This window comes from Juglans microcarpa x Juglans regia, chromosome 4D (genome assembly GCF_004785595.1).
Source record: "Juglans microcarpa x Juglans regia isolate MS1-56 chromosome 4D, Jm3101_v1.0, whole genome shotgun sequence".
Classification (NCBI taxonomy): Eukaryota; Viridiplantae; Streptophyta; class Magnoliopsida; order Fagales; family Juglandaceae; genus Juglans; species Juglans microcarpa x Juglans regia.
The window spans coordinates 20,326,008-20,398,096 of NC_054600.1; the positions used below are offsets into that span (position 1 = coordinate 20,326,008).

The 72,089-nt window shown below is 34.8% G+C and overlaps 4 protein-coding genes across 4 annotated transcripts; 1 reads left to right on the top strand and 3 right to left on the bottom strand.

The window, feature by feature from the left end:
- Positions 1–8,443: 8,443 nt before the first annotated feature.
- LOC121259853 lies at positions 8,444–9,933 on the top strand. The gene has a single exon (XM_041161645.1). It carries the CDS (start codon positions 8,950–8,952, stop codon positions 9,853–9,855), a length of 906 nt encoding a protein of 301 aa, XP_041017579.1. The 5' UTR covers positions 8,444–8,949; the 3' UTR covers positions 9,856–9,933.
- A 1,349-nt stretch (positions 9,934–11,282) lies between these two features.
- On the bottom strand, positions 11,283–16,018 carry LOC121259854. The gene is made up of 3 exons (XM_041161646.1): positions 15,658–16,018; positions 12,814–12,955; positions 11,283–11,603 (listed from the first exon to the last, which is right to left on the bottom strand). The coding sequence occupies exons 1-3, from the start codon at positions 15,939–15,941 to the stop codon at positions 11,517–11,519; spliced, it is 513 nt and encodes a 170-aa protein (XP_041017580.1). The 5' UTR covers positions 15,942–16,018; the 3' UTR covers positions 11,283–11,516.
- Positions 16,019–28,849: 12,831 nt separating this feature from the next.
- LOC121259855 (COMPASS-like H3K4 histone methylase component WDR5B) lies at positions 28,850–35,406 on the bottom strand. Its single transcript, XM_041161647.1, has 2 exons — positions 34,637–35,406; positions 28,850–29,188 (listed from the first exon to the last, which is right to left on the bottom strand). The coding sequence occupies exons 1-2, from the start codon at positions 35,285–35,287 to the stop codon at positions 28,898–28,900; spliced, it is 942 nt and encodes a 313-aa protein (XP_041017581.1). The 5' UTR covers positions 35,288–35,406; the 3' UTR covers positions 28,850–28,897.
- A 4,959-nt stretch (positions 35,407–40,365) lies between these two features.
- LOC121260592 (F-box protein SKIP17-like) lies at positions 40,366–46,483 on the bottom strand. The gene is made up of 13 exons (XM_041162533.1): positions 45,951–46,483; positions 45,252–45,427; positions 44,419–44,613; positions 44,225–44,335; positions 43,356–43,441; positions 43,152–43,273; positions 42,415–42,479; positions 42,227–42,299; positions 42,088–42,150; positions 41,918–41,982; positions 41,761–41,835; positions 41,367–41,640; positions 40,366–40,835 (listed from the first exon to the last, which is right to left on the bottom strand). Exons 1-12 carry the CDS (start codon positions 46,311–46,313, stop codon positions 41,424–41,426), a joined length of 1,611 nt encoding a protein of 536 aa, XP_041018467.1. The 5' UTR covers positions 46,314–46,483; the 3' UTR covers positions 40,366–40,835; positions 41,367–41,423.
- Positions 46,484–72,089: the final 25,606 nt, after the last annotated feature.

The window sequence follows — 72,089 nt, forward strand, 5'->3', positions numbered from 1 at the left end:
TTACATTATATATGTTTGATCCATTCAAAAAAAAAAAAAAAAACTTGCAGGTTGGAAGAATAGGTTATTATCTTTTGGGGGAAAAATAGTTCTTATCAAGCATGTTTTAAATAGCATGCCGATTCATTTGTTGTCAGTGATGAATTTGCCGAAAGGGGCTATCAAAGGTATCAACTCGATTTTTTCTAGTTTCCTTTGCGGATCCAACATGGATAGAAAGCGAAGGAAACGAGTTTCTTGGCCAAATATTTGCTTACCGGTAGAGAAGGGTGGATTAGGTATACGTGATCTTTCAGAGGTACAAAGCTCTTTATTAATGAAGTTTGCATGGAAGTTGTTATCTGGTAGTTCTCTTTGGTCTGATTTTTTCACTGAAAAATATGTTGGCAACTCTCATCTTATGGTTGTAATGATGTCAAACAAAGGGTTGCGTTTTTGGAAAAGCATTATGCAAGTTATGCCTTAAGTTTACGGAATTCATGTTGGCTGGTTCGTGGGGGTAATTTGAGTTTTTGGTATGATAATTGGTTAGGAAATGGTGTATTAGTGGAAGGGCAAGTAGAGGTTGATGACCCTAGGTTTAAAGTGTCTTTGCTGATTAATTCCTTTGGTTAGTAGTGCACAAGTGGAACGGGTTGTTAATTTCTAAGTTCAGCTGCATGAGGGGCGAGATCGCTGTATTTGGAAGCATTCGGTTGATGGCTCTTTTAGTACAAAGTCGGCTTGGCATTTAATTAGGTATCGTGGCAATGTGTGTCCACAAAGGAAGTGGCTTTGGCAAAAATAGGTACCAAAGAAAATGTCGTTCTTGTGTTGGCGAGCTCGACATCTTGCAATTTCTGTTGATGAGGTGGTTCGACGGGTTGGTGTTTAGATGGCATCAAAGTGCAACTATTGTGATGCTTCTCAAATAGAGACTTTAGATCATGTTTTTGTGTGATGGGGTAGGGGCGAGGAAAGTATGAGATTATTTTGCAGGAGTGATGGGGGTGCATTTTGCCCATGCTTGATGTTGGAAAGGGATTATGAATTTTTGGTGGCTTCATGCGTCTTCCTCCTCTCAAGTTGATTGGTTTTGTTGTGTTCTTCCCATTATTATTTCTTGGGCGTTTTGGCAAGCTCAATGTTCAACTTGGATGGAAGATGTGCCGTATGATTGGAGGGGCATAGTCTGCATAGCAAAAAATTTTATTGTGCAAATTTCTAATACAATGAGGCAGTTCAAGAGGTTGGGTTCCACAGAGAGAGAGAGAGAGAGAGAGAGAGAGATTCTAAGGAAATTAAACTATCCCATTGTGCCTGTTGTTTCTAAGCCTTCGAGGTTGGTTGTGCGGTCACAACCTGCTGCTGGTCTTTGTAAACTGAACGTTGATGGTGGCTCCTGTGGGAATCCTGGTGCGTCGGGTGGAGGGGCTGTCATTTGGGATGAAAATGGACGTATTGTGGAGGGTTTTGCACATTCTTATGAACATGCAATAAACACTATCGAGGAGTGTCGTGTTTTTCTAAATGGTTTGTGGCTGTGTTATCAGCTTGGCTTGATGAATTTTTTAGTTGAATTTGATTCGAGTGTAGTTGTGGGGTGGTTTATTTCGGGACTTGTAATTACTGGTATTTGTGAGATTTTTAGGAAGAAGCTATAGGTCTCATTATTTCTGTCAATGTTCGAGTGCGTCATATTTTTAGAGAGGTTGATATGGTCACTGATTTTCTAGCTAAAGAAGGGGTTGAAGGTCGGGTTATGAATTTTATAGGAGATGGTTTTGATCCAGAGAGATTTCGTGGACTTGTCCATATTGGATAGATGGAGTATCCCTTATATTCGTCTGTAGTCTTTTTTGTCTTGTGGTTGATGTTTTTATTTGGGATGAAGTTGTATTCATGGTTTTTCTCCATCTTAGTGAGGGTTATTTACCCTAGTGAAAGAAGTCCACTTGCTTGCAGCTTATAGACGAGGCTGGATGTTGAGCAAATGCACTTGGACCTTGGATCCTAAGTTTTTCTCTTGAGTTCTTGTTTTGAATTCTTAAAAAAATTGAGCCCATCTCGCCTAATAAGTGCTTTCGAGCTTATAAAATAATTCTTGGCATAATACAAATTTAAATGGATCCATTTGGTCTAGAAGTTTCAAATAAGCTTTAACCTAATTATCAAGCCTCAATAAAAATTCTATAACCCACCATATAATTTTTGGACCATCACCTATTTCAAACTGTCCAATAAATTGCAGTTGGACTTTTTAATATGGTTCATAAATAGGTTAGAATATGGACAGGATCGTTACACACACATATATATATATATATATAAAGAATTGGGTGGCATAATCTTATTGGCGAAGAGAAATCAGAGGGTTTGCAGGAAGACTTGAATTGCTTTGGTTGTATAGCTGGCCTACCGATAAGACAACTGGTTAAGAGAACTTAGGCTTGCAATGCAATTGTCAAGAATCACTTGAAATTGGGAGGTTCGGATTGTAACTTAAAATAAGATAGGATGATTTGCTTCTGTTTGGATAGTGAGGATGTTTTATTTTATCTTATTATTATAATTTTTTTAAATTTTTATATAAAATATAAAATATAATAAATAATTTAATTTTTTTAAATTTAAAAATAATAATAATATTAAAAAATAATATTTGAATAATATTTTATTCATATTTTAACTTTCATTTAAAACTATCTCATCTTATTTCACTATCCAAACTGCACTGAAATAAAAGTTGAATAAAGTATTGTTAGAATATTTTTTTAATATTATTATTATTATTTTAGAATTTGAAAAAATTAAATTATTTATTATATTTTGTATGAGAGTTTAAAAAAATTGTAATAATTATATAAGATGAAATAGAGTGAGTTGAGAGGTATGTTGAATCCAAACAACCGAAATTTGTCAAAATTGAGTTGAGAGTGACAGATTGCAGTAGACAACATTTGTACAGTGAGTCAAGATATGATAATTGTGCAGTAGACCGCATTGAGTAGAGGAATTATGAGAGAAATCATAAGAGCTGAGAGTATATATATCTTCATCCTTTGATTTTTGTTTTTACTCTTTACGATCTTGATAGTGTGCGATCAAAGTTATCGACCTCACTCTTGTCTAATGATGTTTACTTAGGATGGTGAGTTCATGATTTGAAGTTTTTGTGGAAAGAGAAAACATAGAATACGCATGGACATCATGCTTATTTTGTTTCATATATAGTTTCTGTCGGCCGGGCCGGGTAGCAACCAAACCATCCAAACGAGGCCATATTTTCCATTATGGACACGCTATAACCAAAAAAAGAAATTAAGTAAGAACAAAGACAAAATAATATGAGATCAGAACAGGCACAAAAAACTAAAGGGTAAATAGTAAGGTTATTTAGGTCATTATCTAAGGCTCCCACACTCTACATAAGGCCTCTAAAAATAAAAATGATTTTTTTTAATTTGTTTTTTTAAATAAATACAATTTCATTAAATAAAATTTTAAATAATTTTTATAGTTTTCAATGTGTGCAAGGCTCTATAATACTAAATTTAATATTTAATACAATAATTTTTTTTATATAAGTAATACAATGGATTAATTATATTTTAAATAATTTTTTTAAGATGTTATTAAATTGAAGTACAAAATCTGCATTGAGACCTCATTTTAAATTATTGAAAATCTTAAAATATTACATATAATAATGTATATTTTGTTATATTATAATTATGAATAACTCATTTAAACCTTGATTTGTGTTGACAGATAGAAAGGATAAGGCTGATAGGCTGCTATGAAGAGATCAGGGGACTACGGCTTGCACTTCAATTGATCAGCATCTTCTTATCTTTCCTTCTTTTATCTCTATCTTAATCGTAACAGAGAGCTTATCTATTCAAAGCCCGTGAATGTAGGTCTAGGTCGATTTCACATCATTTTTCGTGTCTATTTTGTTTGCATTTATTCGTTGTGCAGGCTATGAATGTCCATGCATGGATATCAGGTGGGTCATGCGATCAATTGGATAATATGAATGCACCATATTATAATAAGCAGTATAGTATATTTACAAAGTACACGCTAGCTCGATCATACGCAGTAGTGAACAAACTCTGCAATATAGGTCTTGAGAGGGCAATGACGTCAATGCTTGATGGGTAATTTTCTTTAAAGTTGGTTGCCCAGAAATGAAACCCCACCATTGCCTTGGCATGCATGTTGATCGATGTTGGCAGTATGCGTAGAGGTGCGTGGGCCATTGTGGGTACCCTAGCTAGATGACTTGGAGCTTTCAGCACATGGAGTTAAGCTAGCCGGCCGGGTGGGCTGGCAAAACGACGTGTCGAATGAAGAGAGCTGGAAAATGAAAGCTTGAATTCCCCACCTTTCACCCCCTACCAATTCGGTTTTTGGAATCATATATTGCAGTTTGTAAAAGCAAAAACTCATGAGAAGGCATAATATATAGTTACTTGATGAGGGGACAAACCCAACAACACAAAAGGGTGAATACAGTTACTTCCCTTCCCTTTTCTAAATCAATTTATAAACCCCTCATCATGACACGTGATCTATGGCAGTGATATGAGAGAGAGAGAGAGAGAGAGGGGTACCTTTTATATATATATATATATTGTTGATATCTGATTTCAATTAAAAAAAAATATAGAAACGTGAACGATAATTTGGTTGATGATAAAAATAAAAAATTTTCATTTAGAAAAAATGTTCATTTCAAAGTAAAAATATTCACAGGCTGGTTTGTATTATTGATGTATTTACAACAAAGAAGTACTACTGGATTCTATAAAGTGATTTATTATGCATAAGTTATTATTCACTCTCACACTCTATACCTATAACTTTTTCATAAGGTGTGAAGGTATTTTTCATAGAATATGATAACGTTTTTCATAGAATATAGGGTGTGAGGTAGTGAATAGTGACTGATGAGAATAATTTTTCTTAATTAAATCCGACCACCCTATACATTTCTTTCGCAAGCATATATAGCGTGTAAACCCCGAGTACTTAAGCACCTTTCTTATTAATCTTTCTTCGTTTTTAACTTTGATGATCATAGTAGCGCAGAAATTATATATATGGTGGATTGGAGGAGATTAAATTCAATCTAATCTTCTTAATTAGCTGCAACTTTTTTCAAGTGGATATTATCAATTCGTTGTCTTTGGTGGCCCGCAATTAATTGGTTTGGTCCAATATGGATCGAGGTTACGTTACTAAGGGCGATATGTCTACCTAATTAATTAGAATTGTTATTATAACTTCCACTTCCCAAACGATCGAGAGAGATCGAGGGTCCACCGAATTATAGTTTGAAACTTTCTTAGTTACACCAATTCCTGGTGCCCCACAATTAATGATGTTTGGCATTTGTAATGAAGTACCTTTACATTACTTTCATGGCGGAATTATATATATATATATATATATATAGAATAAATAATTCTTAATTTTCCAACTTCCGGTCCAAACATATTTACAAATCTAGCTAGCAATCTTTAATCATGATGTTGAGTGAGTTTTATCTTGGAGATTTCTTGAAATATTCATTACAAAAAAATTATTTATTTGTGACCAATTATTTTCATCGAAAATGATCATTTCCTGTCACAAATACTTATTTATTGCAAATAGTCGTTATCGTCGTAAATAATTTGTTATAAATACTTATTTTTCTTGTAGTGATTTTGTTTCTAAGATTATTTCAAAAGAAGGAGAAAAAAAAAAAAAAAAAAAAAACTAAATGACAAGTTCCTGCTATCCAAGAAAGACCTTATTTTTTCTACATTTACCTTGAATGTGTTTGGATAAAACACAACCCATCCATCACAAGTCCAAACGGTTGGGCTACTAAAATTCTAGTCATGTAAGTTGAATTAATGATCACGAGTATCACAAGGTGGGGGGGCTGCCGATCTCCCATTTCTCTTGATAAGGCATTAATTGGTAGGATGTCACAAGAGACTTATTATGGTCCATTCACACTGAGGATGTCAATTCAATTTGAATATTCATTGCATTAACTATTTTTAATTTTTTTCATCTTCAGTCACATCGATCTATTTATCATGTTTTAAACCAATTGATCATACGCCTAAAACTGAAATAAAAAGCCATTTAATATGCGACATAAATATTAGCTGATGTTAATTTAAAATGAATAATAACATATCTTATTGATTATATGTTTTTGGTTATTCTCAAAGTTTGGGTAGCTTGGGTATTCTCAAAGTTAGCTCTTCCCATAACATGCTTGAAAGAGTATGAACTTGGGGCACATTTCATTACCTCTAAATAAAAGTGACAAGATTTTCCACTCACAAGCATCAACTTGTATTGTAACTAGGGTTTCTAAAGTCCTTTATCAAGAATGAAGATTAGCAATCAACTAGCTAATAATTTAAGTGTTTTGGCTTAATGGAATTAGACCCAAGTCACATCAATATTTATTAGGAGATACCATATTTAGGAGATGTTTAGGGAGTGAGATGAGATAATAATTTTGTAAATAATAGTAAGATAACTTGTGAATAGTAGTGAGATAGTTTGAGGTTAGGCTACGTTTGGGTAGTTGGGTGATCTTAGATGATAAGTGAGAACTAGTAAAAAATTGGTGAAAAAATAATGATAAAATATTGAATAGTAATAAAAAGTACGTGAAAAGTAATGATAAAATATTGAATACTCCACTACCCAAATGCAACCTATGTTTTATGGGGTTTTGGGAAAGGAGAAAAATAAAAAAAATTATAAAATTAAATATTGTTAGAATATTATTTTTTAATATTATTTTTGTTTTGAAATGTGAAAAAATTAAATTGTTTTTTATTTGAAAGTTTGAAAAAATTGTAATGATTAGTTTTAAAAATTTGTAATGATTAATTTGAAAGTATTTATATTTGAGTAATGTTTAACAATAAGATGAGATAAAAATTATTTAAACATTCCTTGGCAACACATTTGATTATTACATTTGAGAACCATGAACAAAAATAATATTTTTTAAAATCCTTTTAATTTTTATTAAAAGAAAATAGAAATTTACTTTTATTAATAGTTGTCAAATCAGATTCTCTTAACAAAAATAATTAATTAGTAGATGTGGGCGTTATTCCCTTTCTGGCTAGATTGGAATATGCAGAGAGAGGCATTGGGATTGACAGCCAGAAGTTTTGCTGGTCAAGGATCACTGCTGTGCATAATGCTATTTTGTCAAAAAACCAAAAAAAGAAAAAAAAAATGTTATCAAAGTTATCCATTCAATGCTGTGCATAATGCTTTAAGATATAAGAATTCAAGTACTTGAATTCCCTCTTCCCCTTCCTTTCCGGCAACAGACCACATTATTAAACATCGTACCCACATGCAGGTTGCTCCGAATAAGGATGCGTATGAACCCTTCTCAGTTCTCAACATGCGGAATTACACATTATGGTAGACATCTTTCTTTGACTTCAAAAAGTATAAAGATGTGCAATTGTAGACACGGTTCATTAATAACAGAAGTAGACACTCATATTGCATGACAAATTTCAAAAATATCTGAAAAAAAAAGCTCGACTTTTTATTTGAAGTTGAAGGTCTTTGAGTAAGAGAAAAAATGCATCAGCTTTACTGTATTTATTATTATTTATAAATATTTTGAACAACTTTAAATGAGTAATAAATGGTATAATTTGACAAAGTCTTGATGTGCCTGATCTCTTTCTTACTTGATACTCTCAATACCCTCAAGTTGAGTAAGAACGTTAACTAATATCTGTTTTCTGGATTTGCCATTAGTAAGGCAGACAATGAAAGCTCGAAATGGCAGAAAACAGTCAAACCAGTTCATACCCCCATAGAGAATAGAATGAAGACGGATGTTATGCATCAATTACTATTCACTTTCATATTCGATATCTATAATTTTTTTATAAAATGTAAAAGTGTTTTCATAAAGTATGAGAGTTTTTTTCATAAGATATGGATATGAGGTAGTAAATAACTATTGATGAGAAGAATTTTTCTAGAAGAACGTATACCCAACATTATTAGAGAAGTGCCTCTTTTCCATCCGTTAGATCTTTTATCGTATTGTCCTCTCTAACTATATCTGTCTTTCTTGGCAGAGGTGAAATAGGTCGGTCTTACGGTATGGGTGACAGTGTGACACAAATTCTGCAGAAGGAAAACTCCAAACAAGGGAAGTGAAAGACTTGCCATCCTTGTTATCAAAATCTTGAGAAAACTTTAAAAACACTTCATTATAAAAAAAGAAGATTTGGATTTGTCGGCTCCGTTGCATGTGTTATGTCAGTTAAAGATGGCCCATCATGATTCTTCAAATTGTGGAGAAGAAGAAGGAAAAAAAGAAAAAAAAAAAAAAGAATTATATATATGAGAGAGAATATTATTTTTGACAGAGAGACAGCTTTAGCTTTTTCTCGTGTAACGTGGTATTATAATTAAGCGGACAAATCCAGCAAATACCCAGTAGTTGCCGTTTTCTACATTGTTGGCCAACTTGGCGTTTCTACTCTCTTTCTCCCTCCCCAACGCGCACAATCCTCCCCCCCCCCCCAAAAAAAAACATGTGACAGTGATACAAACTCCCTCTCCTATCCCAGTTCTCTTGTTTCTTTATTGCTCAATCTAATTTTGTTTGGGTCAGTTTTGAGTTGTACTTGGCAGAGACTTTGCCAGTGAAGCAAATCTAAGTCCTCTCTCTCTCTCTCTCTCTCTCTCTCTCTCACACACACACACACACACATATTCTTGAAGCATTCGGATGATGGGTGCTTGGGATCACCTTCTGTCGTTGAGGTAGAAGACCCTCTCCTCTTGTGTTACTCTTGCACTCTCTACATTTTGTTATTTAGCAGTGAAATATCAACTTTTTGCTTAGTAACATCGTTGAGAAATCAGAAAGAGAGTTTCTTAGTGCTTGATTTTGTTATCATGAGGGATTTTCCTTCCTGTTTCGGTGAAAATGGCGTCCAAGTCGCTGATTCATCGTCTTCAAGTGCAGCCAAAGCGGCTCAAAATGTGGTTACCTGTGTCTATCGGTGTAAATTGCTGGGTCGTTCTTGCTTGATCACTATTACATGGACCAAGACTTTGATGGGTCAAGGCCTTAGCGTTGGGATTGATGATTTGGCCAATCAATGCCTTCGTAAGGTTGACATAAAGCCCTGGTTGTTCTCTAAGCGAAAAGGGTCTAAGAATTTAGAGGTGGATTCTTGTACTATCCAGATCTACTGGGACTTGGCTAATGCTAAATTTGGTTCTGGGCCTGAACCATTGGAAGGTTTCTATTTAGCTCTTGTGTTTAACCAAGAAATGGTTCTACTTCTTGGGGATTTGAAAAAGGAGGCATATAAGAAGATTGAGGCTGACCCTGTACTTCACTCCAATGCCATTTTTATTGCTAAGAGAGAGCACCTTTTCGGGAAGAGATTTTATGGTTCAAAGGCTCAGTTTTGCGATAAGGGACAGATGCACGATGTCACAATTGAGTGTGACACTGTTGGGCTAAATGACCCATGTCTTGTGATTCGGATTGATAGTAAAATGGTGATGCAGGTAAAGAGGCTGAAGTGGAAGTTCAGGGGCAATCACACCATTGTGGTGGATGGCCTTCCAGTTGAAGTGTTTTGGGATGTCCACAATTGGCTCTTTGGTAATGCTATGGGCAATGCTGTTTTCATGTTCCAAACTTGCCTCTCTGCTGAGAACTTGTGGGGTGCCAGTCACTGCACTTTTGACCCTTCTGTATTAACTTGGTCATGCCCTCAGCAAATTAGCGATTCCAATTCACAAGGTCTTGTTTTCTCACTGGTTCTGTATGCTTGGAAGCATGAATAGAAAGTGTTATTTTCATCTTTTTTGAGTTTCAACAAATACCTGTAGTTGTGGTTTTGATAATAGAATGTGATTGAAATACAAGTAAATGCAGATTACTAGTTTTTCTTTCCCCTTCCCATTTCACTTCTCAAGCAATACTTATGTACAACCACATAGAAATGTCATTCCTGCTTGTTTTTAATGGTTGAAATAAGAAATCTTGTTTTGATATTCCTCTGAGAATTGTTGAAGGAAGAAGGATTATTGGGAGATGGGTTGAGAATTTCGATACGTTACCTCAAAGAAATGAAAAGGAAAGAGATATCTTTTCAAGGGAGAAGTTTCTTTCGTCAATTCTTATGAATGGCTACATTTTAGCCAAATGATATATGGTTGAATAGGGACACAGAGTAACGGATCATGATGCGAAAGTGAGACCTCCATTATTTGTGTCCTCTGTAATGCAGGAAATGGCTGAAGGTCAAATGGTTTATATGGGATAAATGTCATTTACTTTGTATCCAATACGTGATGCAGAGGTGTAGACTAGAATAATTTTGTATGGTTGTATCAGATTCTGCTGTAGTAACCTACCGCAAGCAGGAGTATAATCGGTTCGGTTTTAGACAAAATTTAAGATCGAATCGGTATACACCAGTTTTATATTTTTCAAAATCAATTACGTACCAATTACCCTCCTAAACCGGTACGCACTGGTTCAGTCCGATTTTCCGATTTTAATAAAATGTAAATTTGTCATAAAAGGTCAAGCTGCGCTGCTCACGGTGCTCAGCAGTAACTCAACCCCAATAAGTGATGCAGAGGTGTAAACTCGAATAATTTTGTATGGTCGTATCAGATTCTGCTGTAGTAACCTACCGCAAGGCAGAGGTGGTGTTGTCTGCTGTTTGGGACCGTAATTTGTACTATTCATTGAAGCTACTCTCACTCCCACATGACTCAGAACTCTCGTCTTTCTGGATAAGCTTGAAATTTTCTACAAGCAATTTGTTTTAGGGGCATGCAACCATGTGTGTGTTAGGATTTATACCGTCTCGTCTCTATCATGTCAAGCTGTCTACCATGACATTTTCTTCAAGCAATTTGCTCTAGATAATGAATAGCGCGTGAGCTTCACATACCTAAAATCACTACAATCAATCTTAAATTAACAGGCACAAGTAAGATTAGCTAAAATGGTGGTTTTAAGTTATGGGAACAGTGATATAATTAAAAGAGTACTTCAATTAATATTATCAGACTATAGAAAAATCCATATAAATATCTAATATATGCCTCAATTTTATTTTTTTATCTTTTGGTTGAGTGGAGCGATAAAATAAGAGAGAAGACATACATTTCACCCTTCAAGTGATAGACATCTAACATTTTAATGCGACTTTCAACTCCAAAAACTAACAAATAATACGATCGTTCATTCCAGTATGTTAAAGTGAACGAAAAACTAGTAAACAATTGAAATGATACGATAGGAGTTAGACTAATACGAATCACATAAACAGAAAGACGATAGAGGAATGATTTGTGAGGCTGTCGCCCTAACATCAAGGTTTCCTTTCTTTGAACTACGCTAACAGCACATTATGGAATTATACAAAAGAATGCGGGAGACTTCAGTTGGTGGAAAAACGGAGAGAGAGAGCTGCCGGCACGGCTGAATTTTAATTGATATCGTTGCCTAAACCAAATGTGTCTTCAACACCATTTGTCACCCTCTTTCTTCGCTCGGCAATCATCTCTGAATACGCCTGACAAAATAGAAGAAAATATAGAACTATTCCTTAACTGTTCTTTTTTCTTTTGCCATTTCGGTTTCTATTTTCGCTAAATCGTAATGTAACATGTAATTCCAAATCCAAGATAACTCTGTAAAATGCTGAAAGGAAACAAGCAGCAATTGAACATGTTCCTCACCAGATTCTATGTCAAGGTCCCACTTGTCATTTCCTTTAATTCTCAGGAAGAGTACGACAATATTACTAGGAACTATTCAGCCTGACAGTACTTACTATGAATCAATAAGAAAATAAGCAAGTACAACATAAAGTTCATGGTTCAGTAACAATTTCCAAATGCCTCATTGCCCGAAGCACCTAATCATACAATATCTTTGCAAGTTCTGTCCTAAGTAAATTTTAGTTCAGTAACGTAAATCTACAATGTCAACTAGCTCTTTCAAGAAACAAATAATCATAAGCATAAATGGTTAATTATTGTTTCCACATATGCATCTTACTTCCATTGAGATTCACATTTACTCTCATTTTTTCGGCACAGTGTGTTTCTCCTACCATAACGGAGGCTGTTATATGAAATCAATGGGAAATCATCATAGGATCTGAGATTTAAAAGATGCATCCTTCGTCCATCATGTTAAATTTCCATCCTTTCAAGCCGTAAATGGTGAGAAATCAGGAAAAGATACACTTTATACCCCAAAACGGATACTCATTACCAAAGCTAAGACATTGCATCCTTAAACAACCAAAACGTTACAATGTGTACCTTCCGCTAAGATGCGATTGTTAAAATTGTGGAATATTACCTACTTTTTGTCATCAATGGTTAAAATTAGATGAAAGTTGATATTTGACAACAAATGGTAGTTGGAAGGTGAAATGACTCAACTTTGTAGTTTGGTCACCATGTTATTCGTTATCAGTTTGGAGGTGCAAAATATTTTTCTTGAGGATTTATTATTGGAAGTGAAAAGGGAGTACATATATTTGCAAGTGTATGGGTTTCAGAGAGAGACGGGGGGAGGGAGACTTCAAGTAATACAAGGGGCATCTCTCTAAACATCTTCAAAATCCAAAAGGCCAGTTTATAAAACAGAAACTACATTAGCTAAGCAAGGGAATATGCAAGAATTAATTAGCATGCCCCAAGAAGCAAAAGGGGTGAGGGGGGTTGGATCCCATAAAAAGAAAATCATTAACTAGGAGAAGATGCTCAAACCTTTGGATAAGAATACAAAAAGATGTACCACCATGTGCATATTAGAAACAATATGCCGATTGTGACAACTACTGAGTGAAAAATTAACCAGCTACTAGCAGTCACTGATACTCCAGTTAAAATTATCGTCCATGGTTGACACCTAACAACAAATGGACATGAAGGAATCGAGTCAAATAGTAGAGCAAGCACAGATACAAAAATAGGTCATTCATATAACAATAGAACTTTTAAACATGCTGAAATATTCAATTCAACAGGAGTTATTGGTTCAAAAACATGCCCAATAAAAAATTTGTGCAGGTTTAGTAGTCACAAGTCATCTCTGCTTTGCAATACATGAGGAAAATTTGTCAAATATGCAGTTAGTAATGCTATTTAGCTGCCAAAAGGTGGATAGAAAGAATAGAAAGAAAAGAAAGTTCGGATTTCTTAGCCTCTGTTATGAAATAAACGAAGCATCATACAACTGTTTTCCATGACTAACCATTTCAAGTGACGGAATGGATCTTTAGGAACACAACCTAAAGTCACGTATCATTTTGTGGTTCACTACAATTACTTATTTGATTATATTAGCTAACTTCCATTTTGCTCTGTCCATCTTCTACAAGATTCCTTTAATGGTAGCTTTCTATACTTATAAGCAGTCAGGTCACAATGGTTGTGCTATAAAAATTGACCATTTAAATCAACATGAGAGTGATTATGCAAATGTATCATCTTAAATAGTACCAAAGAAGAAATATGGAGTCACTGCCCACAGTTTAGCACGAGGTCATTATATTGATCTCATGAATTGCCATCATATCAAGCTAAATTACTATGTACCAGTGGCTGTCACCTCAAAAAGGTCACCATTAAGGGGGGCTGAAAAGTTGAGACTCATAGGTATATAAATAAACCCATTGATATTACATTTTGAAACACCACTTAATTCAAAGTTTGTTCTAGTAAGTTTACCCTTCAATGACATATTAATCATTCACTTTTGTGGTCAATATTTGATAAGAGACTTAGGGCTTGTTTGGACTCTTAGCCATGTTTGGGAAGTGAGATAAGTTGAGAGCATCTCATCTCATCTCAAAACTTCTCATGAATTCCTACCCAAACATCATTCAAACACAAAATATTTTTCAATTTCAAATCTTCAATTTTTTCATTTAACCATTACCTAATCAATACAACTTCCCCAAACTTCTAAACATAACACAAAAAACATTATGACTTTTTTAAATTTCAAAAAAAAAAAAAATATTCAAACAATTTTTTAACTTTATAATATTTTTATTCAATTTTTTCTCTCATTTTCCAAAACCCAATAAAATATCTTAACTCAAACCATTTCACTACTATTCACAAACCATTTCATTACTATTCACAGAATTCTCATCTCATCTCACTTCCTAAGCATGCCTTTAGATATTCTCAAATATTCTCAAAATTTCTCAAAATTTCATTTCCAAACATTACTCAAATACAAAACACTTTTCAATGTCAAATCTTCAACTTTTTCATCTAATCGTTTCCTAATTATCCAAACACAAAACCCAATATAATATTCCCAAACTTCCAAACAAAACACAAAAGAATACAACTTTTTCAAATTTCAAAATAAAAATAATATTAAAAAATTATATTCAAACAATTTTTTAACTTTATAATATTTTTATTCAGCTTTTTCTCTCTCCTTTCCCAAAACTCAATAAAACATCTTAACTCAAACCATTTCACTACTATTCACAAAATTATCATATGTGAGTCTCAACTAACTTTGCTTGGACGGCAGGACTCAAGCACTCTTTCTTTATTTTAGTCTTTTTCTATCCCTTAAGAGTCTATTTTCCTTTCTTCTTTTTTTTTTTTAATTGAAAAAATCATGCTCACAAAGAGCAAAGCATTCATTTTTATAATGGATGTTGATCCATTTGCTCTATCAAACCATTGGCTCTAACACAAATTACCATTGGCTCTATCTGCACCTACACTAAACAAATCACATTGATTACTAATGAATAACTACACAACATTAAAACCCAATAGCTCATAATTAAAATTAGAAATACCTGACTTGGTTTAATTCCATACGCAAATCAATTTTGAAGGGTCTTCCACAGATTCTCTCTTGATCGTTCTAGTTAATTATCTGGCACTAACCTTTATGTATCCAATTAACTAGAACCTTCAACTACTTGCAATTAAAATCAAAACTACGGGAAGTGGAAAAAAACGAAAAAAAAAAAGGCTGAAGTGTGAATCTTATCATCAAGACGGTTACAAAAATAGGGAAGAACCCCAGCTCAAAGTACTAAAGAGATTCTCAGACCAGCAAAGGGAGATATAATTCAAATTAATTGAGCCCAGCGTATTACTCCTAATATCCATATAAACTCGAGAATAATATAATCTGAATACAATAAAGTGATAGATGGAACTGCCATTAAACGACTTATTAGCAGATTAATAGATCACTTCGGAATGGCATATACATCACATATCCTGGATCAAGTAAAGACTCTGGGGTTCCAGCAAGCCACTGCTACATCCATTTCATTAGGAATTGATGATCTTTTAACAATACCTTCTAAGGGATGGTTAGTCCAAGATGCGGAACAACAAAGTTTGGTTTTGGAAAAACACCATCATTATGGAAATGTAGTAACAGTTATTTTGGAATGTGCCAAACACCATCATTATGGGGATATGTAACATACAAACACAGTAAATTAACCATCATCGGAAAATAAGCTTTAGGAATTACAACCAAAAGGGTAATCATAAACAATGAGGATAACGAAGTAACACTGAAAGATAAGAAAGATCCATGAATGAAAAAGCACTCACCAGGAAGGTTTGGTGTCCCAAACAGTGTCATATTCAAGAGAAAGGTAGTTGAGATACCCATCCATATCATCAACGACTCCGTACTCATCCAAAAAACGAGACTCTCCAGGGTCACTTGCGTTGCTTCCAAAAGCTATGGTTTTGCTGGGAATCCGTACGAATTTAAGAGTTGTCGAAGAGAGGTGTGGGCAGAATACGGAGTTGGAGAGTTGGGTTTTGGAAGGGGAAAGATGGGGTCTCAATGAAGCGGCTAGGGAGAGAGGGAGGAGAGAGAGACTTCCCATAGATGCAGAAACAGTATAAAAATATCCGTTTTCCTTTTCCAGACTCTCAGTTCAGTTGAGCCGTGTGTTTTATCATTTTTATGGCTTGGATTGGAGATGGAGTTTATCACTTTTTTTTTTAATATATATTTTTTAATATATAAAAAAATACTTTTTAAAATTTAATACTTAATTTAACACTATTTTTAGGATCCCAGATTTTTCTTGCTCACATTGGTCCATGAATTAATAGTATATTCTATAAAATAATTTATGGCTATTTATAGCAGATGAAATCCCCAGTATTCCCAGGAAGAGATGGTAACCTTTGAATCATCATATATCTTCTGAAGTTTGAAAATTGATGTTTTTAATGAAAAGATCAAATTTATTTTGAAATATACTACTACTGATCTTTATGAGTAGCCTTGGCAGCTGTTTATTCTTAGAGCTCTGCAAAGAAACAACGCTAACCCCTGATAAAACCCCAACAAATAAAGATGCAGAAAGAAAAACCAGCACTGCAGCCAATTCATCTATTCTGCCAATAGGTAAAGTGTGAATGTGAGAACAATAAGAACATGATCTGCCGGTTGTACGTAAGATCAAATTTCTTCCCAATCTTCAATGTGACTTCTCTTACAAAAGAAAATTCCATGTCCAATGTTTATACTTTTACCTTTTTTAACAAAGTATGTCTGATGTAAATACTATGTCTTTTTTTTAGTAAGGTAGAATTTTTTAGAAAAGTAAACATGGCCCAAGTACACATGACTTACATAGGAGCAACTCCTATGATTGATTGTCTAGAGATACAAGGAAGACATGAATATTCATGTCATTAAAATCTATTACAATAAATCAATAGAATAAGTATCAAGAAAAAGCATTCTAAACTTGTCTATTGTCCATTCGCGATTCAAAATTCTTGTATTTCTCTCAATCCATATGCACCACCTTAGATAAATTGGGACCGTCATCCACATTACTGCAAGTTGAGTATTACCTTGGATGCCTGTTCAACTTACTAGTAAATCGATCACCCTTCTCAACATTTCCCAAAATATCTCACTCTAGCAAAGATATCGCTCCATAAGCTCATGACCACATCACAATGCAATAACACGTGATCAACAAACTCCCTACTTTTTTTGCTCATACAACATTAATCTATCACAATTGGAAAATGCTCGTAAGCTCCCAAATTTATACCACTCAATATGCCCCTTGATGTGCCGCATGTCTTATTAAAAAATTAAAAAAATTTAAAACACAAAGATAAAAAGGCAAAAGAAATTTAAGATTTTAGTCTTCATCTTTTTGTATTTTTAGGAGACAATTTGTTTTGAATATATATTTTTTAAAATTTTTATAATAAGTCACGTGGCACCACATTATTACATCAAATGAGTAAGTGATATAAGTTAGGGGAGACAGTACCATTACCCATCACATTTTCTTTAGATTATTTATTGTGAAGATCTTCTCGAAGGAAGTCATTCATGTGAAGACGAAAACTCCTGGTCTTATATTTCCTTTCCTTGGCCTAAGCAAATTCTTTTGGACCCACTTTTGCCCTCGCTCAAAAAACTCTTGAGCCCAAGCCTAAGTCCATCTTCACAGATTGTTTAAGCTTATCAACTTCTCTCAACTCATCTCAACTTATTATTATAACTTTTTTAAATTTCAATACAAAATATAATAAATAATTCAACTTTTTCAAATCTCAAAATAATAATAATATTAAAAAATAATATTCTAATAATATTTTATCATCTCAACTCAACTCACTTCAACATCCAAACACAACCTAAAAGTACTCTCAATGGATTCTCTATTTTGAAATATTTTGTAAAATAGAGAGCAATATGTGAAAATAAGGCTTCCATTGGATTATGTAAAATCAATGTAAAATACATATGAGTTAAAGTACTTCTCTACATTTAACATGCACTATTCATCTATGTAAATATTTTTTTTTTATTATTTCTTTCTTTTTCCTAATTTTTCTTTATATTTGTCACATTTACACTTTGATTTATAACATATGAAAAAGTTATAATATTATTAAAACATTTTATGTTAATAAAAAGAAAAATAGTCATGGTAAAAATTTTTCAAAACATGATAAAATGATAAAAAGTTAAAAAAAAAAGATGAATGAGTTTTTTCATCTTTATTTTCTTTTAAATTTTTTATTGGGATATTGATGTCATTGTGGCAATAGAGAGATATTGTGTTCATATTAATAATATTCAAAGATATGAGAATATTACCAATTTAATGGTAATTAAAAAATATTTAAAATGAATAAACGAAGAACAAAGAACAAAATATTTAGATGATATAGAGAAAAAATAGATAAGTTGATGTATGGTGTATTATAAAAGTTATCAATTAAAATAGTGAAAGTGCCTAACCTTCTTTCGCTTCGTGCGTGACGGTGCGTCGTCCCCTTCCTGAGCAGGAGAGGTCCCTATGTGCCTTTTATGCATCGTTCCCTTCCTGAGTTGTAGAGGCCCTTTCATCCCCTTCATCCCATTCGCGCCGATGGTTTTTACACTACAGAGTTCGTCCCCTTTAGCCTTCTCTCCACCAACAACTTCGCACACCATCTCGGCGCCTTTGAGGTAGGATTCACGATGACCTTACTCCTCCCTTTTGTTTTAATTGTTTAAATTATTATTTTGGAAGATTGATGCTTTATGATTGTGGCGAGGGAAGGAATTGAATGTTTGATACTTTTCAAACAACTTTGGAAAAAAATGCATAAACAATATCAGCAGCTGCATATTATTTTCCACTTACATTATTTTAATTCTTTTCCTAAGAAGTAAAACTCAATACATTGAGGGAAGGGGTGTGATGTTTGATATTTTTCAATCAAGTTTGGAAAAAAATGCATAAACAAATAAAGTGGCTGGAGCCATCGTGGCTGTTTCATTTAACAACCTGAAAGATTTTCATAAAATTCATTCCTCTTCCCCGAACTGCTACAAAAAGTCATTGATTAACAACGATTACAGGCTGGTTTGCAAATTCATTGGAATATAAGTTTCAATCAGGATGGAAGCTAGCACAACATAACCTTAAATAGAATAAAGAGATGACCTCAAGTTTAAAAAAAGTTGAAATACTGAAATACATATTAGATAGTGTTCAAAAAATACAATAAATCGAAGAATTCCAACTGGGCTTGTTTTTAGCATGTTGTTTGGCTACATGTAGGTTTGCTTTGCCCTGTAGATGATTAAAAAAATAATTTATATGAATCTTTTGCTTTAAGGGTATATGTTTTGGTTTAGTTATTTTAAGACAGTCTTGAAAGAAGGGTTTAATGCTTACCATTACTTGTTTCAAGTGTGTTTGTGTTTTCGACTTGCAATGTCTTCATCGCAATCATATTCATCATCTTCTTTGATTGATTTTTATTCGAAAAATGTTCCAATATGTTTATGCAGGTTGATAGCACGTCTCAAAGTCTCGAACACCTCAAGAAATCCAAAAAGACATTTTTTTTACTTGTCCAAAGTGCAATAAGAAGGTCATTACTAACAACTCATGTTGGTATACTTTTAATTTCCTATACTATTGAAGTAATCTCTCAATTTCTTACAATGATTTTTACAAGTTGTTTGCTGCAGGAAAAGCCATACTGCAACTTTTTTGTATGGACAAATTTTGAAGAAGGAAATGAAAGTCCAGTTGCCAAGAAAAAAGAACTCCAGCACAAAGAGGAAGAACTCCGAAAGAGAGAGAGAGAACTCCATCATACAAGGGAAGAGTTTCAGAAAAGAGAGGAGGGCATCCAAAAGAGAGTGTCGGTTCTTTTTAATGATCGGGATTGTACTTTCTTAAACTTAGAATTAGTATACAATTCTTGAAATTGCTTCTCCACGAGTGAATGGGTTATACATGGGATTATGCAGTTGAATGAGTGAAAGTCTGTTGTCATCTCATTCTTTCCGTTCTTCCTCAGTGCATTATCAAACTGATTAATAAACTCTTTTAACGTGGTTTTCGAATGCACAAAACCGTAAAAAAATGAATTAATGCTCTCACTCCTTCGAGTTGTTCTCATTCCAACCCAAAATGTATTTTTCAGATATATAGGAACCCAATGCATTATCTCACTATATAGACTTTGAAGCCATGCACTCTTGAGCAAATTATACGTATCAAGTAACACCTCCAAAGACTTCTCAAACTCTTCAGAAGTCTGACAATCATTAACAGATTTGTACAATGCACTCTTCAAACCACAATTATATTTAGAATGAGAACCCAACTTCTCTGATAGTTTTCGCATAATGTGCCATAAACAATATATGTGTCGGATATTCGGGAAAACTATTGCTATCGCATTTTTCATGGCCTTGTCCTGGTCATTGATGATATTTTTTGGAACTCTCTCATCCATACATTTCAACCAAGTCTCAAATAACCAAACAAATGTATCAGTATCTTCGCTTGAAATTAAACTTGCTCCAAAAAATATTAATTGTACATGGTGGTTAACACCTACAAAATGGGCGAATGGCATGTCATATCTATTTGTTAGGCATATTGTATCAAATGTCACAACATCCCCAAAATACTAATATACTATTATGCCCTGTGTATCGGCCCAAAAAATATTTTTTAATCTTCCATCGTCGTCCAAACCCATCAAGGAATAGAACCCATCATTCTTATATTGCATTCTCTCAAAATACTGATAAAGTGCATCAGCACCTCTTTTACCAAACCTCAGGTGTTGGGTCTTGTCAATATAATTCTACGCATCTTTCTCAACAAAAGGAAGATTATCGAATCCACCTGTCTCGACAACCAACGACCTGAAACTTTTAACCCTACTTATGTCTATCTTATTATTGATATCTAGCTGCCTTTTTACTGAATCATTACTAGCTCGATTACATCTAAAAAACATTGCCTTTTGTGGATTTAGCATATGGTTGTGTGCATTCTTAATGGTAGTTATATGCAACATCTCATTAAGCAAAATTACATTAATCTTCGCCTTACAATCTGTCTTTGTTATTGGACGTGGTTTAGAAACATTTGAAGTAAGGTTCCTTCCCTTACCACCACCATCACAACCAAGTGTTACATATCTAACACTCATCATTTTTCATTTTACTTCTTTGGGTCATTTCGCCAAATTCAGTCTGTTTTCTATATTGCTTGTAGAAGTCCAAGGGCCCATGCTAAGTTTTAAACGACATCCCCGACCTTGGCTATATAACACCATCATCATCATTCCCATGGCTGATCGATGGTACTTGCTCAACTAGTGAATTATACACATCAATATTTCCTGAAACATCAATTGTAGTGCATGTCTTTATATGTTTTTCTCTCAATAATACCTCATCAGCCTCCTGCATTATCATTGAAGGAAAGGAAAGGAATGGAAGGGAAGGTATAAACCCAACTTGGTGTATATATAGAGTCTGATTGTTTATATGTACATGAACGCAACAATTTTTGGTATACTTGTTGTTGTTCAATTAACTCGTCTCCCACATTTGAGCTATCCAGATAACTACTTCTTTAAGAAGAAAACAATGATCGCCTAGTAGACGAGGTGGTTTCTATCATCTTTTTAGGATTACCTTAACATGGTGGATAGGAAATTGACGGAACAAAAGGATATGGAATTGGTGGTCCAAACTAAAACGGTACTCATGTCGGTTGCCGCAATTTACATTACAAAATCATAAATATAACCTTGAAGAGTGGATTTAAACATAAACACTCCCGATATGAAATTTATCATCTCATTTCTCCATGGATAATGGTTGGTATTTGAACGTGGTACAGATGGTGGAAAGAATGTAGGTGACATGGTCCCATGGCAACCAATCTGGATATAATGGTCTTGATATTTCCTGAAATAATATCGAACAATGATTTATCACAAAATTATAAATCACACCAATAGCATGACTTTCGGATAGGACTAGAATATATGAGTGAATGTAGCAGTGTTGGTAGGTCTTGTAGCACTGTTGGTAAGCCTTGCGCTTCCTTCCCCTTTCTCCATCGACTTCCCCTACCTCTATGTAAACTTTCAGCTAATTCAAGATCAAAAACTAATTTGACAAGGCTTACACTTCCTTAATCATGAACCATTAGTAGTAAAGATACTCATAGTCTAATCATAGTCTGTGTTTCATATAACACTTCTTTAAACTTTTTTAATTGAGACATCAAATCTATGAATACACTCATAGTTTGTGTTGCATTAGACTTTTAAAATGTTGAAAGTTATGTTCTACATCCACATTTAGGTGTTCACTAAACATTCAGCAAAGTTTAATACTAATCACATATAACCAATGACTAATTATCAAACATATAATGAGCATTATTAAAGAAGTATACTTGCAACTATCAATGGGTCTCAGTGTAGGTCATGTTTCAGAGTTTTGCTCTGAGGGAGGACCAGATCCACAAAATGAGTATTTTCACCATATAGTTGATGGGTGGTGTGTGAGAGCCAAGACATGGGTGTGCATGAGAGCAAACGCGAAAATAAACAAGGTAAATGGGGGGTGGTGCATGAGAGCATGGTCTAGATCTACAAAATGAGGCATGCGTGAGGGCAGAGCAAATACCTAGTTGGCGGCAATGTTGTGGTGGAGGAGATGAGCACCTCGGCGTCGGTGGGCAGAATAGGTCGTGCAAACTCGACTGGTAGGCAAAGGTCTCTTATCGGGGGTGGGCTAGGTGAAAAATCAGTAATTTGATTTCGATTGATGTTACCGGCCGATGGTGGTGGAGGAGTTGATCACGACGTCGGAACTCAAACAACACAAAGCAACCAAAGACACGCAAGGTTGGGTAGTGACAAAATGAATTTCTCTTTTGAATGCTTGAATACAATTTGTGAAAGCAGTGGATTTTGGTTATTGTGGGAGATAGGCTTTTTGTAATTCAACCTAGGTTGACATGGACAACAAACAAATTGTGGAGTACTTGGGATTGGATTTACAGACTGTATGTAGCAGTTCTCTTTCGAAATTGCCCTTCTCCATGAATCTTCATCTTCCCCTCCATCTCTTCAGGTATGAAGATGAATCTTCATCTTATACCATCTCTATACTCCACTAACGTTATATATCTACCATGAGCATTTGAACATTTCTAGGCAATATATCCTTTACTACCATCCCAAAAGGTTGTAAGGAATTCTTTTTCTCACCATTCGAGCATTCCTTGAACATTTTAGCAAAATCATTTTACCTTTTAAACCCCTAAGATCAATTCTTTCATTACCTTCCAACTTCTCAAATCAAATGATTGTCTTTCCTCGTTATTACGAATATCTTTGACTCAATAAGAAGCTGTTTCAAGAATCATATCTTTAAAACATCTAATTCACTACTAATCAACTCGAATTCTATCATGAGCCTTACACACATGGAGCCATCTCAGCTGTCAGGGGCAACACGTTAGTTATTGGGATATGATTTTATCTCTTATTTATTTATTATTCCATGTACTGTTTATTATTAGTGGTCCAACAAATGTGAGTCTGTTTGTCGGTTATTGTCATGGTCTTTAGGAATAAAGAGCTTAGTGACCCAAAAGGAAATGTTTGTTTATCAGTCTAGTTATAGTGGGTTAGTGTTCCTTAATTAATTGATTATGGTTATCAATTTTAGTCCATTTATTATGGAGTCTTTGTACTTAAATATCCAGTTTACATTAATGAAAGCATTTGAATCCTTTTGCTCATTGCATTGCATGCATTTTGAAGGACTGGTCCCTCGAAGTACCAAATTATTATTTGCTTTTAGCTAGGACACGTAACGATTGGTATACAAAGCCAGGTCGGTTTCCATATAGAGGGGACTCGACTATCTCAGCTCTCTGAAGCTGTCACCCAGTTGAAAATTGAAAATACTGGCTTAAAGGATGCTCAGGCTCGACAACAAACTTTGTTGGAAGAGCACATCCAACAAGTTGGCAACTTAACATTGTCACCAATTACACATCATTTTCCCATACCATAGCCCATCCACCGTACAACTCTTCCCACACTTAAAGCACTGACCCTAGTAGCAGTAGCCTCTCTGAATTACCTCACCACCATGTCAACCCAATTTTTGAAGCACAAGAGAGAATTCATAGCCATACCATGCAGCTTGACTTTCCCAAATTCGATGGATCCGACCTCGCTGGTTAGGTCTTTTGGGCCTAGCAATGTTTTGCATACTATAATACCCCAGACACCCAAAAGATCCAACTAGCCTCATTTTACATGGAAGGCAAAGCTTTAACTTGTTACTAGTGGTTGTTGGACTCCCATCCCATTTCCACTTGACCTGAGTTTGTGCAAGTTTTGCAAATACGCTTTGTACCCACACCCTTTGATGATCCAGTGTCTGAATTCACTAAATTAAGACAAACATCTACGGTGGAGGAATATCAAACACATTTTGAGATTCTCTCCAACTGCATCTTAGGCCTCATAGAGGACTTCCGAATTAGCATCTTTCTTAGCGGGTTGAGGGATGACATTTGAACCGTGGTCACTATATTTCAATCCACTACTCTACCCACAACTTTTGGGCTAGCCTGATTGTATGAAGAAGAGGTGTGACATAGATTCCAGAACCAGAGGCTTTATAATTTACTCAACCAGCCTCAATCTCACAACTTCCTCCTAGAATAAATTTTCTTAGACTTTCAGCACCCAACACACCTACTCCTCCCCATCCAATAGGACCCCACCCCAAAACCAACCTCCACATCCAAACCAAAACCCCAACCCCAAAACCAACCCCAAAACCAACCTCCCTGTTTAGCGTATTACCTCAGCCAATATGAAGGAAATTTGTGATCATGGGCTTTGATACTATTGTGATGACAAATGGGCTCTTAGACATAGGTGTCGAACACTTAAATTATTCTTACTAAAAAGATGAGAACCAAAAAGAAGAAATTTTTGAGGAAGTTTCCAATGGACCAGATATGGGCAAGGTTCAAGGTGCCCCTGAAGAAGGAAAGTTGCTGGAAATTTCTCTCAATGCTATTTCGGGAATACTGGCTCCTTAAACAATGCGATTGTGGTGACATATTAGGGAACCAATTAATGGTTGTCCTAATTGATACAGGGAGCACCACAACTTTGTAGATCCAAATGTGGCAAGAGGGGCCAAGCTACATGATAAGGGAAGCCACAATCTCACAGTAATGGTGGCTAATAGGGATTGATTACCTTGTTTAGGCTGCTATGAGGCAGTTCCTTTTTATTTACAAGGTCATTCTTTCTCTACCACTATGTACCTACTACTATTGTGGGGATGTGATCTTGTTCAGCTGTGAATTGGCTCTATTTACTAGGACCAATTCTCTAGGATTTTACCAAGCTTACCATGAAGTCTAACTGGCATGACAAGGCAACTTAGCTCCAAGGGCTTAGTCCCTCAAATCTCACTATGGAAGATACTGAAAGTTTTTATTTACAATTTTAGGGAACTCACAGAGGGCTTGTTCCACAATTAATGAAGGCCTTTACTGGTAGTTCCTCAACTACCATCCCTAAGGAGTTCCAACCACTGATAGAGTAATTCAACTAAGTTTTTAAGGAGCCTCGAGGACTTCCCCCTCACAGCAGTCAAGACCACAACGTTCCTTTAATGGATGGCGCCAAGCCTGTTACCATTAGACCTTACCGTTACTATCAAAAGGAGGAAATTGATCAAATAGTAAATGAGCTATTGGAAAATGGGGTCGTTCGTCCCTATTCATCTCTGGTACTCTTGGCACGCAAGGTCAATGACAGCTGGCATATGTGTGTTGACTATCAAGTACTTAACCAAGTGACCATCAAAGAAAAGTATCAAATTCCTATTATTGATGAAATTTTAAATGAGCTAGGTAGGACTTCTATAATTTCTAAATTGGATATACGGTTGGGATATGAACAGATTTTGTGTCATAAGGCAAGTATTTCCCACGATTGTATATCTTGGAAAAAAAATTCATGGCAAATGGCCATATTTCTTGTAGTGTCGAGTGTATTCTAAAGATGTACCAAAAGCAGCTTTCCAAACATACCAATGCCATTATGAGTTTTTAGTGATGTCTTTTGGCCTCACTAATGCACCCTCAACCTCCCAAAACCTTATGAATGATATTTTTCATCTCTATTTGCAAAAGTTTGTTTTTGTATTTTTTTATAATCTTATAGTTTGTAGAAAATGTATGAATGAGCATCTCTCACGCTTGGAAATAGTGCATAAACTAGTCCAACATCACCACTTGTATGCCAAAATGACTAAGTGTAAATTTAGGTGTTATGAGATAGAGTATCTGGGGCATGTTATTTCTTCAGAAGGAGTTCAAGCTGATCCTACCAAAATTTCCAACATGCTAGTGGCCAGTCCCTACCTCTATTAAGGATCTGTGGATTTTTTTAGGGTCTTACTGTTACTACTGCAAGTTTATAAAAAAGTATGAAAGTATTATAGCCCCTCCTCACTGTGCTAGCACGCAAGGATGATTTTCACTAGGATCAAATGGCCACTAAAGCATTCAACAAACTTAAGCAAGCTTTGGCTACACCTATTGTTTTGGGACTCACAGATTTCTCCAAAACATTTGTCATTGAATGTGATACCTTAGGAGAAGACATTGATGTTATGCTAATGCAAGAGGGACGACCTCTGGCCTATCTAAGTCTAGGACTTAAGGGGAAGAACCTTCACCTCTCTATCTATGAGAAAGAACTCCTTGCTCTTGTGATGGTTGTAAAAAAGTGTTGTGCTTATCTACTTGGTTAGAAATTCAAAATACATACAAACCAGCAAGCACTCAAGTATTTGGTGGAATAGAGGATTGGTACACTTGCCCAAGAAAAATGGATTTCTAAATTAATTGAAAATAAATTTACAGTGGAGTACAAAGCTGGCCATGAGAACAAGGCTGCAGATGCCCTCTTAAGAATCAACACAAAGGAAGGATCATTCTATGCTACAACAATCTCCCAACCAGAAACACCATGTCTCAACAAAGTTAAGCAAGTTTACCAAAATGACAATCTTGTGAAGGTTGCTGGAGAAGCTCCAGAAAGGAGAATTACATGATGGCCGCCACTCTTTGTGGCAAGGGTGATTTTTTACAAGGGTCAGCTTCACCTTGGTAACTCTCTTCACCTTCACCAGCAAACCATGTAGCAGATGCATGATAGTCCATTAGCTGGGCATTCAGGTTATCACAAGACATTAGCAAGGGTTCGAAAAAAGTTTTACTAGCCTAGGTTAAAGACAGTAGTCCGTAGGCATATCCAAGAATGTGATACCTGCCAAAAAGCCAAAATTGAACACCTTCACCTTGCTAGCCTTCTCCAACCATTGTCCATCCCTGACACTTTATGGCACGACATTAGTATGGATTTTGTAGAGGAGCTCCTCATCTCCCATGGCAAAAGCGTTATCTTGGATATGGTGAATCGCCTAACCAAGTACACACATTTTATTCCCCTCCACCACCCTTACATAGCAAGCACAGTGGCAAACCATTTTTGGAAGGCATTGTGTGACTCTACGGAATGTCTAGATCCATAGTAAGTGATTGTGATGCGGTTTTCACCTCTCAATTTTGGTTTAAGCTATTTCACCTACAAGGAACTCATCACAGTTCACGATTCACAAACGGATGGACAAATGGAGGCCGTCAATCAAAGTTTAGAAGGATACCTAGAGCGTTTCACTGGAGAAAAATCCAAGGAATGGAGCAAGTGGTCGACGTTAGCTGAGTTTGGGTATAACACCAGTGAGCATTCCTCAACTCGAACAACCTCATTTGAAGCAGTGTACGAGTTTCCTCCCCCACGTCTCCTTTAGTACATACTACACACCAGGCACAACACGAATCCAAGCCGTAGAAGATAACCTCCACGTCAGGGATGAAATGCTAAACATTTTGAAGGATAATCTCAAGGAATCACAAGAAAGAATGAAAAAATTTGCAAATTTGAAGCGAACAAAAAGAAATTTCAAAACAAGGGAATGGGTTTACCTTTGTTTGAGACCCTACTGGCAACTCTTGGTAGCTACATGGCAGAATAAAAAACTAGCCTGACAATTTTTTATTTTTTATTTTTTTTACCCTTTTCAAATCGATGCTAAGGTGAGCAAAGTCGCATACTGCCTCAACCTACTGTCGGAGACCAAGATTCATCCGATTTTCCACGTTTCTTGCCTCAAGAAACGTCTCAATACCACCTCTCTCCCTCAACCATAGCTACCCCCGACATACACCAATGGTTCAATCCACACCACATCAAAGCAGTTCTTGCAGAGAAGGCTCAGATGTCGCGAAAGCAGAGCAGTCATTGAGGTCTTAATCAAATGGGCGAGCATGACAACTAAGGACACATCGCGGGAAGACCTAGCTGATTTTAGGGAGAAATTTGAAAACCTTGCGGACAAGGTTCTCAAAGAAGGGAGGTTTGTCATAACCCTTACGCATGTGGAGCCGTCAAAGTTGTTCAAGAAATTCAACAGCTCATGATACACACTTAAGCCACCACTTGTCTGAAATTCTAGAGGTGGGATATGATTTTATCTATTATTTATTTATTATTCCATATACCGTTTATTATTAGTGGTCCAACAAACATGTATTTATTTGTTGATTATTGTCATGGTCTTTAAGAATAAAGGGCTTAGTGACCCAAAAGGAAAGGTTTGTTTGTCAATCCAGTTGTAGTGGGTTAGTGTTCCTTAATTAATGGATTATAGTTATCAGTTTTAGTCCGGTTATTATGGAGTCTTTGTATTTAAATATCCAATTTACGTTAATAAAAGTATCTGAATCCTTTTGCTCATTGCCTTGCGTGCATTTTGGAGGACTGGTCCTTTGAAGTGCCAAATTATTATTTGTTTTTGGCTGGGACACAACAGTTGGTATACAGAGCCAGGTTGGTTTATACAATCCACATACGGTTTCGAAGGAAATCATGAGTCTTGAGCCCAAATCCTCACAGTTCTATCACCATCAAGGCCAGCAGAAGCAATTTTGTTCTCAGTCGGGTGACAGGTAACAGAAATAACAGTATCAGAGTGACCTTCAAGTTTCTGAACCATAGTTTTCTGCTGGAGATCCCACAAATAAACACAGCGATCCTCTGACCCACTTACAATGTATTTCCCATTTGTGACAGAAAATGTGGATGTTATACAGTAAACTCTATTCACATGCCCCGCGTAAATCTTCAAAAACTTTCCAGTCGAGTAGTTCCACAACTTCTGCACCAATAATTAAAAGAATTAAACGGTATTTCATAATAGGTGAATTGAAAAAATTAAATGGTATATTTGAAACTGGAAAAAAAGGGAAACTCACTCCAGTAAGACACCACATTATGCAATCTGTCTTTCCATCTTTCCACTTTTCAAACAAACAAAAAAAAAAAAAAAAACATAGAATAATCGAATCGAGTGCTGATTAGGGATTTATAATTAAACACTTAATCTCAACTTTTTTAAATGGTTGTGTAATACCAACAAGAAGGGGGGCCTATGGAAGACGGTTATAAATTTGAAATTCAGGGATGCTTGGGGAGGATGGTGCTCAAATGAGGTACGTGGACCATATGGGGTGGGTTTGGGGAAAGAGATACTTTAGCGATAAAGAAATTATACAAAAATTAACCTACAAACTGATATGGCTTGATGCGGTATGTTAGATTGTAAAGTTACTTTTATTGTAAAGTAGATCTAACGGATCACATGAAACCATCTCAGTTTGTAGGTTTACTTTTGTATAATCTTTTTGTGTCTATAACACTTTTCGTGGAAAAACATTAGAAAGAGCTGGGAGATCTTCTCCAGACATGCACGTATTGTGGTGGATGACGGCTCTTGGGTCAAATTTGGTACGACAAATGGTGTGGCGAATAAAGCTTCAAAGACACATTCCCTACCATTTTTGTGGTTGTACGAGCAAAGGATGCAGTTGTAGTTGATCTCTTTGTTCCCTCTCGTGGCTCTCCTCAATGGAATGTAGATTTCATTAGGGTAGCACAAGATTGGGAGTTAAGAGGTTATTGTCGAGTTCTTCCCTTTACTGTATTCAATAAGAGTGACTAAGGGTACCTTAGACAAGATCAGCTAGAGTCGTTTCAAGAACAGTAGATTCATGGTTAGATCATTCTACCAAGTTATAACTAGCTAGGGTATGACCACTTTTCCGTGGAGGAATATATAGAAGACAAAAGCTCATTTAAAAGCAATATTTTTTGTTTGGACAAGATTCTTACTACAGATAATCTGAGGAAACATTGAGTAATCATCTTAGACTGGTGTTGCATGTGTAAGAAGAATAAGGAATCGATAGATCATCTGCTTTTATATTGTGAGGTGGCTAGGACCTTGTGGGATTATTTCTTTGAGGGAGTTGGATTACCATGGGTCATGTGTCATACACTGGTGGATTTTCTAGCAAGTTGGAGAAGCTTCCAAGGTAATCCACAAGTGGCATCAGTCTGGAAAATGGCTCCTATATTTATGTGTTGGTGCATATGGTAGGAAAAAAATGATAGAAGTTTCAAGGATCGCAAGAGGACAATGGATGAGCTTAAAGTTATTTTGCTAGGGTCATTGATTTTAATGGACTAAGGCCTTGTTGGTTAGACAGATGAGATAAGATGAGATGAAAAATATCTGAATAATAGTGAGATAGTTTGTGAATAGCAGTGACATAGTTTGAGTTAAGATGTTTTATGAGATTTCGGGAAATAGAGAAAAAGTTGAATAAAAATATTATAAAGTTAAAATATCGTTATAATATAATTTTTTAATATTAATTTTATTTTGAAATTTGAAAAAGTTGATTTTTTTTTGTGTTTTGTTGAAAAGTTTGAGAAAATTGTAATAATTAGGTAATTATTAGATGAAAAAGTTAAAAATTTAAAATTGAAAAATGTTTGTGTTTGAATAATGTTTAGATGTTGAGATGAGATGAGATAGCCTGTAAAACCAAGCAGGGCCTAAATGTCCATGATTTTCTCCTTTCAGATGTAAACCCTAGTTACGTACTTCTCATGTATACTTCCTATATACTTGAGCTATGCCTTCTCTCCTTATGAATAAAACTTCTTGATTACCTATAAAAAAACTTTCCTAAAACCGAATTGGCCAACTATAACAATCCAAGGAAATCCCAAGTCACATGTGGGCTTCTACTCTTTGTTAGAGAGCATAATCGTAAAAAGACCCCATGAGAGAATAACTGTCAAATGCATATTTTAGAAAGGTGGATTGAATTTGAAGCCACCATTTTCCCTGTTCTTTGTTTTCTGTTCTCTCAACCTAATTGGCACTCCTAAACAATTAGTCGATGTTACAATTGGAGTTCCTTGAAAACATTATAAAAGGCAAAAGCTTCTTATTCCAAACAATGTAAGAACCATACTCAATTCATGGCATTACAATCCCCCCTTTGAATCACTAATATTCTCATCGAGCCATACTGTTGTAACTTGTAAGTGGCACAAAATTCACTCACTTCTAATAGGGGATTGCTTCAATAACATTTGTAATGATTCAAGGAAAGCACAAACCGTGTGTTGGCTTTATACTCCAAAATAATCAGTAAATGCTATAATCAAAGCTCTTAGAATCATTATAGAAAGCAAGAATTACTTCCTCTTAGGTAATGTTAAATGCCATTCAATGCCCTTTTCACACAATTGAGGTATTACACCGACTGACTTAAATCCAGACTGACCAAAATCACCTGGCAGTTTGTTTTGGTTGTCCAAAAATCGACTTATATTGACTCAACCAAAGGATATTATGGTCACCCCCATCTGTCTTTGCCTCCGCCTCCCTCTTTCACTCCCTTCCCTCTTGAAAAAAAAGGTCAGTGACTTACTATTTTTTGGGTTTTGAAGTTTGAGGATTGTAATGTTTTGCTTGCTATTTTCTTTATCTCTTTAATCCGAGCTAGTGAAGCAGGCGAGCCTCATTTTTTTTTTATCAATAACAGTTTTGGGCTAGCTTTTTTTCCCCTTTATTGTTAGGTTTTATTTTGTGTTGGCAATTTTTTGCGTCAAAACATGCTTTTTTTCTCTCTTTGATGAATTTTATGCTCAGTTGAATGAAATTGTCAATTCTAGTTTTAATCATGATGAGAAAACTTCGTTTGTCAGAAAAATCATGAGGTCTCTACCAGAGCTTCAAACCTAAGGTCACAACTATCGAGGAAAGGAAGGACCTTGACACCATGAGGGTTGAAGAGATTGTTGGTTATTTTCAAACATATAAGCTTACTTTGCCAAAGCCAAAGAAAAAATCTCTAGCTTTGATGTCTAGTAAGGAAGAGACCAATGATAACTTAGAAGAAGAAGCTTTTAATTATGAATATCTTGCCTCATTAGCTATGAATGAGACCTTTACTGCTCATGATCTTCAAAGCTTCTATATCCTTCCTCTCCCCTCAAAGACACCACCATAGGCATATCGGGGTGAATGTCAAAATTATAGTGAACAAAATTAAAAGGTTATGAATGTTACACTGAGAGATTAGTCTAATTCTTAAACCATACAAAGTTCTCGTTCATAATCTGAGAAGAAACCATCGGAGTTCAAAGAGATGCATTTACCCAGAAGTATGGAGCTGCTGCATTAGTAGATAAGTGGGATGTTTATCTAATGCAAAGACAGTTTGTTACAAGGGGGTAAGTAGGGTTTCACCCAACCCTTGGCCCCACTTGGGAAGGTCGCAATCTTCCACCCCGCCCCCAACCCTGCTCAACCTCCCGACTGCCCTTGCCGAATGGGCAGGCATATTTTTCATGCCCCCCCCCACCCCAAATTATCAAAAAAAAAAAAAAAAAAAATTCCACCCCACCATCCAGCCTCTGCATCCCAAACCTCAAATAGGCAAATACACCCTAAAAATAGAGACCCAAAAGCAAATCCATAGATCTAAACAAATATACACAGCTCCAAAAGGTATAAACAGATCCAAAACAAGAAAAAGAAGAAGAAGAAGAGACGATAGATCTGCAAACTTTCAGGACAAGACCCATGGTGCGTGAAAGTGGGTCTCTTCCTTCAGCATGAGACCCATGACCGCACGCCGTGGGTCTCCCTTTTAGAGAGGAAGAAGAAAAAGGAGGAGAAGAAGGAGAAGAGAAGAAGAAGAAGAATGTAGGGAAGGAGAAAGAAGAAAAAATAAGAGGAACAAATGGAAGGAGAAGGAAGAAAAAATAAGGGGGCTGAAGTGATTGGTGGATTAGGGGGTCTTCTTGAAAATAAGAGGGCTGAAGTGATCAGTGGATTAGGGGGTTTTTTTTTTATTTTTATATATAGGGTATACGGGCAGGCAGGCAAAAATTGGGCGGGTGAATCCCATATATATTTTTGTTTTAACCACGCCTGCCTGGCCCAGGATAACTAGCAGGCTGCCAGCCCAGTGCCCTATGGGCTGGGCAGACGGTCCAGGTAGTGCCCCCCACTACCCAGCCCTAGTTGTAAGTGGAATTATTTTTAAAACTGACTTCTTCTAGTGAATTGTTTTTCTTTGGGTTGGCTGCCCTTGAGTAGTTTTGCTTTTGAGAAGTTCTTCAAATATCTTCCACTTCGTCACCAAATTTGTCTTGATTATTTTTGTTTTCTTTGAAATTCAATGATTTTGTGTGGTTGCATAACTTTTAAATTGGTAATTATTTCGTTGTGATTATTAAAACACACCCTCTGTAGGTGTTAACTGGAGTCCTTAAAAATTTTCAACTCCATAAAAGTTTTGGGGATTAGGATATTGTATTCTGTTTGGAAACATTAGAAAATGTAAGAGAAGATAACAACCGATTGATCTCTTACTTATCAAGAAAAAAAACCATATATGATCCCTTGCACCCCTCTCACACCACCTCAAACTTACTAGCCCACCAACAAGCAAACAGCACCTGTTATTGGTGCAGTTCAGTAACTGCCCCTAACTGGACATTTGTGGTAGTCATGGTTCATCAGAAACGGCCAAGAATCCCTAGGGGTTGGTTCAAGTGGTAAGGGCCTTGGTCTTGGTGGTATGCTCCCTTTAGGTCTAAGGTTTGAATCCTCTTTCTATGGGTCATTGGACCGAGAGAATTTCCCATTGAACTACCAGAGGTGCACTTCGGGGAAACTCCTTTCCGAGGGCCTACGCACCCAGGGATTAGTTGGGACTTGGTTCTTGGACACCTGGTGTGAATAAAGAATAATAGCCGAGAACAGATGTGAGGGGCTTGGTGCCCAACCCTAATTACAACCTGGTTCTAAACCAAGTCACATATCAAGATGTCCTTAGTTTAAAATTAGCGAAAACCCAAACTGAATTACCCATAATTACGAGGGAGAGTTGAGAAGTCGCATAAGTCCTCAGCTAAAAAGCTACTAAACCCAAACTGAATTATCCATTATTGCTAGAGACAGTCGAGTTGTGCCAGTAAACCCCAAGAACTCATTGGTATTCCAGGTCCCGTCCATGATCTAACCGTTTCCATTAAATTTACTCGGTTGAGCTCTTAAACAGTCTATATATATATATATATATATGTATGTATATGTTTCATAACCCCCTACCAGTTCAATCTAGCCTTTACAAACCACACAAAGAGTCGGAAAATCTCATCCAATTGATCAAATGAAATGTGTTATGATGCATTAAAAAATCTATTATTCCGGTTAAAAAAGAAAAATAAAACTTACAAGGGTGTCGTTGAGCGTGGCGACGAGAATGAACTTGCCGTTGGGTGAGAACTTGGCGAACGACACGGCGGGGACCTTGTCGTCGATGAGCGTCTTGAGAAGCGTGGCCGTGGAGGAGTCCCAGATCTTGCAGGTGCCGTCGTGGCTAGCGGAGACGATAAGCGAACCGTCCCGGTTGAAGTGTACGGACGTTACAGGCATGGAGTGGGCCCGGATTGCGTGGAGGCATCTGCCGGTCTTGACCTCCCATATGCGAATCGTCTCGTCGAATGACCCGGACACGATGAGGTTCGACTGCGGGCTGAAGTTGACACAGAATACAAAATCGGAGTGACCCCTCAGAGTCTTCACGTGCGCCGACTCGGTAGCGGCGGCTCGTGCGTCCCAGATTCGGAGGGTGCGGTCATCGGAGGCGGAGCAGATGTAGTGGGAGTCGGAGGACCAGGCGAGGTCGGAGACCCCGTCGGAATGACCGACGAGGCGGTGGACGAGGGAGAGAGTTTGGGAGGACCACACGATCACCGTTTTGTCAAGGGAGGCCGAGGCCAAGAGGGTGCCATCGTTGGAGAACTTAACGCACGAGACGGCACGTGTGTGGGCGGTGAGGGTTTTGAGGTGGCGGTAGGGTTTGTAGGGTGTACCACTGGCCATGGCGGTGTTTATTCCTCGGACCTTCCCCTTAACATTTACATTTGCAAGTTTCTTCAGTCTAGCTCGTGATATTCTTTCCTAAAGGCACTGCCGTTGGGATAGCAAAGCTAATATGATATGAATTTTTCTTTACCTATTTCATTCATATCTAATTTTTATATTCTATTATTTATATATTCTTTATATAATAATATTAATTTATTAATTTATTTTTCTAAAATTTTAAAATTATTTAATTTTATTATATTTTACCTTGCCCTCGAAAAATTGCTCCAACCAAATCATGATAGGAAGTAAGGAATAAAATATTTTTTATTCTTTTTCGCCATACTACAGTAATTATCAAATTTAACCCATAACACTAATTTACTATAGCAAAAAGTCATCCCCTTTTATATTTGTATAATCTAATACAACTAGGGGTGTAAACCTGTTGATCCGGTCCGGTCCGGTCCGGACCGGACCGGTAGTTATCGGTCCGGTCGATCCATTCGGTCTGGCCTATTTTTTTAAATCAATTAATAAAAAAATTATTTAAAATACTAAATTAAATTAAGTGACTTATTAATGTGGATTATGTAACAAACTCAATAAAAAAATATTTTATATGGTCAATGATAATAAATTAAATAAAAATTACATTATTAATTTATATAATTACTATATAATTAACTAATTGATATTATATATTAGTTAATTCATAGAATATTAACAAGTGTTAATAACATATTTAAAATTTTATATTGTTAATAGTGATAGGTTAGATGAAAAAATATATAAAATATTGTTAATTTATAGAATATTAACAAGTATTAATAACATATTTAAAATTTTATATTGTTAATTGTACAATTATTATATAAATAATATATATAATATTTTTTTATTTTTTATTTTTTATTCGGTCTGTCCGGTCCGGTCCGAGAAATCTCCACCCCGAGACTGACCGAAGATCGAAATTTATGTAGTGTTTGGACCGAAACCGACCATGCATTTGGTTGATCCGTTCTCCGGTCCGGACCCACCGATTTACACCCCTAAATACAATACATTTTGATACTCTATTAGCCAAACACCACATTGGATTAGCATTTGCATAATCTAATAAGAATGCTCTAATTCCCAAAGCTGTGAAGGGATAAGTATAGGATAATGAAATCCTTACACATTCTTTACTATTGTTTTACTATTTTTTTTTGTTTTTCTTTTGCTTTTTAAATCTGGATTAAAAATCTCAGAATATGACATTCTTTCATAATTTAAAAGAAAATAGATTCAGTCAACTAACATAATTATGAAATTAATTAAAAATAAATTCAATTTTATAAAATTGACAATTTTTTGCTCTTTGTGTCAATTTTTATAAAATTAAATTTATTTTTAATTAATTTACATGATTACGTAGTTGATTGAATTTATTTTCTTCTAAATTATGCAATAGGCTATATTTTGAAATTTTTAATCCAGATTCAAAAAGCAAAAGAAAAAAATAAATAACTGAATAATAAAATAGTTGTAAAGAATATGTAAGGATATCATTACCCTAATATATATATACACGCAAGCGCGCGCGCACACACATTCAGATAAAACAATATATTATTGAAGTTAAAATATGTTAAATTAATTATCATAAAATATATCAATGTTTCAATTATAGTTTGTAACTATAATAAAGTAAGGAAAATGTTCTTTGTACTTAAAATATTTACTCACATAACAATACATACTGATATGTCAGTTATTGATATGTTGAAAATTGTGAAATTTAAAATTTAAAAATTTGAATTTAGAAAGAAAACTAATAAAATAGGTCTTACACATAAAATTATAAATAAAATTATAAGTATATATAGTATTACTTTATAAATTCTTAAAAAAAGTAAATATAAATTAACTAAGGAATAGTACGTTTATATTTAATAAAATCTTGTCCCTTGCATGGATTGATTATCAGAGTTATCAAACCCATTTCAACGAGAGCAGGGGCTTATTTGAAAAAAGTTTCTATTCTAAAATTATCATCTCATCTCATTTTATTTTATCTTATTTCTAAATATTACTTAAATACAAATATTTTTAAACTTTCAAGCAAATAATAAAAAACAATTCAACTTTTTCAAATCTCAAAACAAAAATAATGTTAAAAAACTATATTATAATAATATTTTCACTTTATAATATTTTTTATTTAACTTTTTCTCAATTTTTTTTCAAATCCCCACATCCACCCCCGCATGGGCAGGGAGGACCCCCGTTCGCTAGATGCGAGGGGCGGGTGGCCCCATCCGCATTTGGCGCCCCCCAATGAGGGCGGGATGGGCTCAACCCCTGCCCCGCAAATCTCCGCCCCAACTTATATAAATATATAATATATATTTATATAATATACTATAAATTTATAAAAAAAAAAAATACCTCGGTCATCAAAACGACGCCCTTTTTTATTGGGGTATTTCCTTTAAGTTCCTCTCTCTCTCTCTCTCTCTCTCTCTCTCTCTCTCTCTCTCTCTCATTTCTCTAATCCAGTAACCCTCATAGTCGCCGCTCTCTCTCCTGCTCCATTCATCCATCGCACGTCGTGAGAACTCAAGCCATTCTCCATCGCTGTTCATCCGTCTGTGCCTAGTCTGTCGCCAAAGGTAAGTTCCCCGTTCCCAATTCACATGCACCGTCTAATATATGTTTTTTTTTTTTTTTTGAGTTATGGAGGATGAGATTAAATTGAGGAGTTGGAGGATGAGATTGTGAATTATATGTTGTGGAGGATTGAATTGTGCATGTGTTTTTATGATTGTAATTTTTAAATTGTGAATTTGAAATTCTCTAAGATTTTAGATTAGAACTCTAAATTAGTTTAAGGGTTCTCTTAATTATGTTATTGGGCTATTGGTCATGTGACAAGTTTTCTAGACTCGAGAGATGAGGGGAATCATTGGTTTATTTTAATTTATTTTAATGATCATATTACAAAGATAGTGATTATTAGGCGTAAAGGATGAATTTAACAAAATAAAGTAAGAGAAATTTTGGGAGCCACCTTGATCAATCGGTTGAATCTGGTAATCGTGGATTTTATTTTATTATTTTAATTTATTTATATTCGTTTAATCGTTATTAATTTTAAATTTAATTGTTATAGTGATACATGAGACGACGTCTATGACTACTTCCGCTACAGTATGACTTCGTGTATATTGGACCCACCATTGTCATTTGTCATTGATTTGTCAATTTGTCCCTTAATTGTTTTTATATTTATATAACTGGTGGTATCTAATTATTTTACTTGTACTTTTTTTAGCTTTTATAATCTTAGTATCATATGCTGAATCCTAACCCTAAGGAACCTTAATCCCAATGACTCAATCTTATTTTGGTTAGTACTTTAATATTTGTAATTTTTACATTTCAAATATATGTTTTAATTTTTAATTTTTGTTTCATGTTTATAATTCTAATTTATTTTCCTTTTAAATTATTAATGTTTCAAATTTTATGGTCTCGATTCTCACAGTCTCATAGCAGTTAGCATAACTCACTAACTTTTCTACCACCATGGCCACCCCAAATTCGGTTGAAATGTTAATCTTTTGTTAATTTACTTAATTAGTTAATTGTAATGTTGTTACAATAGTACAATTTATAATGTTTTTAGAAAATTTATCAATGTAATAGTTTAGTTATGATTATTAGTTAATAGTTACAACTTAGTAGTATATAATTAATCATTTCTATTATTGTAAATTATTTTTTATTATTTTGTATTTTTTTAGTTAAATTCTGGCTCAAAATGGTCCACAAACAGGTTCTTGACCAGTTTTGGTCCATTACATTGTTTTCTTAGCCATTTTGGGCCCAGAATGAGCCAATGACCCATTTGTGCGGGCCGAGAAACCACCAACCCGCTCATGCGGGGGCGGGGGACAGTGAAGTAGGTAGCATCCCTAGTTGTATCTCATTCCAGAACTGTTTGTTTAGACCAAACAAAAAAAATTGACCCATTTTTTTTTTCCAGCAAGGTTAGTACATTTTTGTTAACAATTTTAGTTTTTTTAAGTTTAAGATCATACTTCGTGTTTTATAAAATTAATTCTAAATTTTATAGTCATGATTTTTTAAAATTTCTTCAAGCACGTGACACATGGCATCGTTAATATATTTAACAGCTTACTAAGTTACTAAAGATTAATGAAATAACTTATTTTATATTTAGCCTTTGTTTGGATTGGAAACTCACTTTAACTTATCTCATTTCATCATTACAATTTTTTTTAAATTCTCACACAAAATATAATAAATAATTCAACTTTTTTAAATCTCAAAACAATAATAATATTAAAAAATAATATTTTAATAATATTTTATTCAACTTATCTAAAACCATCTCAACTCATATATGAATCTAAACTCGGTAGGTTCTTATTTATACTATAACATATAATTTTATCTACAAATATTAAGGCACTGGTTTTGAGTTATGAAAACATCTTTATACAATTTACATGTACAGCTATATGTTTGGTCGTCAAAGTGATCTCAACTCATCTTAAACTAATTATTGATGAGACCTACTACTTTTTTAATTTTCTATAACAAAAAATTAAATTTATCTCAATCTAACTCATACATTTAAACACATATATCAACCTATTTACATTCAAACACATCTCAATAGAATTTACAAAATATTATTATTCACAAATCATCTTTGATTATCTGAAATCACTTATCCAAACGCAACTGTCTATATCAAGACTTTTATTTATAAGCATTTAAACGACATATATTGATATATATTGCATTACAAATATGATTATCTCCTATATTTTAAATATTATGTTTTCATTAAAAAGTTAAAAAAAAACCAATAAATAAAAATTATATGAGTTTAATAAGCGAGCCTAATACCTTGGTTAAACTTGTGGATAAGCTGAAATTGTCCATGAAGAGCTTAATGTGAATTTATATTATCAACTTTAAATACAATAAAATGGTAGACATCGTACATTATAAATTAACTTAATTCCATGCTGATCATATGAAACTGGACTGCATTAATAAATTGAAATTAAAGCTAAAAGTACGTACTACTGGCACTAATATTTCTTCTTCATATCCTGTAACCTGTTCCTCACTTTTCAAGGAGACCATGCAGTATTTCATCTTAATTCTGAAAACTCAGGCAGGATAATACATTGCATTACAGTGTTATAACAAGAATCATAATTCTGCTCACAATATTCCACATCTTACAATAAGATCTTAATAGTAGTAGTACACCATCAGTTAGAACAATGACAATACCCAGATATACCGATTCATGGATCAAGGGGTGCTTAAACTCTTCACCGGCTTATCCTGAAATTATTCTGAATCTGAAACAAGAGTCCTTTCTAACAAGCTTCAATTCATTTTGTAATGGAATCTACAATCTACAAAACACTTCCATCAGACCCCCCATGATCCAATGGTTAGTTGGTCAGTGTCACCACAGCTTGCACTCAGTAAAAGCCTCCCTCAAGTTATTGAAGTATGTAAGAGCACACTGTTAGAGAAAGCACAAGCTCATGTAAGTACTGTAACATTTTATAAACGCTATGTACATACATACAAGAAATAGCTGCAGTTTAATTTATCAAACCATATCGTATGTAATTAAAGCACACATATCCTGAACAATGGGGCGGTGACAATTATTATCTGCTACTTAAATGGCATACAATGGTTTTAAGCAACTCCTGACTAGCGACCAACTTGCAAGAATTGTGCTCCAACACACCCCAATGTGTTACATGTCAGACATGGCACTTTTAATTTTAAAAAAAAGTCTTTAATCCTCAATAAGCATTTCCTAAATTACATCTATTGTACATTTTTTTTCATAGGTTACATCTGTTGTCAATTGAGCATGGGAAACTAGAAGGTCCTATTTAAAATGCGATTCTAATCCGATCAATAAGTTGGGCAGCTAACAGAGTTGTAAACTTGCAAATAGTACTAAACACCAATCCCAACCTCTTAGATTAGAGTCCATATTTTTCATGATAAGGCAGGAAAAAGAGACAGGGATCCTTACCCAATCCATTTACTGGCAAACAAATTTCTATCCCCTGCCATACAATGAGTATCTCTCCTACAGCATCAGAAAGTCCACCTCATCAGAGCTTTCTTCATAAATAACATAACCGGCATCACGACCATCCTCATTGCCACTACCTTGATCACTGTTGTAGCTGCTCTCAGACGAACTCATAAAAATTGAAGCATCTGATGTATGACTGCTGAACTGTGATGGCAAACTGATTTCACTATCTTGCCCACTGTCAAGCATTTGATCAATATCAATGTAACTGCAACAATCCAAAAACCCAAGACTGTTATGATTCCAAAAAAAAAGAAAAAACACTCTTATGGTTCCAAAAGAAAAAACATTCCATTTCAGAAACCAGAATTAAGAAGACTAAACCAACCTTCCTTCGGTTGGAAACTCAGCCAGAAAACACATATCAGGCCTTTCTGCCAAAACCTGCTTTATAGGAATGACACTACAGAATATAAAACCACATTAATTTATAAATAAAGTAACATAATCCGAACATAGGAATTCCAGAAGGTAGAGACCATTACCTAGACTTGTAGCATCTTTCATACCAGTCACCCTCAGAAGCTAAACCTTCCTTATTGGATATGTCCTATATGAGGCAGTACTCAAAATTAGAAGAGAGAGAAATCATCAAGCCATAATTTCAAAATCCCATTGACATAGAGAGGTTATTATCAACTTTGATTCCACTCACAAGATGTCTGAGGCTCCTAAAATCCCCTGCAAGAACTGCTGTTACAATACGAGCAACTTCTACCTGCACACAACAATTTAATGTTAGGGAGGGGGGGAGGAGAGGGAGGGAAAGAGAGAAGAGGGAGAGATCATAGTGCCTCTTTGAGATGCATGCAGTCCCGTAAAATCAAGACCTCAAGTAAATTCCCACCCACGCTGCTCCCAAGGTTCCTAAGTATTACAAATTGGCTTATCAAATGAGATAGAGCATGTAAAAAAAGATACTTCAAATAGAGGAAATTGAGAATGCTTCTCAAAATATCTTGTCCAGAGACGACAAACCAACCTTAAAAATGCTCCAGTGATCGAGTACGATGTCGAAAAATCAACATATCTTAGCTTCCGAAATCCCTGCACATACAGTAAACATCCAACCAATGGAAACTATGCAGTAAACATTAAACATGATACATCCAACCAATGGATTAAGGGTGTAAATTTCATTTCAAAGCAAGGGATAAGTCTGAAGCCCTTGTATGCAAGACTACTATAGCTATAGTAATGACTTGCTTCTAATACAGTACAACACAATACTAAGGCCTTTACAGGACTTACAACATTAAACTAAAGCAGCAATTTAGGTTGCGTTTGAATGCTGAGGTGATCTCAGATGATCTGAGTTGATCTGTGAATGGTAGTATTTTGTGGGTCCCATTGAGATGTGTTTGAAAGTAAATAGGTTGAGATATGTGTTTGAATATTGAAGTAGGTTGATATGGGCTTAACTTTTTTATGGGAAATTGAAAAAGTAGTGGGTCCCATTAATGATTGGTTTGAGATGAGTTGAGTTGATTTCAACAGCCAAACACACCCGCTTTGCTCTGTGTATACATTTTGTGTACTTGGGCTTTGCCCATTTACTTGAGTTAATAAAATCTTCTTTTACCTATCACAAAAATTAAGTCCTACTTGGCGAGGAAATTTGCAACACAGATTTATTATTATAAATAAAAATTCCCCTGTAAAATCAGACAAACCAAATAGTTGCCACGTCTTTAATTCTCAAATTGCCAAAGAATATACCTTAACAAGTATGCGAACTTTATAATCATGGAGCTTAAACCCTCTCAGCGCCAATGAAGATAGATGCGGACAATTGTTTACAAGATCAATGCAGGTTGCCGATTTTAAACTGTCATCCCTGCCTGAAGTTCAGAAAACACACGATAATCAGAACAACTTTTTATAGCATGATAATAGGGCATGCTGATGAAAGGGATACTACACCTATTTTTGAAGACTCAAAGAACAGCCGCTCCATTAAGTGGCAGTTTGCACTCACTGACATCAATGTTTGCCTCAATTCAACATGACTAGTCAATTCAAAAGGAAAACCATTACAGGCGAAGAAGAAAAGTTTATTAAAAAGAAAATAAGAAAATGCATGTGTGGTTTGTATAGGACAAGAGATTGGACTCATAGCAATTGTTATGATCACAAACTAATAAAAGAAAACATTTCTTTAGAGAATCTAATATAAACTTGTATTCTTTAACTGAGATTTGAAGAGAGGAATTCCTATTGGTAAGTGATAAAGAACTAAAACAAATGAGTATAAATTTTTGGAGAAGTAATAGGCAGGCCAAGCATTGATGCTACTTTGCAAAACTCCGCTGTGTTGGACTCCCAGTTAAAATAAATAAACAAAGTGATAAAGAAATCGATTGACCCCTATATGTACTGAAGAGAAATCGATTGACCCATATATGTACTGAAGATCAGAATGAACACCATCAAAAGCAAGCCATTACAAAAACCAACAGACTGTAGTCCAAGATAGAACAAAATGCAGATGAAATTACACAAAAATGTATATATTCAGCATCCAATGCAACCAACTTGTTTATAAATAAAAGGCTAACTGCATACATGCCCATATGTATCTCCCTACATTCTAACAACATTGGATTCATACTATTTACTAGAGACTGATGCTCAAGCATTTTCTTTATAGTGTGTTAAAACCAAGAGGAATGTGGAGAAGAAAAAGTTGGCTCAGAGAAATCTACAAGCCAACGAAATTCAGAACAAGAGCTTAAACCAGCACAAATAAAAAAAGCACGTGTTAGCTCAAAAAAAAAAAAAAAAAAACTTACAGGCCAACAATTTCCAGATCAAGGAGAGATGGACAAGCCGACAATGCCCCACAAAGTGATGTGTTATCCATTCTTTCAATATTGTAAAGATGCAACACTCTCAAAAGAGTCCTTTAAATATGAAAAGATAATGTTAAGAACAAAATAAAACACCTACAAACAACAAATTTTCAAGTGTAATGATTCAGCAGTACCCTGGAGCTGCATTATCACCAACTAATGGGCTCAAACAGGATCTAGTAAGAATTGAAGACTCCCTCCCTTGTCTCGATCTTTTATCATTCCATGAAAAGTTAGACACATCCACAGAATTTTTTATGGTATAAACCAATGGCTGACAGGATCCAGGTGTCACTGTTGGGCCTGGAACTATGCCAAGCTTAAGAGACCTGAATAATTTAAAAGAGACTATGAAAAAACTCGTAATTACATAAAAGATACTACCACATCACAATGAATTAATAAAGCATTCAGGGAGATGAACAGCTTATTGATCAAAAAGCTTTCATAGTCAGTTGGTTGCACATGGAGCTTTCTATAACCCTCGATGGGTATCAACAAACAGAACCTAATTTCAAACATAGCAGAACCTAAAAACAAGGCAGAAGCATAAATCAAAAGATATTGCAATTCTGGGTTTCCCATTTTCTGTTAGAGGATGAAGGGACTGGGAGTAGATATACAGGCAGCCATGCAATAAGGTGGATTAACCAAGTAACTCAATCCATCTGCAAGCAAACTGCGAATGGTTTACCCTCATATTAGCTGAAGTATTGTACAGCTTAATTCAGTTTATATATGTGAGAAAGTTAAGCATGGCTTAAATAATTAATCGTTGACACGAAAAAATTAATCAGTTTACCATGCTTTAGCCATGATTAAAAAATACATAAGTACTTGTTAAATAATTTGACATGACAATTAAAACCCAGGAAAGAGGATAACATACTAGATGAGACAAAGATTTACATCAGCGGAAAATACATATCCAAAATCATGAAATATTCCTTTGCAGCAAATTTCTTACCGGAGAGATTTTGCAGCACGGTGAATCATTGTGGACACAACTGCATTGTTAACCTTTGGGACAACTGTTGTCAAGTCAATGTCAGCGTAGCATGAAGGATCCCTGGCACACTTGTTGAACAACGAACAAGTAGCTGCGGCATAGCATAGGCTTTGTGTATCAAGCATGGAAAAGACCTACATCACCATGAAACATTCACTCAGATGGCGCATGTTCTTTGGTAAAGGTATGAGACATACATTTCACATTTTTTAATTAACAATGAATGACTATTACCATCACGTAAATGAAGCGTATCAAACACACATAATGAACAATTCCAACACTGAATGGCAACGGAATCGAACAAGAAAACAAATACATATGGGAAAGCTGCTGATTAATCGATCACTAAAGGCACATCAAAAGTACCTACATTAATCATTATCATCACGAATTCCATCCAAAATCCACATTTGAAAAGTTTATCAAAAGCAACATGTCCATCCGAAGAATTCAGCCAAAAATAAAAGCTAGAAATTAAAAAAATACGAAAGAGTTACATACAGATCCCCGATTAGCTAGAACCACCATCATTTAAACACCCCATTTCGCAGAACCGAGATAAACTGTACTTCAAGCAATATGCAGCAACGCTAAATCCAACCACGAAACTGACAGAATTTTAAAGAAATATCGCGAGGGATTAAGAGGACATACCTTGATGGTGAGGTCGGGAGGGAGGGCCCAGGCAAGGGAGTTGTGCTTGGAGGCATGCTTTCGCGCGGAGCGCTTGGCGGCCTCGAGGAGGTCGGAGCCTAACTGGAGGGCGCGGTCGATGAGAAGTTTCTGATCCACGTCGCTGGAGGCCCGGGACTCGAGAAGACGATCGAAGGAGAGGTCGATGGAGAATGAGGAAGACGAAGACGAAGACGAAGATTGGGAGTCGGATAGGGCAAGGAAAGATTCGAGGAGGCGGTCCATGTGGTCGGGAGGCGGTGTTGATTGGAGCAAAGGGATCTGGGAGGGGCAGGGGCAGGGGCGCTTGGCCATGGAGGTTTGGGTGTATAGGAGGGCATCCATAGCGGGTGGAGGATATCAGACAGACACAGAGATAGAGAGAGATCCTACTCTGGCTTTGAGGCACGGAAAGGGATTGCGTGCCGCGTGTACGTGTACGTGGGAATTGCGGGTTCAGAAGATGAGTGGCCTGACCGTATTTGTGCTACTCAATGTGATTCTATCAAAGCCTGCGCACTCTCTATTGCATTGCTTAAAAGAATAATGGAAATCTCTCGCTACAAAGAATTTAACGTTGTGTTTAGATGTTGAAGTGAGTTGAGTTAAGTTGAGATGATAAAATATTGTTAAAATATTATTTTTTAATATTATTATTATTTTAAAATTTGAAAAAATTAAACTATTTATTATATTTTATGTTAAAATTTAAAAAAATTATAATAATGAATTGAGAAGAATTAAGCATCCAACGAAACCTAAGAAAAATGCTAGATAGTGTATTAAGATAGTTAAAAAAAAAAAAAGAGATAGTCTTACAAGTTCCGCATATTTAAAAAAAAACAGAGAGATTTATTATTAAAAATAATATTTTTATTTAAATTTTAGATTTACTTATTTTTTTAAAAAGAATACGCATAAATATCATTTATCTTATTTAAAACATTTATATTATTCTATGAGTTATTTTCTTCTCTTTTAATTTTACCTGGTTTGGATAGAGATGCTTCTTTCTCGTTTATTTCATTATATCTCATCTCAATATCTAAACACCATAAATATAAATACTTTTCAATTTCAAATTTTTAATTTTTTTTTATCTGATCATTACCTATATTACAATTTTCCAAACAAAACATAAAAAAAACAATTCAAAATTTTCAAATCGTAAAATAAAAATAATATTAAAAAATTATATTCTAACAATTTTTAACTTAATAATATTTTTATTTAACTTTTTTTTTCCTAAAACTCTATAAAATATTTTAGTTCTTCTACAGGTAGTCAAGTTGACGCATACCGTGTGCACCCCTACTTACATGGCAGGGCATTTTTGTAAATTGCAAAAAAAGCATCACAAGCAATCCGCAATTGAGGGAGAAGACGTCTGGGACCGATCTTGTAGTTTGCTTTCCTGCTCGTTCAAACCAGCTTGTTCCAAAGACAGCAGCTTGTTCCGACAATTTTTTGGCACGTCTCTGAACGTCTTCGCACATCTCTCTCACCTCCGGTAAAGATTTCTCATTCCGAAGATTTCTGAATCTCTCACTCTTATCCTACAAAATAAACCCATTTCCAAATAAAATCCAAAAAAAAAAAAGATGCCAACTTTGAATAGCCTCCATTGTGAAAAACTACGATGTGGAGGGTTTAAGTGGGGATTTAGAAGTGAGAAAATAGGACATAATAAAAGGTCGAAGAAATAAAGTGTTGAGGGGATACTTCCGTGAAAAAGTAAGTAACCCATTCCAAAAGCAAAAAAAAAAAAAAACGTAATAAGGAGATTTTCATATTACTTTTTCATAAGATACGTTTTTCTAAAATATCTTACATCTATAACTTCCTAAACTATCATTTTCCAAACAATCCAAAAATGTAATGCAAATTGGCATGACTAATAATGCAAACAAGCATTTGTAATAAAACTCCCATAAGTAAATATTCAAATTAAGCAGAAGAAACATTAAGACTGGATCATGTAAAATAAAAATTGATAAACTCTTGAAAGATTCATAAAATAAAAATTAAGACTAAATATGTGATTGGTTGCTAAAGTGTTTAAACTCCAATGCAAACAACAATGTAGCATTAGCAGGATAAGCATTTAAGACTAAAAACTCTTGTTTGGATTCGAAACTCACCTCGGCTTATCTCATCTCACCATTATAATTTTTCTAAATTTCCACACAAAATATAATAAACAATTTAATTTTTTCAAATATTAAAACAATAGTAATATTAAAAATAATATTCTAACAATATTTTATTCAACTCATCTAAAATCATTTCAACTCATCTTTAAATTCAAACTGGAAAATGTAATGCAAAAAACATTGCAACATCATCTAATAAACCAAAAGACACGTTTTGGGATTAAGAGTAGTTCAAACCAAAGATAAACTAACAGAAAATGCACCGCTGGAGTCTTCTAACCAGAAAAGCCTTTTGTACTTTTCTACATCATCTGTGATTGTTTATGCATGGAACTTTCTGCGGTTGCTGTCACTAGGCTATTGGAGTAACATCATCTGAAACACAGTAAAATTAAAATAAAATAATCACAAACACTGAAAAATGAACTACAAAACAAAGTTTCAAACCAAAGAAGTAAACCTCAAAATACAGGCACTCCAATTGCCATATTTTTCAAGAAAAAAATCTATTCATCATTCTAATTCCCATCATTCTCCTATCATTTCATGATGGGACATTAGATGATGGGGCATTAGATCATTCCACATTATAGGATGATGGAAGTCGGGATGATGAGTAGTATTACTCATTTTTCAATTAATTCCTGAAGTGTTTTTTTTTGGTGGATAATTTAAACCGTCTCTAAAATAATAGCTTAGGTTATCATTTTATAACATTCTGTCCATTCAATTAGAGCACAAAATAGTGAAAATTTCCTTTATGAAAACAAAAACCTCACTTGTACGTCCAATTTTCATTCCAGAATGAGCAAGAGCAAGGGGAGTAGACTGTGCCCTAGGACCAAGTGTTTTTGTCTTGTTCCCACCAGTAGCACGGAGCTTGATATGCAGAGCCGTGATGCCAAGTTCTTGCTTTATACAAATTGAAAGCTCTTATCACAAGGAATAAATGTGTGTGTGAGAGAGAGAGAGAGAGAGATACAATATTCAGATCGTCTTTCTCGTTCGTCTATACCAAGTTCAAATGGTCTTTCATTCGAGGGAGGGAGGAGAGCAGATGGAATGGGTTCACTTTTGTTCGCAATCTTGCCGGATGAATTGCGATTTTTGGCTTGCAGAAGCTACAGAGGGAATGAGATGAAGGAAGAATGAGCTTCTGGGGGAAGGGGACTAAGGAGAAGGCTGAAACGTCTCCCACCGAAAAACAATCCGCACTGTTTCATTAAACCCATTCCAAATCAACAAGGGGTGCACCAATTTGACTACGGATAGAGTTTTCCAAAATGTTTTAACACAAACAATTTCTAACTCATCTTATCTCAACTCATATATTCAATACTATTCACAAACCATCTCAACTCATTCCATCTCAATCCACTATCCAAATCACTAAAAGCTTAAGTTGTGCCAAAGCAAAAAAAATTATTGAATATTTTTCAATAAAAATATATTTTTATGTTTTATAGGTTGAACTAGCTCTAACTAACAATATTGACATTTCAACTACCATGCAACATTCTTTTAAAATATTTAAAGTACCACTTGAAGAAGTTGATGCAGCTGCAATATTATAATCATGTTCTCCCAATTTGCATTCTCTAATATGGGATTATCTAATAAATCCACGTAGTGAAATAATAAAAATATAACACATATTAATTTCTTAAGGACAAACGTTTCCATTCTATAAAGATTGATTATTCTCGTTGGTTTCAATTTATGTGGCTTAAAATATTCTCAAATTGGCTAGAACCTTCGTCAATAAAAAAAAAATAAATGTTATGTTTCACCTTCCATTTTATCTGTTTCAGTAAGAAACTTGCAAGATGCTTTGGCTCAAATGCATTGATGACATAATGTTTTTGAAATTAACAAAAATAACCATTAAGAAAAATGTGCTTTGTTGGGTCATATGAGTATTTTCTTTTTTTCACTGCAAAATGTTGCTATTAAACTTTGTCAAAATGTTATGTATCAATTGTAATATTTTGACAAAGTGATGCATTGCCAATGATACGACAAGTTTTGAACAATTGAGTGTGGCTTAAGATCTTGATAGATGCTAGTTGCCCCAAAAGACTGTAAATTCGGGTTCCTATTTTTACACCCATAAATGAGGAGCTGTTACACATGGGTTTCAGCAAAGTAGACGTTAGGCCTGGATACAGCTGGTCGCGTTTTTGTATTCTCTGTGCGCCCGATCTCTCTCTCTCTCTCTCTCTCTATAAAATAAAAAGTCCATTCGAAACATTGTCTTCTCCTCCCCCCACCCCTGTCAGCCTCAAAATCTAATTAGTTAATCGTCGGCCTGCTCTAGTATCGTCCCTTCGAAACCTCCCTTTCTCCTTCCCTCTCCTCCGATTGTTGCCCCCTCAACTAGACTTTGTGGCCATAAAACTCTACCTCTTTGCTTGAAGAAATTTTTAGCTTTCTCTGAAGTTAGAAACTCAGTTTTTTTTACTCTGATTTTGTTGCCTTTCAATTTCTGTTTGGTTGTCGAGAAAATATGGGAAATCATGAGCATGATTTTGTTCTCTGCCATTTTCATAACTCTTTCCAGCAAACTCTACAAATTTCTCAAGATAAAAGTGACCTAAATTATAGGCCAAGTTCTTTAAACAACTAGTAGTTGTTGTACAAGATTTATGTTATGAATTTTCATGTGATTCACAAGACACAGTCTGGGAGCATCTTTTCTTCAAAATCAACTGAAAATGGAGGACCTGTAATCAGAATTGCTTAACATGGTAATATAAGAATGAACATAAATCGAATTTGAAATCCAAGTAGTTGAAAGCTTTGATAGAAAAGAATGGGATGAATTATCGAAATAGAAGAAGTGTAGGAGAGGGACTGAAGTAAATATCTACTTGATATGGCTCTGATGTGTTAGACTCATGATTATGTTTTTGTCTGTCACTTCGACATCATGATCGACAAGGAGTAAAAAGAATGCTGGTTTTTAGATCAAGGTTTAAATCTGACAAGCTAAACGAATTATCATCCTCCAACAAGCAACTTCTAGCGTTGGATACTCGAGTGAAAGCTTCAGGGGAGAAGATGGAAGAGAGAAAGGAAAAGGGAGATGGGAGAATGGATGCGCACCCACCGTAAGTTCAATAAGTCTATCACGTGTTGCAATTTTACTAGCGGGTGTAAAAGGAGAATGAACACCCGACCGGTTTCAAGCTTTTCTCTTTACACAAGGAGACAAACTCCAACACTATTTTTGAAGACTTGCCAAGTAGGCTAGGCAATGCACTAGCCAATAATTTATTTCATGGCGGGTATATTTCCTTTGGCACCCTTTTTATTTTTTATTTTTTTATTCTTGACAGCTCATTGTGTGAGCATACTATAAAATTGCAAGGTAGAGGGCTTATGAGATATTTTGGAAGGGGCAAGATTGGTGTATTTGTAAAGAGTTTTTCTACACAAAAGCGAGTGTATTAATTAGCATGTTACTTAAAGTGGGATTCATTATAATTTTTAAAAAATTAAACCTTCAATAATTTTAGCATAGTTTATATAGAAAGTTCTTACATTAACAATGTGATGGGTGTGTAAAAAGTATGGCTTCTAAATAATTTTTTTATTTGTAAAAGACCAATTTTGCGAGCTCGTTTGGAGAGTAAAATGAAATGAGAATTTTGTGAATAGTAGTAAGATAGTTTGTAAATAATAGTGAGATAGTTTGATTTGAGTATTTTTTAAGTTTTGGGAAAAAAGAAAGAAAAAGTTGAATAAAAAATATTATAAAATTAAAATATTGTTAAAATATAATTTTATAATATAATTTTTGTTTAGAGATTTGAAAAAGTTGAATTATTTTTTATTTTTTGTTTGAAAGTTTGTGAAAATTATAATAATTAGTTTCAAAAAATTGCAATGATTAGTTCAAAAATATTTGTATTTAAATTATATTTGAGAAGAAATGAGATGTGATGAGATGAGAATTTTGAAATGTGATCTAGTCCAAATAAGCCCTAAGTCTGATATCGATGAAGTGATTGAAGCATGTCATGCTTGCCAACTTGAAAAATTGTAGAAACAAAATGTGGATTTGTTGTCCTTCATTCTTTTTGTGGAGGATCTTAGTATGGATTTCATCATCAGATGACACCACACTCAATAAGGACATGATTCCATTTTTTGTTTTTTGTGGTCGAAAGATTCTCTAAAATGGCATATTTTCTATTAGAGAAATGCTAGTATGTCTCCTCATTTTGCCTTATTATTTTGATTGCTCATATATTTAATTTTTTTTAAAATTTTTTTTTCTTAATGGTTAAGGAAGTGACTATTAATATATTGATATTTTTTTTATTTTTTAAAAATATTTAAATATGTTTAAAAATATTTGAAATAAAAAGCAAAAAAAAAAAAAAGTACAAATTGCACTAGGCGGCACACAGAGTGGGCATGAATGGGCAGAGTATCACTACTCTTTCTATTATGTGCACTTTTGACTACCCACATGCTCTATCAACCTTTTTTTTACAAAGAGATAGTGGGAGTAGATGGATTACAAAACAATGATTTTCTTTTTCTTTTATAAAGTTGCAAAACTTGAAGCTATTTTTGGAAGACATTGTGGTCAAATGAGAATGTTATTTGAGAAGTGATTCAAGATATATTTGATGGCCAAATTGTTTCTACTCTAAGAAGGGATATCAAGGTTTTCAATTAAATGGAAAAATCTTTGTATTTCGCCATTAAGGATGGAATGAAAAGGAATTTCATTTTTTTTTTTTTTCAAAAAAACAAAAAAAAGAAAGAGGAAAAGGAATATCATTTGTGGTTTTCTTTGCCAAAGAACCTCCATGTAAAAGTATTCATATTTTATGTTAGCCTTAGGGGTGTACAGGAACTATCGGAACCGGCTGTGAACCGATCAGACTGACCGCCGGAGTATGGAACAGGCTGAAACTGGCAAAGAACCGGTCGACAGTCGAGAGGAATTGTGGAAAAATCGATATCGACTGTTCGACGCCGGTTTGAACCCCTGAGAAACTGTTGAACCGGCCGATCCAGTTATTTATATATTTTTTTTGAATATATGTATATAAAACGGCGTCGTTTCACTTAAATGAGTGAAACGACGTCGTTTTACGCTGTTTGGATTTTAAGCCAAACGACGCCGTTTCAAAATGACTTAATAACCCCCTCCTCCCCAACCCCTCTTCTTCTTTCTCGTGTCGTTTTCTTTCTCTTTGCAACTCTCTTCTTCTTCTTCCATGGCGGCGATGGCGTGAGGTTTCTTCCTTCTTCCTTAGTTACTCTTCCTTCACAGAAGACGTCGACGGTGGACTGAAGACCGCACCGACGCATGTCGAGACCGATATGATCAGTTTTCTCTCTCCAAACCTACGGTTTCGACCAGTTCCATAGACCCATGGCAGACATCGGTGGTGTATCGGTTTTGTGCCAAAACCTACGCTGGACCCATTGGTGTACAACCCTAGTTAGCCCCTCCCTAATATTTTTCGTGCATTTACATTATAATCTTGCACGTTCAAGTTGGAAACAAGCTTTAAAGTGTCTTATCTATTATTCTTTGTATTTGACAAATGCAGGTTTTGTTGCTGTAATATCTAATGACACATGTATTCCGTGAGTTTTAGTAGCCAAAAAGATAGTCAGTGTGGTGACAATAATATCTAATAACACGTGTATTCTGTGAGCTTTAATAGTAAAAAAGATAGTCACTGGGGTGACAATTACCTTCAGTCCATATATTACACTACTATTCAATATTTTATTTTTATTTTTATTTATTTTTACAATTTTTTTACTATTCACTATTATTTAATATTTTATCATTATTTTTTTACTACTATTTATAGATCATATGAGATTATCTCTTTATCTAAATGTATCCGGCGTATGTTTAGTTGTGTGAAAAGAAGAGGTGTTTCTAGTATAGGGAGAGCGAATCAAAGGTGGGAGCTTTGGGCATCGACAAAACTACATGTGGTCTAGAGTGCCTCAGAAAAAAGAATTAACAATTCTTATTCAAATTCAAATAAAATTTCGTAAAAAATAATATTGGTTCCAAAAAATTTGAAAACTTCTTAAAATCTTTCAAAAATATGAGAATTTTCTTCGAACTCCATCTAAAATTCTTGAATCTTCTTAATATTATGGGAAAAAAAAAACAGTTTCTATATACTCTTTTTAAGTCCATAAATTTTGCCTCCAAAATATTAAAATGAGTATAAATACCTAATAAATCCAAAAATATACCTCCAAAAATTTAAAAACTTGAAGAGCTAAAAAATCCAAAATTCGGTTGCTAAATTATGAATTTATATATCTGTATGCATGTATATATATATATGTATATATATATATATATATTTTCTTTTTCTTTTTTATAAAACCTAAAAGTCATTCATTTTTTTTTAAATTAAACTTAAAGTGTCTTTTTTTAAACCTGTAAAGTTTAACGTTTGCATATCCTCTCTTAAGTTTCTTCAATCATTGAATTAATCTTTTACTTAATAAAAAATAATTAACAAAAACACAGTTGGATTCCTTATTTTATTTGAATTAAAATTCTAATATGATCAATTATCAAGTTCGATAAAAAATGTTTGTTATAAATTGAAGGAATATGAAATGAAATTACATCAGTAATGTATTTTTTATAATTATAAACAACAAAGTGTAATATATATACATACATACATGTACATATACATGATATCATGTCTGCAAGCATAATCGTCATTGTATAGATCGATATGACCCCCAAGGTCAAATTTCTCGTTCCGTCACTAACTTTGGGTGTTTTGAATTCAAACGTAAAGTGGGTTTTTGATGAATGGTGGATGTTTAAATCTATGGTTGGTCGAAATTTATGAAATAAGCATTGAGTTTTTGAGAAATGAAACTTAAAATCGGAGTTATGAAAAATTCTAGAATAAGGAATATGTGGGCTACTTGTTAAGTTCTTAGAAATAAATATAGTATAATTGAGAGATTTCACTTGAAGCACTTAGGGATCATATGGGTTGACTAATTACTTGGCTTAGAAATACTATACTTGAAATGTTAAGCATGGTTTCATTGTGATATATTGATGCATTTTTCCGGCGTGGCTAGAGCCCAACACTATGATTGAACTGCACGCGATGGTGGCTTGGGCATTGATAGAGTGTAGAAAGATTCTTCCATGAGAATAAATAATAAATAAAATGTAAATAAGGGAGAGACAGATTTATATGGTTCGGCATAAAAATTTGAATCCACGAGGTATTTAGAGACAAATCTACTATGCTTGATGACTTGTACAATTTCTCATGGCCTAATGCATCTCTCATTATACTGGAGGTTGAAGAAGACCATTTTTCCCTTTTACGAGAGAATATGTCTATTAAGAGAGTAGAAGAGGAACCATATGTTTTTGGGTGTAGAAAGATCTCCTTTTATCGATGCCTCTTTGGAGTGGTTGATTTCTTGTCAGCTTTATGTCTTTTTCACCTATACGTGTCTGACTTAAATTCCTCTTCCTTATATTTTGTCTTTTCCTTCTCTTCCTTCTGCTTTTGGTGATCATTTTCTAGTGGGTTGGGTGTGGTTCATTTTATGCCTAACCGATGCTTGTGTTTCTTAAGTTTGACTTGCCCAATAAGAAGGCATTGAGAATAATGCATACTTATATTCCTGATTTTTTTGTTGTTGTGTGAGACAACGAAAATCTCTGAGAGTGGTCCTTTAGGAGACATGTTAATCCCGGTAAGGGCTGCTGAGGATGAGCTTTTGGGATGCTTGTTCGTGTAAACGTATATACGATAATCGAGCATACTGATTGTAATGACCCAGACCAATATTTCTAAGTTTGGAATAAAAATAATTTTATTGGGCCAATATTTTTTAAAACCCAATTGTGGTTTAATGAATAGTTTTGAATAGGCCTTGAGCCCAAAATTCATTATGATGAATTATGTAGGGGTATAACCGATCTGGTCCAGTTTGGTTTTAGACATATTTTAAAATCAAGCCAGTATATACTGATTTTAAGAATTGAAGAACTAATATTGTACTGATTCATCCCTGAAACCGGTAGTTCCAATTTATTATTCCGGTCCAATTTTATCAATTTTTCCGATGTACTAGTAAGGTTGGGCGCTTAGGAAGTCGAGCTTAGAACAACGTACCGATAAATTAAAAAAAAAATTTGTCTATGTATAAAAATGATATGCAACAAAAAATAAGAACTGTAGTAAAACTATTATAGTATATGTACATTATTTATAAGAATTATATTATCATATATGTTAGGGATATATAATAATTAAATATACTAAAAATATTAGTCTATTCATATTGAAGTATAATTAAATTATTCTATAATAATTATATTAATCAACACATACTAGTATATTATTGAATTTAACTATACTACTATATTATATATAAGTTTATACTATACACTTTTTATATGAGTGTATATGATAAAATATGTAAAAATGTATTTATCAAAAAGTATATATATATATATTATAATTTATTATGTGATAAAAATAAGATTTTAAAATTTCATGTTATACTAATTAGTAATTTAGCATATAATATATAATATAATATAAAAAAAATTATATATAATATAAACAAATCATATAAAAAAATTATATATACATCAACCGGTCCAATCCGGTGTTAGAAAAAGCAAATCTGGAACCGTACCAGTTTGGAATCGGTTTTGCAAAATTGGAATTGGTACCGGATTTTTTTTTTTAGCTCTAGGATTAGGGAATTTTATTGGGACCAATAATTGGATTAAAGCGTATTTAATATTTGTAGACCAAGTGTATTTAATCGGTATTAGATCCAAAAATTATTTTATAAGCTCAAAAATATTATCAGACGAGTTGGGTTCATCTAGAAATTTGAGATCGGCCCGTTAGGTTTAGTAAGTGACTTGGTACATCAAATTGTAGGCAAGCTGTTGAAATTAGTTGGACTAGAGAAGGCCCAAGGCGTAAGCCCAAAATTTGATACCCAACCCACGTAGTAAACCATGCACATAGGGCTTCTTTCCTCATATGGCTAGGGATTTCGGTAGCAGGATATATACACACACCACCATCGCACGTCCTCTCCTCCACGCTGCATCCCACCCTGAACGATACCTCCCTCAGCCACAGACAGTGTCGATCAGCACCAACACGAACACAACCTAGACGCAGCCTTGTGTCATGTTCCGTACCCACCATTGCACCACATTGAGCCACCACCTTTATCTTATACACCGTTGGACAAGCACCTCGACCAGTTTTTCTCTCTGCTAGCAACCACTCAGTAGCGGACCTACGTTATGACTAAGGGGGGCCACCCCAAAATTTTTTAAAAATTCAAAAATATACCCTATATTTTATTTATAATTCTGTAAATATAGCAAATGCCCCCCTCCAAAGGAAATTTACAATCCCCATATGTTCTCTAAAATTTTTTAAAATTTCAATATACCTAGAAATGTATTTCTCCAATTTTTTTCTTATAGTCCCAAAATTTTCTATAATTTCCATATAATATTTATTTCTAAGAATGCGACCTTACCAAAATTAAATTAAAACTAAGTTTAGGAAAAATAATAAACTTATTAATATGAATCTCAAAGTTTTTTTTTTTTTTTATACAACTACTTAATATGGAATCCAAAGTGAAAATACAAGAAAAGTCATTTAAGGTTTATGATATACATGAAAAATAGTTGAGAGGTTTTATCCTCTATAATTCATTAAGTGAAAAAAAAAAAATTATTTAAAATCTCAATTATAGCATTATATGCTTGATGTGACACGAAAATATTTAGATTTTGCATGAAACTTGATAAACTACCTTACATACTAGAATGAAAGATGACCTTCTAAAAGATCACTTGATAGTTTCTATGAAGAAAATAAATTCTAAATATTTCATTACAAAAATAATAATGGGTTAATATTAATTATTCCATAAAACATTATCGTCAGAAATTTGAAACATATATTAAGTTTTGTTTTTTAGACTTTTATTTCTATGTATATGTAACAAATTATTGAGATTTAATTTTATATATAGTTATATTTTTATGATTTTTTAGTTTCTTTTTATTTATATAAAATGTGTCGCACATTAGAAAAATTGGCCCCCCATAAAATTTCCTGGTTCTGCCATTGCAACCACCGCATGTAGCATTCTCTCTCACACATCCGCCACTATCACAAAAGAAACCTCACAGCGTTCCCCTATTTTCAAGAACAAGAAATAGAGCACCACCGTGAAGCCCATAGTTGGTTCATCCGTCACCACCCTCTTTACAAAGAGTGTCGCCCATCTCCTTCGTTGGTCTCTGCCACTTTACCTGTGCACCATATGCTGGAACTTGCCCAAATTGAGAGCAATCGGCCGCCCTCCAAGCATGGCAGCAAGCTCCCCAGGCTGCACCGTGAAGCTCTCTCTCTCTCTCTCTCTCTCTCTCTATATATATATATATATATATATATCTTTTGTGCTCCTATCACCTTGGACAACCATTGCACGTCGTTCCTCTTCGCAAGTTACACAGCTATTTTCCCTCGGTGAGCTTTAACGCACGTTCTCACATTTTCTCTCTATAGTATTAGATGTTTTTTTTTCAAATACTCTATCCACAAAGTGATTATGATAAATGTGATTTTTATTATATTTATAAAAAGTGTCAGTTTTCCTTCAATTCTATTGATTTTATTTTATTTCTATATATTTTTTTTGTGTTTGAAGAAATGAGAAGATTTAATGCGAAATGAGAGCATTTTGGTACAAAAGAAGAGACTACGGATCCAGACCGACGAGAGGTGACGAGATCTGAAGAGAGCTGAAGAGATTTAGGCGAGGAGACTCAATGGCGACCAGAATTGACTACAAGAGTTAGGCGATGAGTGAGATATTTTACTTTCTAGGTGAGAAGACTTGACGACAAGGCTCTGGGCGGTTAGATTGGGCGACCAGTCAAACCGACCAACTTAAAAGACTAACCTAAATGACATTGTGGAAAATAACTACTAAAGGATTTGAAAGTAATTTTGATCAAGAAAAAAAGAAAGAAATCACAGAAGGAATTCACAAGAAGTCTTAAGTTCGGAATCCACTAGGAGACAGCCTGGACATGCTTGAGTGTTGCGATCATAACTTTCTACTCACATATCTAATGTATGCGATTTTGGATGGGTTGAAAACCTATCTTAAAAGGCTACAATTCTATCTCTAATAAGGATTTCTATTCTAACTCTTGGAGCATGTAAAAGGTTGTCCATATAAGTCCTAAAAGTTAGACGATTTTTTAGGTGAAAATCATGAAAATATTAGGGTTTCATTTCTACCATATATAAGCATATCATTATTACGAAATTAAGGAGGAGAGTCTAAGTTTTAAAGTCCAATATTCTAGAGTTTATTCTTTAAGTTTCCTTCAAGGAGGTGGATCTGGGGAGCTGAGGCAAGAGCTGCATGCTTCATCAATCGACTCCAAGGAGAAACACTAGTTTTATTCTTTTTTTTTTCAATTTCATTATGAAATAATTTTATTTTCTAGAGTTTTGATGTAGTCTAGCATTGAATATACAATTTATATTCTAAGTTATAGTATTTTCAATATTTCCATGATTGAGTATTTATTCCTTATTCTTAATACTTATAATTTTCTAGTTAATTATTGTTCGATCTATTGAATCACAATGAGACCGAGATGTGATTTGTGATTAGAGCTCTATGATTAAATACTATTAGTTAAGCGAAAGTAGAGATATTGGGCTTATTTATTTCGCATGGGCTTTTGTTTTATGTGATAATTATTATTCCATAAACTTTATTTTACAGAAAATACCTAAATATTAATTTATGACTATATTATAGTAATAAATGATAAGGATTTGAAATTTTAAGTATTGTCAAGTTTAATTAATGAAACGATTTTTCGCTGTTTAAATTGACTGATTTAGATAAAATTATTCTATTATAGTTATAATTAGAGAATAAAAAAATATGTTATGAGTATATATATGATATTAGTATTTATTAGATTTATTGTAAAATTGAATAATTATGTTAATCATAAGAAAAATTTAACTTGTTATATGAATTTAGATTTTTGAGACTTATTTTAATAGAATAAAGTCTAATTACACTACTATGTTATAAATTGAAAATAAAACTATGTTATTAGTGTTTAATTAATTATATGATAGTATTATTCAATAATTTTTTTTTTATGAAACATAATATTTATTAAATTATTCTCCATGGTATATATTAATTAAGTCGAATATTACGACACATTTTTCAAGAAATGTTAGTAATATTTAGTTCGTGGCTCGTAACATATTACTAACGTTCCTGAATCTACTTTGTAAACTAATGTTCCTGAATCTATTTTGTGGCTCGTAACCTATATTCCTAACCAATATTTAGGTCATGAGCCACAGAATAGATTTAGGAAAGCAGCACAATGAGGTAAACAGTTAGATTACAAATTAGGACTATCACATATTAGTTAGTTTAAATAGATTATTAATAAAGCTCATTCCTTGATAATCAATTTTTATGTACCATGCATGTCATGATTTATGCAAGTATTTCATTCATCATAGTACATGATCATGTTAATCTTGCATCATGTTTAATTCAACATTGCATAATTATGTACGTATTATGTATGTCCTTCATCTCATGTTGCATAAGACACATAAACTTTCAAGATCAAGTATAAGATAAGATAAGATAGTTAACAAAATGACCATTTAGATGCATGGTATCAATGCAGATTCATAGGTGGATGTACAAGCCACAGACTTAAGTGTGGTCCACCGTAGTATGTCAGAATACCACTCAATTGTTCCTCTTGTGGCCACATGATCAGAGATCGGTGCACAACCTTGCACACATGGTTAAGTGTGTTTGCCAGGGGTGTAAATTTTAAACGGAAAACCGGTTCGGACTAGACCAAACCGGTTTCTAAAATGCCAAAATTGGCCGAAACCGATCCGATTCCAGTTCCATATTTTTAGGACTGGACTAGACCGGTTCACTATAATATATATTTAAATTAATTTTTTAAATATTATATATAATTTTTATATATAATAATATAAATTATACTTATATATAATAATATTATATAGTATTCTTTTTATTGCAGATTTTTTGTTTTCAATTTTTGTAGTAGTTATATTTATACGGTTATCGCAGATTTTTTTTTAAAGTAGATTTCTTGTTTCAGTTTTTTTTTTTTTTTTAATAGCTGAATATTTTTACATAGCAAATTTTTTTTTTTATAAAGTAGATTTTTTATAGCAGAATTTTTTTTTATATAGTAGGTTTTTTTTATAAAGCATATTTTTGTAAATAGTAACAAATTTTTAATAAAACAGATTTTCTTAAAACAATTTTTACTTTTTTATTTTTATTTTTATTTTTTTTATAAACATATTTTTTATAATTAATTTTCATTTTATTAAAACCGAAAAATTGGACCAAATGAGATCGGAAATCGATAAAACCGGATGTATCAATTTAGGAGAATAACCGATGCGTAATTAGTTTTGGAAAATGTAAAACCGGTGCATACCGATTTGGTCCTGAATTTTGTTCAAAACTGAACCGGTTACACCAATAGTGTTGGCCAGTAAGATAATTCAGATAAATCAAGACAAGTCATGTATAACATAAATATAAGTATGAATAATCATGGTTTTTAGTTCTCTCATGCATGAAGTTTTTTACGAAAAGCATTAAATTTATAATGTTTAAGTCGTGATGAATTTCTTACTAAGCTATTGACTCATTTTAATTTTATTTTATATTTTCACCACCTAAATGAGGATGATGATGAGTACAAGCACGCAGACAAAGCTTAAAACAACCAAAGCAATGAACTTTAGTGAATTCTATTTTATGATTGCCTATTCCATTTTAGTTGGTTTGAAAACTATAATTACGTTTTTGTTAAACTAAGAATTCTCTCACCTGGCTATATTTACGTATGCACATGACATCCCTATCCTAAGGGAAGGGTCTTACACTGATGTTCACGTGTGATCATTTAGCAATCATTGTGGAATGCGCGTATTTCAGTTTTTGTGTTCATTGGTGCTAGTTGACTTTTTGTCCTCTTGAGGCGATTTCACATTGGTGTTTTTGTTTTGGCGCTAATGTTGGAGTTTGTTTGTTGTAACTCACAGTTAAGTGGTTAGGGTACCCATCGACTCCCAGGTCCATCTTAGACAAATTGCCAAGCCCGTTGATTCATTGTCGAAGGCAACTCGTGCAAAGCAATTATGGAGCTCAGAGGCCCATTCCTAGAGATAACTTACTGGCAGTGGTTATGGTGAGAGTGTCAGCCCTGATCACATGTGCGTTGCTAACATCTCTTCGCAAAGGTGGTGTGAGGATTGCTCAACTGCTTTGCTGAAGTGCAATTGTTAGCCCCAATCGCATGCGCGTTGCTAACACTCTGCTAAAGTGTATTGCTAACACTCAGATGGGTGCGAGTGTTAACCTCGATCGCACGTGCATTGTTAACACTTGGCATTGTAACTAGGTGGGAGGCATTGCTCACCTGCATTGTTGAAGTGTGAGTGTTAACCCTGCTCTACCTCAGTGATGATGAAAATCGAGCATGCCCAAGGGAGTGCTCTAGGATGGTCAATTCTGGTGATTATAAGGGGTTGAAGTGCCCAAGTGATGCTTGAGAGCGACCCCACAATGATGTTCCGGATTAGGTGGAAGGTTTCCAAGCTTCTTATCTGGTGGCAGTTAATCGCCATTGTCCATTCACTCCATTCTATTTATTCACCCTGAGGTTCTTGTTTGGGATGCATATTGTCTGAACTTGCCTAGGTCATTTGGCTATTGCTTCAAGTTTTCCATTTTTTGTCTGTCTGAGAATAGTTGCCGAAGAGCAATTCATGTGTCTTTTTGGTTTGTCTTGAGCTTCTACTAGTCTTGGCATTTTGCCCAAAAAATGGTAATGCCGCGCGAACAACCATGTTCTATGTGTGGTGCTCCATCTTAGCTCCATTGATGTGGCGACCATGCGTAGCCTACCACGACTCCATGGTTGGTGTATACTAGTTCGTGCTTGTCCAAGTCTTTACATTGCTTTTGTCATTGCTCTCCTTTTTCTTTCTCTCATATAAATATATATATATATATATATATATTTGTAACTAAGTAGCATGCACAAGTGGTTGTGCGTGATCTCTTGCTCACCTTCCATTGCTCCAAAGAATGGGAAGATGGTTGGAGTACATTGCACGACCAGAAGTGAATTGGTTTGTGTAAGAGGCAGTGGTGCACGCGGGTAGTTTCTCGACCTACAAAAAGTGGAGAGAAGTGGCTGTCCATTTTCCATGGGACAACTGTGATGGATTAGTTGCATAATCTTGCCATGACCAGTCATAGAAGATCGGTGGGTTAGGCTTCTTCAAGCTTGTGGTTAAACTGGTGGGGGCATGGATGAGCATTGGTTGCCCACCATGCGACTTAGTGGATGAGCTTAGCTTGTCCAAGAGTCTCTTACAACCGACGGGTTACATTCTCGTGAACCTTGCTTGATGCCATGACCTGTTGTGGTGAGCACAGATCCTGGTGGCGAGCAACTGTGATGGGGGTGAGCAAAGGCGAAGATAGTGACCATCATACATTCTCGCTTGCCTTGCCCGGTTATGTGATCTCCTCTATGATGGGTACAATAGTAATGGTGGTGAGCAAAGGTGAAGACAGTGACCATCATAAATTCCTACCAGCCTTGCTCGATCTTGTAACCTCCTCTATGGCGAGTACAGCTCCTATTGGTGAGCAACGATGATGGTGGCGAGCAAAGGTAAAGATAGTGGCCATCATATATTCCCACCAATCTTGCTAAATCCCGTGACCATCACACATTCCCGCCAGCCTTGCTCGATCCCATGACCTCCTCTATGGTGAGCACAACTCCTGTGAGTGAGCAAAGGTGGCAGCATCAAGTAGAGCTTATCCTGGCCTAATCTTCTATGGGCGAGAAATGGTGGCGATGGCGAGCAGAGCTTACTCCGGCCAAATCTTCTGTGTGAACGCAAAGGAGTGGCGGGATGGGCTCATGACTGGATGAGGTCACCGTTTCTTGTTATTGTGTCGCTAGAGGGCTATTTGCCCACCGGCTTCCAAAATTGTGCATGTGAGTGGTCGATGATGAGTAGTAAGTCCCACATTACTCAAGTATGATTATTGTATTGCTTTGACCTTCTATATAAAGGTTGACTTAGGAGACAAAGACAATCCAAAATCTAACTCTAATGAGTTTAAGTTTGTTTTGTATTTATAAATTTTAATTATATTATAATTTGGGTCCAAAAAATATTTTTGAATCATTTTTTTTTAAGATCCAATGTGTTGCCTAGGCGGGGAGTGGGCGGGGTGCGGGGAAGGATCCCCCCAAGCCCCGCACCATGCGGGTACAACCCTAATTACTATATTATATTGGAGAGGATAACTACACAAAAAGACTTTGAGAATATGTAGACCCGCTCAATGAGAAATGCATGGGATGATAACTACACCGAATGAAGTTGAGAATGTGTACATGTCATACCCGAGTTCTACTAGGAAATATTTATGTTTTTAATTTGTTTAAATTAAATTCTTTTCTATGTATTTTAATATATATGAGTATTTATTAATGTGGTTTTAACGTGTAAATTTTCTATGTTTAAATGAGATTTGAAAAAAGAAGGGGAAGAAGGGCATACTTGTATTTTACATTATGTATTATTAAGTTAATCTCTTTTAATCTTATCCTTTGGTTTGGTAGGTAGGAAATATCACATTTTACACTTCATCCCCACCGTCCATTGGAAATAGTACATGAAATAAAAACCCCAAAGCCCCAACCCGTGCGTCTCATCACTTCCTTTCCCCCCATTTTGTCTCTTCCATTCCCAGTTTAGAAAAAAAGCCCTAGCTCTGATCTCCTCAAGTAGAGGAACAACAAGGTAAGCTCATTCTTGACCCATTCTCTCGAGGATTTTCGATTCTACATGATTGACATACAAGATTTTGACTTGAAATTCTATTTTGTGCTTCAGCCAAGACATTCCCCATTTCTTCAGATTTTTCACTCCTTGGGAGGAAGATCAAATCAGGTAACAAACCTTGTAACACCCCGGTCTCGGAAGGGTTAGAGAGTTGCTACCTTTCACTTAAAATCATATCTCACAATACAAATGTAAACCCCAATTTCTCAATTACACATATATCTCATTGTTTTAAACCGACTACCTCAATATAATTAAAGTAAGACACCACCAAGCTTCAAAATAAATGTCAACCTTTCAGAATATTAAATCGACAGGGCCAACCAAAACTACTAAATAAACTCTTCAATAATCATAATACCCTCTTTGTACTTAATCTGCTATGCTCAAACATTCTTATCCACGCTTTCTATTTTTGATTCTTAGCTGAAACATCCAAAATATTTGAAAATATTGCGAACATAAGGGGTGAGTTATCAACGACTCAGTAAGTAAAGAACATATGCTAGTATGTAAATATGAGCATTTTCAGAGAGTTCAGTATGCAGAACAAAACATTTTATTTTTAGAATTCTTATCCCAAAAACATGTTATCAAAATATTAGAGCTATATTTTAAACTGTTCATATTCAAAGACCCTTTGGCATAACATGACTGAACATCTTCATCTTCATCTTATCATATCATTTCATATCATATCGTATCTAATTATATCATATCATCGTATCATATTATATACCATGTTTAACTCTCGTGGTAGGGTTGTGCTATCCCTGGTGGCCAAACCAGATATTATCAGAATGTGAAGATTTCCCTTATTCATTCTCGGAGCTCCGAGTGTGCACACAAGAAAAATACAAGAGAAACCACTTTGTTTTCAAAATGGGTGCACTCATATCATATCAGAAGTATTGATACCAACCATATAACAGAATCACAATCACCATATCAAAACCAGAATCAGAGTCAGAATAGAATAAAAAAGTCATGCCAAAAGTTTTTCAAATACGTATCATATCAAACAAAGTGCTGAACATATTCATATCATTTTCACATAATCGAAATCAGATCCATAACATTTTCATATAACATGTACAAAAATTCTTAGATTTCATATTCGCTCTTTTAAACATTTCAGAAATATGTCAAAATGTTACTCATGTCTACACTAGTTATGTTAGAAAGCATTTTTCACTTTTCATACATATTTCATGAATAATGAAGAATACATATCTGAGGTTGTTTTCACATTTTCTTTTCAAAATATAACATGCACATGTTACAAACCTAGTATAGGAATCCTGCTTACCTGGACTTTTTGACTTCTCTGAATTTTCTCACAACAAGGTTAAAGGAATATCAATTATCACCCATAAAATAGTCACGTAACTTGCTTAAATTTTCTGTTGAATACATATTTCATAATTAAAACTAGAGATATAAAAATCCATATTTCCTTAATATCTAAAAATCCTCGGAACCCTAAAATAACGACTCTCTCCAAAATACTTTGATTTTCACAAGATTTCTCCAAATAGTTTCACAAGAAATTCTTAAAATCATATTAACTCCATAATATTGACGATAAAAACATAATTCTAGTGTTCGTGCTTCAAACTTCAATTTTTCGAACCTCCATAATATTATTAACTCCAAAATAGTCTATTCTTTCCTTAGATCCAGATAACCTAAACTCAGTGACTGATGAACCAAGGGGCGTATATGTAATTATACTAAAATAATTTCTCAATATTACATGTGCCCGTATCGGCTTCATTGCTTCAAATTAACAGTTGAAGGTAGATGGCTTAGTGGTACTTTTATAAATAACTAGGGTGTTAGACCTGTTATCGAAAGGAAGTAAAAGCTTGAAAACCCCATGCAATTATGAGAAAAATAGACCCATTGGAGAAGTGAACTGAGAGACGGACACTTACTATGGAATAGCCGCTGTGTCGGAAACGCACCGAGCGACAAACTAGTGGCTGAGCTGAGGTAGACGGTGGAGAATGACGGCAGTGCACCATGAGGGAGAGAGAGAGAGAGAGTCACGTAGAAAGAGAAAGAGTTGCGATCGGCTTACCGAGAGGGGTGGAGATATCATTTGATGGTGGCTCACGGCGACACATGGTTGGGCATGGTTTTTCGGGGTGGTGCAAAGAGAGTATCACGGTGGCTGCGTGGAGGTCGAACAGAGGAGGTTGGCTGTGTATTGGTCGAATGGAGTATCACGGGGTCCGTGCTTGTTACTCTGTTTTGAGTATTAAAAACAGAGTCTCGGTTTGGTCTCGGTAGTGCTATGGCGGGACACGGCTTGAGGTTTAGTCGTGTAGAAGACCGTGTAGTTTTTGGTGGTTCCACTGCGAGTGCACGACTGGGCTACGGTGCACGGACGACAACTGACTGGGCGGCTTGCATGAAAGTTGTGTTTAACAGAAACCATGCTCTGTTTTTGTGGGGTTAAAATAGGGGAGTTCCGTTGGTTGTTTATAGTGTGGGAGGGGCTATTTCATGGGAATTTACGGTGGCCATGACTTGGTTTAGCATGGAGGGGCGTGACGGCAGCTTCGTTTCTCATTCATGGAGGTTGGCCACTGCTTTCGTTTAGTGAATGTATAAATAGGGAAGGACGACTGGTTGTGTGCATGGGCTGAACGTGGGTGGTGGTTTGCGATCGTGTGTGTGGTGCAGGGGGGCAGCAGTTGCTTTCTATACGTGGAGGGCATCATTAATAAGATTGGAGGTTGTGTTGGACGTGGGTGATGGCTAAAATTACCGTGTGAGACTGTTGGCATCGTGAGGGATCAGACATCGGCTTAAATAGGGAGAGAGTATGGGCATATATATTCATATATGGCAGCCCTAACTTTGCACGTGTATGTATGTGTGTATATATATATATATACACACATATAATGTAGATTTATGGAAACCTACAGAAAGAGGAGGAAGAAACATGCATGGCTCGAAGTTTATAGCAAACCGGCATAGGGATTTTCTCTTGGGTCCTTATTGGGCTTGTTGCACGTCCTTAATCAATTAACAATCTTAACCGTTCGATCTTAATTTCTAAAACGAATTCAATTTGTCTAATAAATACTCTTGGGCCAACTCATCTTCTAAAATAATCCAACTCATCCTGTATATTTTTCGGCCACTTACCAAATAAAATAGATTCCATTTGGTTAAAAAAAAAGATTTTAACCTAATTATCAAGTCCAATAAAAAAACTCATATTCGGCCAAAATAACAGATTTTGGATCCACGGCTTATTTAAAATTATTCATTAAATCTCAAATGGGCTTCTCATAAATATTAATTTCAATAAAATAAATAGTTCGCTGGCTTGGATGTGAGCCCGGTGGTTACATCCTTCCCCTTTAAAAAAATTCCATTCTCAAAATTTGTTACAACTAAACAAGGTCTAAAGTACTGATATCCATTCCATGTATATTTTAATCCTCGATCATTATTGCAAAGATAATATTTCAAGATTCTAACTTTCCAAAATTTTTGCCGGTGCCTTCATTAGCTCCAAATCCTCTTGGCAAACATAGTCACGTGCATAACATCGATTGTCATACACTCCAGGTCCAGTTCAAGTCCGTAGATGTACACATCAACAATGGAATAAGAAGATTAATAATAACTCATCCCAAATTCTTAGCTTAATTTCATATAGAATATTAACTAGAACGTGCTAGATAATATAATAATCTCATACGCAAAGCAAAATAAAACTCTCCAAATTCTTGGGTCCTTAGTCTCACGCTCGATTTATAAAGGTATCCAACTTGTGGTCTCTAAGAATTTATTATTCCTTATAATCCTCAAAAAATGGAAATCTCTAGCCACAAGATTTAAATTCTAAATGATCCCATGTCAACAAATTTTTAAACCCCCGTGAGGTTTACTTTCAACCCATCTTGCCAAGCATCATTTGCACACTCTAATAAATTCACCATCACTTCCTCACTCTCATATTTATAGAACCACTTTGTCTATCATCTTTTACCTTGGGTCCCAAAAATATCCCTTGTTCCTAATAATCCTTAAAATTGAAATCTATAGTCATGAGATTTAAGTCCTCGGTGATATCAAGTCACAACTAATTATTTCTCAATCCTCACTAAGTTTACTCTTAAACCATCATATCCTAAAATAAATAAATAAATAAAAAACTACGCTTTCATTGTGCACTTTGATAACTTTGCCGAAATGTAAAAAATTATGATCCATAATACCTCATCGCAGATTTTAATCCATTTTAGCAGCTACCAAGATGACTCTTACGACACTTTTAATAAGAATTTGACCTCTGTCTCCCAAATCCATGCACACGAATTTATATTTTTAGATACTCTCTCATTCTCAGCTGCGATCAATAACCTTTTGAGTACACATTTGTAACTGATGACTCCATACTACTACCCATGAATCCAAAATGCACCAACATCGTTTTACTTTGGAGTGATCTAAGAACTTGAAAACCCATACCTCAAGTTAAGCTCATGGGCGTGGATAAGGTTGAGTGGTGGTAACGGAGTGGTTGAAAGTTAAAGATGAAGAGGTGAAAGTTGGGGTTTTCTCATCTGCATCTGAAGGGAAAGCTTATATAATGAAGTCACATTTAGGCACCAAAGGTGTGTTCCACCAAGTGACTATGGAGGAAATTAATTCACAACTAGAGTGGGAAGGTCAAAATAAGATGGTCGGATTCAATGTTGGTCATTCTATTAAAAAAAACTCATAATAAACTTCTAACTCTTTGTAAAAAAATAGTCCCAAAATACTCATTGAAACACTAACAGAGTTGCCATATATATATATTTATATATTTCATTAAGTTGAACAAAGATGACTTAAAAAAAAAATTGTCGGTTTTTTTTTCCCCCTTCATATCAATTCCAAAAGAAACTTCAAGAAAAGTTAGAAACCTTGGAAAGAATTTGACCATAACTTAATAATAAATTAAGTCATGCGTTACGGACCATTTTGCAAGAATTTCAGGGAAGGATCTACTTTAAAAGTGTAACAAAGTACGAGTGTAAGGAGTTTTGAATATTTGAGAAGAATTAACTCGGAATTAGTTAGAGCGAAACCCAAGGGTAGCGGTGATTAAAGCATTCACAACGAAGAGAGTTGCCATTTATATCCTTTACTCCTATATGTGTCGATACATATACAAGCGAACATCTTTACAATGGAGAAATTCCCAATTACAGCTTAATGCGTGTTGAACCCAACTAGAAGAAAGTCAGTACATCCCCTTTAGAATTAAACGAGCTCAAAAGTTCTATCACTATCCCAACCAAATAAACAAACGCATCTATAAATTCAACCTGATAGCATACACTTAGGAACGCATCATCTCAATTCCAACTCGCATTTAAACTTGTGGCAACCAACATCAATCTCAACGACCACTAAAGCCTAGTCATAATCAAAACTAACTTGAAAAGGCTAATCTACCTAATTTGATACTCTACATAGCTTGACAATATCCAACAACCTATCAAAACAATTACATCATTTCCAATGGTTTGCTGGAACTATGTTCTGAGCACCTATAAAAATCATTTCATGAACTTCGTACAATCTATAACTTCAATCTGAACAGAATCATTTCTTAGAGTCCATAGAATCTAATATGTCATAACAATCATTTCTTAAAACCAATCGAATCTAAAACCTCAAATTTTGTAGGACATATTCCTTAATGCCTGTAGATTCTAAAACCTTAAATGTCAACAAAATCATCTCTCGCAATCCACAAATATCTACACCTCAAATCTGAAAATTATTTCCTAAAGCCCACAAATATCCAAAACCACAAATCTTATAGTCTGTATAATCTCAAACATGTCTCTGATATCAACTGTGACGCCCCAGTCCCGGAGGGGTCGAACAGTTACTACATTTCACTTAAAATCATCTCACAATACAGATGTAAACTCCAATTTCTCAAATACACATATATCTCATTGTTTTAAACCAACTACCTCAACATAATTAAAGTAAGACACCACCAAGCCTCAAAATAAACGTTAACCTTTTAGAATATTAAATCGACAGAGCCAACCAAAACTACTAAATAAACTCTCTAATAATCACAATACCCTATTTGTACTTAATCTGCTATGTTCAAACAGCCTTACCCATGCTTTCTATTCTTGATCTTCAGCTGAAACATTCAAAACATTTGAAAATATTGATAAGGGGTGAGATATCAACAACTCAGTAAGTAAAAAAATCTACTAGTATGTAAAAATGAGTCTTTTTAGAGAGTTCAGTATGCGGAAACAAAACATTTCATTTTCAGAATGCTTATCCCAAAAACATGTTATCAAAACATTAGAGTTACATTTCAAACTGTTCATATTCAAAGACCCTTTGGCATAACATGACTGGAACATCTTCATCTTATCATATCATTTCATATCATATCGTATCGTATTATATCATATCACCGTATCATATCATATATCATATTTAACCCCCATGGTAGGGTTGTGCTATCTCTGGTGGCCAAACCAGACATTATTAGAATATGAACAGTGGAGCTATGTATAGGACTTGATGAATCTAGATGGAAATAAGGGAAGAGGGGTGAGAAGGATCTAGGGTTTGGCTTACACGCCTACCATAGGAAGATCAATCACTTTCTTGCCATGTGTCACGCATGAATGATGATTTTTGCTTGTGGGAAGAAGCTTTTTGACACATGTTACTTTGGGAGAGAGATTCTAGAATGGAATGATTAAGATATGAAAAAGTGGAACTTAGGGAAGGCCAAGAGGCCTTGGACGACAACAAAGGAGAAATGAAGGTTACTTTTTGCCATATGTCACACATGCATAAAGGTAGGTAAAAAGTTGTCTTGAGAAAGAGCAAGATTAAGGTTGGAAGAAAGGCCTTACACGCCTAGGGCT

What these genes read in the sequence shown, in the direction of transcription:
- LOC121259853 (XM_041161645.1), top strand. Translation starts at nt 8,950, where the DNA reads ATGAGGGATTTTCCTTCCTGTTTCGGTGAAAATGGCGTCCAAGTCGCT.
- LOC121259854 (XM_041161646.1), bottom strand. Translation starts at nt 15,941, where the DNA reads ATGGGAAGTCTCTCTCTCCTCCCTCTCTCCCTAGCCGCTTCATTGAGA. An exon ending in TGGGACACCAAACCTTCCTG is followed by an intron (nt 12,956 to 15,657) that starts GTGAGTGCTTTT and finishes ATTTGTTGTTAG; the next exon opens with GTGTCAACCATGGACGATAA. An exon ending in TTTTGTATTCTTATCCAAAG is followed by an intron (nt 11,604 to 12,813) that starts GTTTGAGCATCT and finishes CTATTTTGTCAG; the next exon opens with GCGTATTCAGAGATGATTGC.
- LOC121259855 (XM_041161647.1), bottom strand. Translation starts at nt 35,287, where the DNA reads ATGGCCAGTGGTACACCCTACAAACCCTACCGCCACCTCAAAACCCTC. An exon ending in CCACGCTCAACGACACCCTT is followed by an intron (nt 29,189 to 34,636) that starts GTAAGTTTTATT and finishes TTATTGGTGCAG; the next exon opens with AAGTTGTGGAACTACTCGAC.
- LOC121260592 (XM_041162533.1), bottom strand. Translation starts at nt 46,313, where the DNA reads ATGGATGCCCTCCTATACACCCAAACCTCCATGGCCAAGCGCCCCTGC. An exon ending in CTCCCGACCTCACCATCAAG is followed by an intron (nt 45,428 to 45,950) that starts GTATGTCCTCTT and finishes ATGGTGATGTAG; the next exon opens with GTCTTTTCCATGCTTGATAC. An exon ending in ACTGCATGCATCTCAAAGAG is followed by an intron (nt 42,151 to 42,226) that starts GCACTATGATCT and finishes TGTTGTGTGCAG; the next exon opens with GTAGAAGTTGCTCGTATTGT.